Source organism: Thunnus thynnus, chromosome 7, assembly GCF_963924715.1.
Source record: "Thunnus thynnus chromosome 7, fThuThy2.1, whole genome shotgun sequence".
Classification (NCBI taxonomy): Eukaryota; Metazoa; Chordata; class Actinopteri; order Scombriformes; family Scombridae; genus Thunnus; species Thunnus thynnus.
Window position 1 is genome coordinate 6,749,201 of NC_089523.1, and position 72,089 is coordinate 6,821,289.

At 40.5% G+C, this 72,089-nt stretch overlaps 1 long non-coding RNA gene across 1 annotated transcript; it reads left to right on the forward strand.

The window, feature by feature from the left end:
- Positions 1–5,227: 5,227 nt before the first annotated feature.
- Positions 5,228–16,673, forward strand: LOC137186698 (uncharacterized). Its single transcript, XR_010929077.1, has 3 exons — positions 5,228–5,510; positions 6,686–6,885; positions 15,970–16,673. It is a non-coding gene; the product is annotated as an uncharacterized lncRNA (long non-coding RNA).
- Positions 16,674–72,089: the final 55,416 nt, after the last annotated feature.

The window sequence follows — 72,089 nt, forward strand, 5'->3', positions numbered from 1 at the left end:
TATTGGATTATAATTATTTATGCAATAATGTGTACATCAATCTAATGTTGCAGCTGTAACAATGTGATACAAGGTCTTTCAGCATCATCTGACCTGACAGCAGGCCTCAGTTACTCCATCTACCTTCAGTCCACCTCAGGTGATTGACAGCTGTGGGCATTGAGGAAACAATAGGGCTCCAGATGAAGTGTCTATGTCCTCTGGGGTCACGGGGTCAGATCGACGGCCACCTGTGCGGGCTGGTTGTGCCATTTTAGTGCTTAGCCCCAACACACACATGCACACCCACATGCAGCGGTGCTGAATGACATGGTTCTCTTCCTCTCTGGAATGGCAGCAGACAGCGGTAAATTAAAAAGCTCTTTTCCTAATAATTAGCCCCTCGGCGGGGGCGACCTTTGTGCCTCCCACAGCAGGAGAAGCACACAGGTAATTAATGCCCCCCAGACCCCACCCTCTCCTCCTCATCATGACACACACACATACCCTGCCCTGTGGGGCGAGGGCTACACGGGCCAATGAGTCCCCTCTGAAAATGATACCCTGTCCTCTGTGCCCCCTTCAGGGCATCCCACCTGGGCATCCATGGGCAATGGCAAGGAAACCATGTGAGTGTGTGTTCCTGGGAAAACACAAATATTACTTGCATGAGGGGGTTATTGTAGAAATGGCTTGGAAAGGAGAACAGGGTGTCTGCTATTACTGAGTGTATTCTTGTGAGAGTGTGTGTTCATGTATGTGCAAATGTGTCTGTTCATGCTTATGTCCATATGGGTTGTGTATGCGTACAGAATTTGTCTTTGTATATTCCAAAGCAAATCTATTGAAGCATGCATCCATATGGACTATGTGAGAGTCTATATGCTTTGTGTGTGTGTGTGTGTATGTGTGTGTGTGTGTGTGTGGAGTGTGTAATGGTGGGTTTTAGGCTGTCAGAATAGCTGTGTAATGGTGCGTGGTCCCTTTTGATAAGTCTTACTGTTGTGACCGCGGCCCCGTCCTCTTATCTCCAGAGGACAATGTTGCACTCAGAGCAGCTGCCGCCACAAGCCCAACACACACCACCTCACACACACACTCCTGCCGCTTCACAGGCTCCCATTCGTCTCCACACGCTCAACTTCACACAGACATGCAGACACACACAGGTTTCTACATTCACGGAAATGTGCACACACATTCGCACAAAGTACCATGAGAACACACAGCCCATAAACACACACACGTGCTCTCAATCACAGAACGCACACCATCTTCACGGTCTAAACAACTTAGTTCTTATCTCTTCAACTCTTTCTGACTTCAAATTACTGCGTCATTATCTGGCACTCACCTCCTTAAACAGTAATAATTGATAAAATGAGATTGATTAAGCATGCTATTAGTGCAGGATAATTGGCTTGATAATGAGCAGATTGCCTGCTAATCGCTGAACAGATAATAAGTCTCAAATTTGCCTCAGGCAAAAACAGTGAAATAGCAGATATGCACTCTGTGAAAACCATCAAACTACAGGAAATGGTGCCTTGATATTTTCTATAAATTACCCCTCTGCCTTCCAACCTTCCAACCACCCAGTTCAACATGGACATTTACTGGTGTTGGCACCTGTCACAGCTCAACCAAAGCGAGTCACAAATTTAAGCATTACAACGAAGTTACAACCTACAAATTACAACCTACAAAAAATTGGATGATATTTGTGTGAAACATTTCCATAGATCGTTCACATCAGGAAGCATTAAGCAGTGGCCTACAATTTTTACTTTACTGATTGTACTCTGGCAAAGTTCAAGATGTATTTTGCTTGGAGCAGGCATTATTTCATGCCTGTTATACTGTATTTAAAATAAGTGTTTTTTACTGTAACACTGACAAAAGCCTCTCCTACACCTGATTGGCTTTTTCACAGTAAACATCTTTACTTGTCACAGTAGGAAAAGCATAGGTGTTACTCATAACATGAATTACACTCTGTTCTATTCAAGAGTCCCAGAAAGCTGTGACAATGTGACACTTGGCCAACATGTCCAATACAAGGATCCCGAAACTGAAGCAGCTTCAGCCTTCATTCATTTCAATGACAGTAATACGTTGGCCCAGCAGGGATCTCAGTGAAATGAAAAAACCTAGCTGTCTCACTGGAAGAGTCTGCTCTTCATTGTTACTTCGGCACCTTGTTAACTGGTGCAGAAGCAACAAGAAGCAACAACTACTTGGTAAAAAAGGCTGAGTTGTTAACAAAAAAGTTGAACATGGCTCAACTTTGTCACAATGCAATGTAACTTCATTCAGAACTGTATTGCAAATGTACCTGTCATTCTAGGTAGAATACCTTTAGTATGAAGGTGTATTCTACTGTTTACCTTGCAAATGTCTAAATGGAGGGAAAAAACTATTGCTGTCTGAATTATCACAGTTGGAGAAAACCTGCCACACCATATTACAAACTGCTGTATGGCGTTTGCCCTCTGATAAGCCTTCAAACTCACAGATGTATTATTCAAACTCCATCTTCTCACAGGTGCCTGTAGGAACAAGTCCAACATCATTTTTTAATGTACCGCTACTTTTGGTCTGAATAGGGCCTAGCCCTTTCAATAAATTTGAGGCGAGAATGCATCCCAATTCTTTATTCTGTATCTATAGTCAGTAAACTACTCCCCATACTTTGCTGATTGGTTGCTTTCCAGCTTCTGGGCTCAATCCGTTCACAGTGGATGTTTGTTTCTTCCAGACTAATATCTTATAGAGGAAACTGAGCTTGTGAGATTTAGGCTGGTTCTGCAAGGCTAAATTTAGCACTAATGTTCTCCCTAAACTGATGATCACTTTGTTCCCAGAAAATTAGTCTGTATGTAAATGTGCTGCAAGTTTTGGTGGCATCAAAATAGTAACTACGGGCACTTCACCTTCTGTCAGGATTTAGTGAATTGATGCCTGTGCAGCATTTCCTTTATCTATCTCTTTCTGTTTCTTTCTGTCCATTGGAGGTGTCTTTCAGCATCTCTGTCAATATGCTAGCCATCAATGGCCCTCTGTCCTGCTGTCTGGGCCTGTTAGCCTTAGGGCTTCCCCCTCACTCCGAGCAGCCTCCCTTTGTGTAGGAGAATCACAGGGAAAGAAAACAAAGATGTCGGAGGGGGGAGAACAGAGGGAGAGTTTTGGTAAACAGTAGCCTGTCACAGCTCAGCGGGAGATCCTATAGCCATTGCCTCCTCTACTGCCACCAGGGAGATTTTTAATCGTCGGGGCGTCTTAAAGAGCCAATTAGACAAAGGAGGGTTTTGTGCCGTCTCTGCAGAGCGGGCTGGACATTGACAAACAACTGTGTGGGAACTTAGGGATGTTTGAGGTGGCTGAGAGGGGGTCTGTTATGGTCAAGAGCTGTCTGATTAATGCCTTCTCATACACTGTACCAACAGATGGGCTGGGTAGTCTCGACAGGCCTGCTGAGAGGGGTTTGGGCTGGAGTCACCTATAGAAAAAGTCTGAATATTTTAGGCTTGAGGGCTTGACATGCTCTGTTTTGGTATCAGGTGGGCAGCAGGAGAAGGTATGTGAACTTAAAAGCCTTCATGCAGCTTTTTTAACCGCAGCATTTCCTAGCTGCTGAGAAAATAGGGCACTTAGAAGCATTTGCTCCAGGTTTATCTCACTTAAAAAAGGATATTATGAGGTTGGAGTTGCTCAGAGCTCATCAGTGTATACAGTAAGAGGAAGAGGATGTCAGATGTCCTAGTCTGGATTCCAGGCGTGTTTCCAGACACCAGGCCACTGTGGCCGATGCAAGTCTCCACTGTCATTAACCTACATCGCTCTAAATTACCTCCTATTCCCAATGAGGAGAGTGTGTGGGGGTGCAGGAGAAAGAAAGAAAGAAGAAAAAGAGGTAGAAGAAGTAAGGTTGGCAGGAAATTCAGGAGGTGCAGGCAGGAGAAAGGAGCACAGGATAGATGAGGACAGTGATGGAAGCTGACAAGAAAGGGAAAAAAAAGAATGAATGCGAGAGGTAAGGCCGAAACCATTAGGAAATGAAAACCCAGCATAAAAATTTGTCATATTTTGTCACCGGATCTTGCATTAAATGTGAAAAGTATGATTTATTAGTGTTGTTTTTTCTGTATGAAAATGTAATTCATCGGATTGTAAATACAGGGGCTGCCTGTGGGAACTGCCCATTGATCCGAAAGCCCATTATTCCCGAAACCTCAATAGTTCAAAAAATGTCTCATTGGACCAAAAGCCCATTAGTCCAATGGCCCCTTATCCTGAAAACAAACGCCCATTGCTCCGAAGGCCTGTTGCTACGAAATTACACATTGGGGTTGTTGGAGTTCAGTAACTGCCGGTGTTACTAATTTTAAGACTACGTTAACATATTGCTTAATTTAATGGATCTAGGCTCCCCACTACACAGATAGCCTACTCCTAAATTATAACATATGACTTTGTGTGAGTCCTAACAAAAGACTAACAGCTATTCTGTGAGCTAAGTTAGATAAACTAAAGTAATGTAATGTTACTGTTTGACATTCTGAAATGATGCCAGTCAGCATGTCCAAGCAATTTTTAAAACGTGATGTTTCCCAGATAATGCTCATCTGTCTTAATGACGCAGTTTACACATTTTTATAACTGCTAATCCACATGAAGCTGAATTTAGCAGAAGACTTCAGTAATATATAAAAAGTCTGTTTTGCCAGATAATAAACATTTTCAGTGTCTGATAACCAATAATGACGCACTGCCATTATTTATGGTTAGGTGTTCTGATTAGGCTACTTCTCTGTCATTTTTTGCCTTTAATATCTTGGTATATTTTGATGTGCTTGTTAAAAAATAATTATGTGACAACACTGTGGTGTAAGGTCTGGTTAGGTTTAGGCACAAAAACCACTTGGTTAGGGTTAGGGAGAGATCATGGTTTGGGTAAAAATTATCACTTGCACATCAAAATAGCCTCCCTGACATAATAAAGGGGACATGAAATGTGCATGTTTTGGCACTGGTAGAGCCCATACATATATACCACCTTGCCTAAAATCTGATTTTAAAAAGTTGTCAAAACCACAGATATGACAAATTTATTTTCGTAATATCCACCTAGCTATCTAGCTAACGAGCCGCCATTTTGGAGTGATGTCATTGCCTATGTGTTGAAACGGAGGTGAATTAACTTGAAAGACTTGCTGAGCCTGTGAGTCCCATTGCGTATGCATTCAAGTTGATACATCGTGGGAACTGGGCAATCGTACAGGTGGAAGAAGTTGTGGAGCCGGTGGTTTGGGGTGAAGAGCAGGTTGGCAACGTTACCTGGTGTCAGTGTGTGGCTGTTGTAAAGCGATGCCCTCCATGTCAGTCCACCTGCTGTCAGGAGGCTGGTCACTCCTGCATCATCATGGTGCGCACATTCAGCATACTATGCCAGGAGGTGGATGTGTTGAAGGTGGCAATGCTTCACTGAAAAATGTCCAAGCTGAAACACTGGAGCGTCCTGTCGATAGCAGGTAAGTCAAGCTGGCTATAACCGATGAATGATGAAATAACATTAACCTTATGCAGTAAATAAAACAAATACACACTACTGGTGTTGGCCAGAGACAGGAATATGATGGCATACAGTGTGAACAGTGTTTTCATGTGCATTTTGTTTACATATAGTTGTTTTCTGACCGACACATTTTTGTTTATATCGCTCCATTGGTACTAATTACTAGCTACAGCCTAGCGTTAGCTAGTTGATGCTAACAGCTGTTAGCTGACAATGACAGTACCCAATGATGGTTGTTTGCTGGTTCACATAGCCAACTAGGTTACATGCTTCTGGTGAAAGAACCAGTGTAATGCCAAACATATCTGAGAGGTCTGACATGACGCCACATGAGGCGTTGCACATCACATTATGAAGCCAACATTTGGGATACTGTGGTCAAAACACCCTGGTGTAGACACTTTGATGTTAGATATTCAGACATTCAGCCAGGGTCATCCTCAATAACTTCTGAGTGAGATCATCAATACACAGCTGGCACGTCAGGAGGGGCTGAGGGTGCCCGAGCACCTGTCCCTTTGCCCTTTGATGTCCAAAGTACCCTTTTCTCAAGGCGTATTTTATGTTTAGCTTTACACAGACTGTCCATCACAGTTTCTAGGAGTGCTTGTTTTGTTTTCCGTTTGAACACTGTATCCTTGTATGAGACATGGAGACAGCTGTTACTGTTAACAAGGAGCGACCAGCAAATCACCACCCACTCCTGCTACATGGATGTTTAAAACAAACAAACCCTCTGCACTGAAACTAACAGGCAGATTGGAGCCATTTTCATGGGACAGATGAATGAATCAGTGTTCAGAGGATGATATATGACATTAACTGACATGTGCCATCAAATAATAATCTGTTAGATGAAAGACAACAAAGTAAGTGGCTAGCAAAAACACTTCCATGAAGCCAAAGTTTGTTAATTTGACAATTATGTTGTTTTAACCATCCAGTTTATCTAGTGCTGCTGCTTTATATGACAGTAATGTTAATGTAGCTTGATAGTTTGGATAGCTTGACTGCTGATGCATTCCCACTGTGTTGTTTGTCCACAATTACTGTAATTAACACCATACAAGTTAAAGTTCTGTTTCATGCTCTGTCAGATTTTTAAAAGGAAGGTTTTTTTTACATTTCCAGAGTGAGTGAAGGAATCAGGAGACAGGAGACAGGAGTGAGGAAGAATTGCAGGATGTAATGCTGTTGAATGGAAAACAGGGAAAAAGTAAGATGGAACTGATTCAAGATTGAGAGAAAAAGTTTAAGGAGGAAAGAGAAACACACAGAAGCAGCCCAGGTGTCAGGTGATGGACATGAAAATATTCAAAGCAGGAAAACTGGTAAGAAACTCATACCTGTATCTAGATGATTTACTGTTCTTTAAATATTTGTAAAAGCACAATCTATGATCCAAATGTAAACTAAAGGGCATCCCCACTAACAAAAGTCAAAGCACAACACTGAAACCTTCTATAAAAGGATTTACAGATCTTTAAATACAGATACTAACACACAACACACACATAACATGATGTTTGTAGGTGAGACGCTGGAAAAAAAAAAACCTGAAACAAAAAAAAAACTAAAACTAAATCTCTGTAAATATTTAAATACTTTGGAGAATATTTTTCCCATTCCCCATTCCAGTGGATGTTTCTTATTGTTTTAAACCTTGAAGATGTGCTGACTAGAAGTAGAAGTAGCAGAAAATACTGCATATATCAGAAAAAAATCCAGTGGCAAATAATCACAATTCATTTTGTTCTCATTTTGATTGGGGAAAATGTATATGAACAAAGCTGAGTCTTTGTTCAGTAACAAAATCTAACATCCAATAAGGTATTTCAGGCAAAACATGTTGTGAAATTCAGCAAATGGTGTCCAAGGATTTAAAAATATTTTTCCACTGTGTTGCTTGGAGCTGTTAAGTATAGATCTCAGAATGTTTTCATTCTTTTGCAGAAAAAAAAGATCTAAATTAAAATAAATTATGATATGGCAGGCATGCACTGCTTGCGCCTAACTTGACTCTTGCACTACTTTTGAACTCTGTCTCTCCATTATTTTTAGCCGTATTTTATAGTCTTTAAACATTCTCCATTTCCATCCCAGTCGTTGTATGCCTTGTAGTTTTTGAAATGTCTTTGTTATTATGGGATTTGAAGAGCTACATGTTATGCTCTGGTTCAGAGATTGTCACCATATCAAAAGCATAATCTTTTGTTAAATGTCTTTAAAGGAGCAGCCGTTTCACCACTCATGGGGTTTTTGTTTTTGAAAGCAAATTGTTTTATATGCCATTCAGTCAAACATTATAAACTGACATCTTCAGACAAAAATACTTGAAGCCTTGGGCTAATCCTGCCATTCATTTATCCTTACAATAACAAAATCTCGGTCCTCACGGTTTATGGTCTATACTGTGGCCATTATGGTTCTCAGCTCTCAGTTTGCCTCATCCAGCCTGCAGAGAATGTTGCCTTTGGCTGTGTGATGTTTAATAGGTGCCAACAGAGCACATACACACACAACCACACAATAGAAAGCGAATTATAGTCCCCCATTTCATTGGGTGGGGGACAATGATATAGTATGATGTGGTTTGTTGTAAGATTCCATGTTACATTCTGTTTGAATATGGGTTGCTATAATTCAACAGTTTATGCTGTAAATTATGTTGTTGTATGGTGTTTAAAAATCTTCCATCTGCCCCTTTTCAACTTTGAGCACCTGCCCCTCTAAAGGTCTCTGCACGGCCCTGATACACAGGCGTATTCTGGAATCTGACAGAAATGATTCACACTTTTAGAATTTACAGGAGATATAGAATAATACAATACATTAAACGAGTAATGTACTACCAGAGACAAACAACTAGTTTATGAATTTAATCATTTGAGACTGCATGAACAGCAAACAGTTCCGGAGAGGAAATGTAGGAATACATGTGGTTGTGATAAATCTAACCAATAAATGTCTTTTTCATCAGTCTCTTTAGGTTGACTGCATACAGGCAGTTCACCCTTTGGGCCAGGGGGCATTTGGGGAAGAAAAACTGGATCCTGATTCCAGCTTGTGTTGTCAGCTCCATCAGGGCTGTTTTTCCCTCCCTAATACACAAAGTTTACCATCATATTTTTAAGCATAGTGGTTTAATGAAAAGAGCTTCTCTGACACTGAACTGAGCTCAGACTTGCGCAAATATTGTCAGTGATTAAATTAGGGGAAATTCACACTCATCAATACTGTCTCCAAGGAAGACTTATTCCAGGTGAGATTGAGAAACTGAACTACATAATATATCACATACATACATAGGTGATTTGAACAGTAAACAGAGGATAGAGGCTGGATTAGAATCTCTAAACAGAATCTAAAAATCCAAATGATCCCAACAATAATAATAGTATGTTAAATCAAAAAAAGAGGCTGCAGGGTTCCTACAGTAATGGAAATCCACAGAACTCTGAATTCAAACCTTTTTTTTTCCTCAAAATTAATTCTGATATCTAATCATGGAATTTCATTTTTGAAAATGTATAGGAACCTTGAGTGAATGATTTCATCAGTTAGTCACTTAATATGTGTAAACACTGGGGATGTTTGTTGTGCTTCTGAGGAACATCGAACAAAATTAACAAAATTATGATGTTAATATCACATTTCTTGTAGAAGCCAGGGTACAGAATGTAGCAGCCAGAATCATATCTGCAGATGTCACTAGTTTTTTCCTCAATGACCCGACGTCTGTTCTTTTCTCACTAATGCCTTTTTTTTCCTCTGGTGAATGATAGAGTTGTACTATGTATTATTCTTTTGTGACTATTAAAAGTATCAATGTATAGTTAATTCTAACATCCATGGACAATCATGCACCTTACTACATTAGCAATATCCACCTGACTTGCACTAATGTTCAGTGTACGATAGCATTTTAACATCAGTGAACAGCTCCTCCAAAAAATGTTGACTGCAAACCCTGGAGTCAGTGCCCATCAGAGGGCTCTCTCTCTTCAGTGCCACAAGCCAGCGCAGCAGTACTGTTCCCCGTTTCAGCAGCAGTTTATCAAACTGTTTTGTCCTTGACTTTAACCCTGTAAAAATCAAGAGCAATACAGTAGTGGCCTCCCTTTTGTCTTCAGTCCTGTGGCTCATCAGTCTCCATCTTTCACTTCTCACTATCTCTATTTTTCACTGTCCCTACTGTTGTATCTGCCGAACTCAGCCAAACCAACCAACCCTGTGACCTTACAGGTTATGGTACGGCAAGGTGGTGGCGCCCTTGCCATGAAAGATATAACAGGGCTTCTTTTGTCATTTATATGTTTACATTTGTCATGTTTATTATATAATTGTTGATTAGAGTGGAAATCTATTAAGTAAATCATGTTAACTTGATTGATGGCTTCATATCCACTTTAAGGGCAAAAAACTCCAGGGAGAGTGTGTATTTTCAGAGCAAAGGGCGTTCGGAGCTGTGGGCTTTTGTTTTCGGGATAACGGGCCGTAGGACTAATGGGCTTTCGATCCAATGGGAAGTTTTTTGAATTATTGGGGTTTCGGAATAATTGGCCATCGGACCAGTGGCATGGCACCCTGCCTGTGTGTGTTATTTTCACAACATTTGGGAGTTCTGGCTTTTAATTAAAATGCTGGAGAGGGAGACAGAGAGAATGTGTCCTTGTGTGTGTGTTTCCTTTTTTGTATGTGTGTGTGGCTGTACTGTATATGTGAATATTACCATGTACGAGTGTGTGTGTGTGTGGAGGCTCTTTGTCATGCTTTTATCAAGTTAATGTGGTCTTCCATTAGCTACCATGCTCTTCCTGTGCAGTTTTACCACTGTGGTCACACAACACACACACACACACACACACACACACACACACACACAATGCGAAGGAAGAATTTGAGACATACAGATAGAGTTGACTAGACTGTGAGGAGAAACGCACTCACACACTCCACTGCCTCAATTACCAAGCAGAAAAGAACGAAAATGATTATTGAATTCCAAGACAATTGCAACTGAGGCAAACAGTAATAAGTAATGGGCATGTTGTGCAAATTGATTATGGGGAAGAAATGGCCATGAAATTGAAAAACAACAGTAATCAGAGAACATAAAAGCTGAAACAAAAGGGGGCCTGTCAAAAGGCAAAGAAAGGAGAGGAAAGGTAGAGATAGTCAAGGGGCGGGGTGATGTGATTGACAGCTATTGACACAGTGATTGGCAGGTAATAAATGGCCCCATACTTGAAGCCTCGGGGCAAGTGGGCAGGGACAAGAGCATATCAGGTGACACCGCAAGGTGGAAGGGAAAGATTTCAACCATGATATAAGTACCATAGATACTGACCACACACAAGGGGTCACGAATGCTCACCCACACCCCAGTGTACTCATGCATGTACACATATAAACACACCCCACCCACGAACACACACTGGTCATGGTGCATATCAATCTAGCCAAATTCAGATGTGACACAGAGCTGATGTTTAAGAATCTGTGTTAACAGCAAACAAGTTATTGGACTTAGTATTTAATGCTAGCAATGTGGCTGTAGGGTTGGCAATGTCAGTTGGTCGGTCTGTCAGTCCACCACTTTGTTCTAGACTGAAATTACTCAACAACTGTTAAATGGATTGCCATGAAATGCTGTACAGACATTTATGGTACCTATACGATGTATCCTAATGACTTGAAGTGATCCCCTGACTTTTCATCTAATGCTAACATGAGGTTCATATTTGTGGTTTTGAATGAAATTCCCTGGTAACTATGAGATAGACTGTCATCACCCCTCAGGATGAATTGTAAAAACTTTGGTGATTCCCCGACCTTTCCTCTAGGACCATAATTAGGTGAAAATTGTTATTTATCCAATTAATTATATTTGCATTTATGACTAAATACATGCAAAACTAATGACATTGTCATCAGCCTCAGCTATGCTTTGTGTTTAATGCTAATTAGCAAATGTTAGCATGCTAACATTCAAAACTAAAATGGTGAGATGAAAGCCTCACAAAGCTGCTAGCATGGCTGCAGCTTGGTTTTTTCCTCTGGAAGAATGGAAGAATGCCAAGTAGATTAGTTGAATTTTAAATACTTGTACCACAAGTGAAATATGTTGGAAATGTGCAGGAGATGTAAATGTGTAAGAACAGATGTGATATCGTTTGTTATTGTTGCTAAAGCATGTCTTTTCCATACTGCTGTCAGTTTGTCCTGAAATGGGATACAAGTTACAACTAAATAGATATAAACAGTTATCAGAATCTGATACAAGAAGCATGTGGAAATGAACATGAAGGCCTGCAGTGTGAACACAGCCTGCACATTTCAGTACACATGCTAAGGATTCACCGACAGAATGCACCTAGACATAACATACATTTGCAAATGCAAATAGCAAGACAGTTTGAAACCTTATATCCAAACAAATCTTACATTTTTTGAAAAACAACACCTTCTCTCACCACCTGTTTGGAAGTCTGTGCATGCGATTGGACTTATATCAACATACTGCTAAATGTGCTATGAAGCACATGTCTGTCAGCTCTTCAAGAGCCAAGGATACCTCAAAGCTAGCAAACATCCCTCTGGAGGATAACTCTATATCCTTACATCTCTTTCCCTCCAAACAACATCCTTCAAAACAACTCCTCATCCTTATCCTTCCCTTTCCTGTCCACCCTCTCTCCTCGTACTTCACACAGGGATGCAAATGAAAAACAGTTCTAGCCTGTTCGCTGGTTCTAACGTTACACTGAGGTTCTTTCAACCCCCCCTGCCGGCATTTTGTTCCAGGCTTGCAAGGGAACTCAGCAGGACAACTTTCCTTACTAATGCTCAGTAGTTAGCTCATGCTGAGGCTTTTGGGAAAACCAATATGTTTTTCGCTAAGTGTAATGGGCGGAATATGTGTTTGTGAACAGTTCAAACGGAGGTAGAGATGCAAATATGAATAAGAACATACTAGGGAGGACTGATGATATGGCATCTATTCGCATACACACACACACAAGCCAGAATTTATGTTTGAATGCCCCCCTATGTAAGCTTCATGGAGCTATAACAAACAACAGGCAGCCATCCTCTCAGCTGTATATAAGAAAACAGGCGCCTGTGTCTACCTATTACTCATAAATCACACAGCATACGTATGTGCATATGAGGGCAATATCAGCACCCTGGTGAACAAAACAAGAACTTTACAACAAGGTTGACAGGAATTTTCCAAACAGGGCAACACACAAAAAAAACCCCAAAGTTTTGTGTCCCAAATCAGTCACATAAATGAATTTGTGAGATGCTTGGAACACAAGTGGATGAATAGTGTGAGTGGTGTATTACAAGCTGTTATTTGGACTGTAAAAGGGGGTCATTGGAGTTGACAGTTGGGGTCTGTAAAAAGTCCATAAGGAAATGAAGAGCTGGGATGAGGGATTTTTCCTTGATAGGTGACTGTTAGGCAAACATACCTGCTGTAACAGCACTCATAAATCACAGCTACGGGGAGATGCCTTGGCAGTGTACAGTGTTTAAACTGCACAATGGGACTCACCTAGAGCTAAAGTATATAGGGTGATGAGGACAAGTGTGATGGCAGAGACAGGGAGGGAAAGATAAAGAGAGAAAAAATATAAATGCAGAGGCAAAGATAAAAGGAAGACGAGGACAAGGGAGGACAGTCAGAAACATGAAAAACTTTATAAGGATACAGCGTTAGAGGGCATAGAGGGAGAATAGACAAGTACAAAAAACAACAGACAGCTAGTTTGATTGAGGAATGTGGCAGAAGCATGGTGAGAGAGAATTAAAGGAGTGAGAGGACAGCAAAGGGAGGAAGGGGAGGGAGTGATTGATGAAAACCCTGAGTTACAGGTCCTTGGAGGAGGACAGGACACCTCTCTTCATCACAGTCACACGCACACACCGTCTTTGTCAATGCTGAACTCCTGAGAACACCCTTGACACTCTTTGATCCCACGCACACCTCAAAAATCACTCATCAGTCGGCCTAGGACATCCATATCAATACATCTCTATCCACTGACTGACCTTGGACTAACCCCTGTCCATAGCCTCCATGACAGAAAGGTATTGGTAAAACTTTTTGGTCATGGTAAAAATTGGTAAAACTTTTTGGTCAACTTTGTAGTTTTGATTAAACAGTTCCATTGTCAAAGTGTTTATTGTTGTTCCAAACACCCAAACTCAAAAGCAGGGTGAAAAGCCAACCGTCATAGAAAGGGGAAAGATGTAATTAATTGTTTAAATATAGAGATAATGGCACACACTTTCAGGAGTCTCTCCTGGAAAGCATTCATAGTCCTGTATTAGTTTGTACATATGAGCAGTGAAAAAATAGTTGTGTTAAGAATGAAAAAAGAGCTTGCGAGAGAAGGTCAGACCCTGCTTTTAGTACAGATATTGTACATTCATGGTCCCAAGAGGATGAATCTTAATACAAAATACAATATACAAAACCCTCTATCTTTACACCCTCGCCTTGGATAAAACTAACAAAAACTTAAAAATCAAGAGGCCAAACTTAAAAACAGTACTCACATAGCGGGAAGAGGCAGCAGATGCTAGGAGAGGATAGAGTAATACAGTGGAGACAACACAGGAATATTTAACCCTCATCCTCCCAAAATATTTAACATACAAGGACTACTGACGGGGGTCCCTGTGGACCCCAATAATAAACTACTGTAAAAAACAACCATCATAGCAAAATGTTCACTTATGTCTTCTCAAAACATTATTAGTTATTAATGTCATCTGAAAAAAAAAAAATTAGGAAAGTTACAGTTAATTTGCATATTGTGTGCATCAAAAATATATACTTTTCTTTAATGCAAATTGCAGCTTTTATACCAGGTACAATCTTTCCACAAAGCCTTTAAAATGACTGAAGGACTGCTCCTAACCCCCCGGTAGTGTGTGATACTTAAAATTAGGACCCATTGCAAACATGAACTCTGGAAGTAAATACTTCCATGTACTAATACTGCATAGGCAGAACTGGGTGCTGCTCCCAGGACATCAATACATTGGTATTTCTTAAAAAAGCACTAATTATAACAGAAACAGAAGACAATGGTATGAAGTCATGAGGAACAAATTGATTAACAAAGTCATGAACATCTGGAATGATAGAATAAAGCACCTGTCAGATATGACCACAAGTATACCTCTGGGGTCTGGGGTCTCTGTAGGATTAAGGTTCATACAGTTTCAAGTCGAGATATGATGCATGTAATTCCAGTTTTCCGCAGGACCAGGCAGGTGGGGACAGCATTGTTAGAGGCACCTGCTTTAAGTGGAAGAATTCTTTCATTCTGAAAAGCAGAGTTTTTTTTTAAAGATCATTTATATATTGGTCATGAAAACATTTTACACACAATCTTTATAAACATTTTGAGTATCTAGGTCTATGTTACTAGACATGTATCAAATAGATACACATACACTTGTATTATACTGACTCATCCTAAGTATCTCTTCTCCCATATGCTCATTTTCTTCTAGGGCTGGCCTGGAGAAGAGTCAGGAACACTCATGTTGTGTTCAGCAGCTGTTTTTCATGTTGCTCCATTTCTTTTACTCACAGTACCTCTTTTACCTATCTCCTCTCTTCCCAAAAAGTGTCAGTGTCTTAAAGACCTGTAGTGGTCACGGCAGAGCAGATCCTCACTCTTTTGCTGCTCTCTCTCAGCTCTGGTCATTAAGTGACAAAAGTAAAAGGTATCTTCACAAGTAAATAGGCCAGACAAGAAGTTAGAATAATACAGTATCAGTTTATCACAGGATTACATCATAGTTGAATCATTTTGAAAAGGAATTGAAGAAATAAAGTGATGAAGACTGTATAGTGTGTGTTCTCGTAAAACTGATCTCCTTCCTCCATCTCTCTGATGTATTGTTTGATGATCTACTTTGAGTAGTGATCATTAACTACTTTATTGAGTCAATTCAGAATTCTCTGACGAACGCCCGTCTTTTATCGTCATCTGGGCTTCCTCTATTATGTCATCGTCAAGACATGCGTTGTCTTTGAAGCCTTCCAGTTTTTCACTCTGGATTGCCTTTTGCCATGTTTGGTGTAGATTGTCAAGTTCCTTCAGATATTCACCTGTTTGCTCTGGTTCAGTCCTTCTCTGAGTGCTCTCATCTTTTTCCTGCAGCCTGGGTTCTTCTACTCCCTCACCTACCAGAACTGTGATATCCTTGAGGTCTTCCAGTTTTTTATCCTGGATTTCCTTTTGCCATACTGCTCGGGCTCCACCTCTGGTGGCATCTGTGCTCACATTTTCTTTTGTGCAACATTGTTAATTTTTGCATTTTCTTAGTGTCTTTTTCATTTTCACATTTCTTTGTCTGCTCTTCCATATTTTTCTCCTTTGCAGCCTCTCCTAAATCAAGTTTAGGGAGGTGAATCTTGCTGCGCCCAGCGAGTCTATTCTTCCTCTCACTGGGCATGACGGCAGAGACTTTAGCTGGGCCTCTGGTCTCTGCAGCAAAATATCTACTTCAGTGAAGACTGTTGCTGACACAAACCCTGTGGTAGCGGATGTCACCGTGGAGCAGATCATTGTTAATGGTGGACAGTTCTCATGGAAAGACCTCCATGCAGAGCGGCCTTTCTCTTCCTCTTAGTAAGTCAAAACAAAAGCAGTAAGGGGTGTCTCTTTTGTTATAGGACTACTTAACACTAAATTGCTTATAAGTAAAGCTAATCATAATGTTATAATGTTATAAATGATTCTGGTCCATTTATTCATTAGATTCCGGTCATTTTCTCATCAAAAGCGCTTTAACTGATGTTTAAGAGAAATGGAAGAAAAGTTAAGGTAGACTCACTATTACTGCTTTTATTGAGCAAAAGAATAAAGAACCAAGTGAATGTGTGACCTCGAGTGTGGAGATCTTTACTACAGCAAAAACATACCACAGTTCTGTTTAGTCTGTGCTTGTTATCGTGTTATAGACTGTATGAGATGATTAAATGACCCTAGGCTGTTGAAAATGTTATGTCTTGTTTGTATTAGTTATATCATTGTTTTAGCATAAATCATGGTGACAACACAGTATAGAATGTAGATAAACGAAATTCATCATACAACATACTGTATGTCTTTACAGTTTAGCATATAATCACATACAACCACAAATAATCTGACATACTTCTGATTAATTGCAACAAAACTTTTTTATTTGATAACATGTAGCCAGAAGTCCATTATCCTTATCTGCTTAATACTTTCTCTCCTGCTTCTTTCTCACCAACTAATTGGCTTCAAATTATGGCGTTGTATGTGTGTGATGTGTTCAACAAAAACAAATGATTGTCTTTACCTTCTCATGGAGGCTAATGGCGACTCTGCTGACCAAATCCTTCATGGTCTTTTTTTGTTTTTTTGTTCAAACTTCCCCCAACACTCGGGGTTTTAGTTCCTCTGAGTGTGGGAGAAGAGCTTTCCGGACTCTGGAGGGAGACATGTATTTACAGGTTTGAACAGCTGTGTTCAGACCATAGTTCTATGTCTTTCAGGTCTTCTATGATGCACTAGCATACCCCACTACTTCTGCATTGATACATTGTATTAAGTGGATTAGGTGAATTTCTGTTTGTGTTTACCTGGCAAGAAAAAAAGAAAGAAATGGATGATAACTATAACTATAACTATACAAAATGTATCAACTGAATTGAACTGAAAATCTATTTCATTTGTAGTATCCTTTCATGGCAACAACAGCAAGATTAACATTTTTATGGCGCTCTTAAAGCAACTAAAATAATTTCAAGGTTAGGGAAAGTTTGTCATCCTAGTTAAATATTGTAAAACTCAACAGTGACTCCACCGCAACACCCTACCTCCAACCTCTGAGCAAGAACATAACACAGTGTGGATGGGAAAACGTTGCCAGTGAACATAATCTTTGAAGCAATTAACTTTCCTTTGATCCTGGCCGCCTCCTGACTACATGTGGAAGCGTCCTTGGGCCAGATACTGAACCCCAAATGCTCCCAACTGACAGGCCAGTGCCTTGCATGGTAGCTCGCTGGCATCGGTGTGTGAGTGTGTGTATGTGAATGTGAGGCAGACTGTAAAGCATTTTGGGTAAAAGCACTATATAAATGCAATTACCAGATTAATGCCATTCACCTGCTTTTGTGAAAATGCACAGGGATACCCAAACTTACCAAATGTCCTTACCCCACCACACACCAACACCTAATATTCAGAGCAGATGCATCAGTATGCTGCAACTAAAATGCTTTTCAGATTGTCGAACATCTGAAACCCCCTCCTCCCACAGCTTTTTGATGTCAGACACATTTTGTACCATTCCAAAACCAACAATCTGACAAGCATACTTGCCTTACTCAGTTTTTTGCCAGTTGTGTGGAGGTGAGAATGTATCAGGATTTGAACTCCTCTCTCAAGTTCTCTTTTTTTTCCTAAGCTAACAACGTGGTTCCAAGGATGGCAATGTTGGTCTGTCTGTTGGTTGTTGGTCAGTCCACCACTTTGGTCCAGAATGAAATACCTCAACAACCACTGGATGAATTGCTATCAAATTTGGTGCACACATTCATAGTCCCAATATGAATGCTAATGATTTTAGTGATATCTGAGTTTTCCAGTCTCATCAGCAGGTCAAAGTTACCTCACCATGTGAAATACATCTCAACATCTATTCCATTGTTCGGCTAAAATTTTCATACACATATTCATGGTTCCCAGAGGATGAATCCTAATGACTTTGGTGATCCCTTGAGTTAAGCCTCACAGAGCTTGGTATCAGTAGTGAATTAGGACTTTAAAAGTGACCCTAGATACTTTGCCTTTTTCTAACAGCATAATAGAGATGCTGTCTTTTTTAGAATATGTTGTAGAAAATCCTAGCTCTCATCATGTTAGTCTTGTTTGTGGGTGTTTCTGGTATTTCCAAATGGCACCTGAAGGCATTATTCAATTATTTGGTTGATTGACACCATTTAAGCACAATATAATAAGTCTATCTCTGTGCGCCATGTTACAAATTCAGAATATCCCAGGGCAAATCTGGCAGAGGGTAGAAAGATGGATACATCACAGGTGATACATTTATAACCCTGCTTGCCAGACACACATGTTTGAAGCTGGCTGACCAGTCTAATGCAAGATCAAACAACATGAACCACCTTTATCTTTTAAATTTGGTTTAGCTTGCCTACAGGTGGACTGATACACAGGGAAAAGTCTCTGTGACTGTTTGGTGGTAACCCTGATGGTGGCCGATAGCAAAGACCTAGCATAAGAATCCCCCTAAAATATATCGTGGTCAGCTGGCCAAGTAGAGCATGTTGCTCTCTGAAATACCTCTACAACATTCTCATCACTGTAACATTAAAAAGACAAATTATAATATATATATTATGATATTATAATATACTGTATGTGCAATGCAAGTGTGGAAAATGCATTTGCAATGGTGACTTGTGAATTGATTTGCCTATTAGACAGGGACAATGCCTTAGTGTATAGACACAAACACATACAGTGTTTGCTGATGCTCCACATCAAACAGTGTCTGCAGACAGGTAATGTGTGTGCAGAAAACACTAAAAAGGAGAGAGAGAGAGCATGAAGGAGAGGAAGCACCGGAGCTAAACAGTATGTGGGCTTTGATGTCGTTTGATGTCTGATGCATATTGCCCCATTCTCTTTATTAGGGGAGACAAGAATAAAGGCAGAGACACTGAGGGAGATGAAGAGACAGACAGCATGAAAGCATCATTAGACAGCCGTGGATTTAACCTTTCACAAAAGGCATATCCTCGAACACAAATCAATGCCAGCAGATGTGAATGCCACACATATTGTATCTTTGGTAATGAAAAAGATGACTCACATACTGTCTCCTAGCGTCACCGTGAAACATCAACAATCTGCATGGGGAAATTGGATAAACTCATATGCTGAGTGTTTAAACTGGGTTTAAAATCTAATTCACTGCAATAGCTTGGAAGCAAATCGCATTTTGAGTGTTTCTTAACGGCAGATTCTCTTCATCAAAGCGCTGTGAAGCTGCTGGAACAGATCCATTATTCCCCATATTTTTCTAACCTTCACCCAGAAATCACTTGCAAAACATTTGTTAAAGGCCAGTGGACACCCCAAACACACATATCCCCTCCTCCATGCACACACACCCTCAGACACATATGCACAGAGTGACCCTTTGATCCCTGCGTCAATCCATCTGTTAACAGACCCTGTTGACCTCCACCTGACTGTTGATGCATACACAAGCCCACAGATTCTCAAGCCACCGACTGTGCCCTCTTTCTCCTCCTCACACACACACACACACATACACACATACTGTAGATCGGTATAGTGTAGGATTAGAGGGGTGTTAGTGATGTAGAACATTCCTGGCCTCTATTCTAAAATAAGGGTCCTCAGGGCTGGACTGTAATCCTCTATAGGGTTTCTACTCAGGCCTTCTAAGCTTTAAGCTCACTGAGGTTTTGGCTAAACTGTATTGTACTCTATGGGAATCTGGTGGTAGGAAGTGTATTACTGTAATCCAAGTGCCACACTGACTATGAAACAATGGCCAACACCACAGTTAGACAAGGAGAGTGTAAGCACGCAATCATTGTACACACACACAGAAACAGGAGAATTTGCAAATTCATGCAGACATGCATCTTATCTATGGCATAATGCTACTCTTTTTCTCTCTCTCTCTCTGTCTCTCTCACTCACACACACACACACATATCACTTGACAGCCCCCCTGAGGCCTGTAAACTTTTTTCCTCTTCCTTATCAGCAGCTGATTATCAGTGCCTACTGTATTGTTGTGAATGGGCACCCCATTCTAGGCCTAATAGGCTGCCTAAGTGATTTTGTCTGTGTCCTTTTGTGTCCTTGCCTTTCAATCAGCCCCTACTGATTGCAATCTAGCCAACCAGGTGAGTGGATTCATCAGGAGGGAGACAATTGGCTGCCGAGACAGGGCAGATCCTTTATCTCAGTGGGACTTCCTGGATTAATTGAGATGGGTTAAGTAGAAGAGGAGAGCGAAACATCGTAGGGAGTTAAAGATTGCAGAGTTAGAGGGTGGTGCTGATAGTGTGTGGTTAATGTAGAGGGAATGAGATGTCAGATTTCAACAATTCTCAAAGAAGCGTTCTTGAAATGGTTCCAAGACAAGAAAAAGTTGACTTTTGTATTATTTTGATGTTTAATTTATTTGTTCATTGTTTTATTGCATTCTGTTGAGAATATTGATTAAAATAACTGTTCAAAGGTTTCACTCTTACTATATTATCTCTACATACATTAAGGATATTTACATTTTTAGGACAGTCTAGAAAAAGTATATTCGTCTATCTTGAAGCACCTGAAAACGTGGTTTCAAATCTTAAGTATTTCTATTGACAGTCAAAGTCACTTGTTTTGAACAAGTATTATTTTATTAAGAGTTTAATAGTCAAAAATGTCAGTCAGGACTGTATGGATGTAGATGAATCAAAGCAACAAAACAGCTGGACACTACGAAAACATGTGTAAAAAGGTAGGCTAATGTAACATTATCAAGTTCTGTGGATGTGAATGTAATGTCAATGTGACTTTCAGTCAGCTATCTTCACTATTGCTATCAGAAGTAATGAGTTAAAACTATGGATTAACAACCATCTAAATCTTCCTCTAGGTGTTCACTAAAGAAATATCACTAGGTTATCTGATGTGTTAGCTTTTCCTTAAGTGAAACCAAGACCAACAGTATTTTAGTGAACAGGTGAATGAATGATCAATTGCCCTGCAGTGGAGAGCACAGGTGGCAATGATAAAGCTAGGTTAGCAGGAACGACAGACGGCAAGCGCTCCTGTTCAAACAGTCAAGGTGTGTTCACACATAACACGAAGCAAATGTTTACCTTGCATCACTCACGCAAGTTTGAGCGCTGGACCATTTGTGTTTATTCACCCCAAACAGCCAAAATATCAGTGTACGTGAGCTGTACGATTGCTTGCAATGGACGCACTGACTGTGTCTGTGGTAGTGTTTCTATGTCTTTGTGTTTAGTTCAGCCTATGACTGAACTCTGTTATTTTCCTCCAGTTTCTGCTCTTTCCTCTCTAACTCTGTATGTTTATGAAGTACATTCATAAAGCCCTGCGTTACGTTACAAATTTTTCACTCAAATTGAAACATTTTCAACTCGTGCAGACACGTACCCGGGCAAATTTGCGTGTACTCGCGTCTTTGCATTGATTTCACATGAAATTGTGCCGTGTCTAAAATTCGTTTTGCATTCTGAACACACAGTCAAAGTCTGGACATGACAACTGGATTTACTAAGGAGACTCAGTTTGCTTTGTCAGTGCAGAGCAGATTGACGTGACCACTTTAAAATCAAATTACCCAAATTTGACTAAATCTAATATGCATTTTCATCAAAAGACTAAGACTGCAAATAAGGTGGTAAAATAAATTGTGTGTATTGTGTGTGTTTACCTAGAGAGATGGCCTAGACATCAGCACACTAAGGGAGTTTGTTCTGAAATAGCGTGCAGAAAACTCATTCCTAAACTCTCCTCTCCCCTATGTGGCCTGTTTGCCCTTAGGCTCAGCATGGCCTGGCATTTACATACTGTTCAGCACGTGCTCTGGGGCACAGTCCTAGGTACAGAAATACACAGATGCACACACACATACTATAAAACACACCTACACACCCATGCAAACGTGCCACTATATATTTCTCAAGGGAAATAAAAGCTTCCACATTTGTTACAGCACACACACATTCAAGTATGCCACCATAGATACCTCTAGGGAAATGCAGTAAGCCCCAACACATCTGCTGACATGCACAAACACGCACACACATCATGCACACGTAAAACGTCTAAACAGACAAACTAGAACCAGAAGGAAGAGAAACAGGATGACAGCCCAGAGTAAATGAAGGAGAAAAGAGATCACATTGTGGTTTTCACTGTTGCTCCCCCTCTGTCATTCTAGATTTATGACAAATGGTATGTCATAGGCCACAAGCACAGACAGACTTCCTGTCCCAGTCCCAAATGTCTCATATGAAGCATCTCTCTATCTTTTTTTTAAATTTCATCTTTATGTCTGTGTTCATCCGTATCTGGTTCTGTTTTTTTTTTTCCTGTCTCCTCCACCTCCCTCCCTGATCTTTATCCACCTCCTCCCACCAGAGTGACCCTCCCTAAACCCTGTAAAACCTTCCACACATCAACAACGTGTCCCTAGCTCACATGCAACGTTAAATCAACTTTGCTCTGACATTGATCCAATGTTTCCCCAGAGTTCCCACAGCCCTTGTTAAATCCCTGGCTGGCTTTACGGGGCCCTTCTGCTTGGCCTCTCATTACACCCCCGACTCTAACTGTGATCCACCTCAGCAGTTTAAAGAGTAGCGAGAGACCCTAAATGCTCTGGTCCTTTTTCACAGCTAAATCAGCTGTGGATTAATGCTGTGTTTTGAGATTACTACACTGGAAACAAGGTTGCAAACAAAGGATGCATGTGTTTATGAATGTGTGTGTCCTGCATGCACATGAGCTAACCCCTACTGCGCAGTGCATGCTTTTGAAAGTAAACGTCACCCTTGACTCATGATCAATGGTGTGTGACAGTCACGATCGCAGGTCTTCCATATTTAGATGTATCGCATCGTCTCAGCTCCTCTGCTGGCCTCTGTCTCCCCTCCCTGGTTCATCCCAAAGTAGAGGCACAGTCCTGACCTTACAGCAATAAAAACAATCGCTGACATCTGTTACAGCGAGCCCATGGCTCTGTTACGGAAGTTTTATGTGGCAAGGTTCAGGTACAAAAGACTGTAGCCAGCACTGAGTGGATGTGGACAAAGGATGGGATAGTATATCTCACCACGGAGTCTTAAAATGATGCCTATTCCTTTACTGACTAAATTATCACCGTGTATAATCTTCTATTCTTTATTTAGGCAGGAAGCATTCATAAAATGTGTGATACAAGTTAATTCCAGGCTTCTGTTATAAAATAGTTGTACTACAACAGGAACATCCTGCATTATAAGATACTGTATATAGTGAGTTGCATAGAAAATGTTTGTTTAAAATACTTTTCTGACTCTCACTTAATGTTTGAAGTTGATTAGCTGAGTCAACAAGAATGTGTGATGTGTATTCAAAATGGACCGGCCCTGTGATCTTATCAGATGTACTGAATTCAAAAGACAGCAGAGATGTGAAATAAAAAAACACTTATTAATTTTGCAGCAATAAGGCATGCTTTATAAACTAGTTTATGCATGGAAACTAATTGATTTGTTAATGTTTTATAGACAAACCATAAGTCATTAACAAAGACCAAGTTTGGGGGTTGCCAGGTTGTGAAAATTTTCTTTGGCAGGACTGGTGTTTATCTTTCTGCAGCATTATATATTTTTTTTTTCTTTTTGGCTTTTTAATTCATCAGGAGGAAGCCTAACAGATCATTTGATTTTTGAACTTCTCAAAAACAGCTATAATTACATTGAAATTAAATTGAAGTTACTAAAAGATGATGGGAGAGAAAGTGGCAAGAACAAACAGTATATTTATATACAAACACAAATATCTGATGAATATTTATGTCATATACTGAAACAATGTTAAGTATTCTGAACAGGGGGACAGAGGTCTCCTTAGAGTTGGAGAAAGTTGTCAGTCTTACAATTCTTTCAATTTTAATTCTCATCTAAAATAACTCATAACTAAAATGAGTGTAAAATACTTGGGAAATGTCTGCTCCATATACAGAATAATCCCTAACATAATATCTGCCCCCTACAAATACTATTAAAACTTTTTATTAAAACATTTCATCCATTAATCCTTATTAATGAGGAGGGAAAAAGCAACCTGCAAATTTATAAACCCTTTATAAAGAGTGAATTACTGTCTTAGAAAGTGTTACCAACTTTGCTTTATATCTGAAACGGCCTCTGCTCAATAAAGTGCTGTCTATGAACCACAAAACACTGCTAACCTGCTCCAAATCATGTCATAAAATTGTGGCTGCCAGACCAGGCAGCTTAGCATAACACCTAATTCATGGGGAGAACAATAGCACAAAATGTGCTCACACCGTGCCAGATTAACAGCAGGAGAGACAAAGGTAGTGGAGCAGACGGACCAGTCAGAGCCAGCTCTAGCACACCTGGTCCTTGCAACCTCTCACCTCGGCTCCAGACATCCTAGCCAAAGCCAGAGAAACAGGATGTGCAGAAATTACGACTGGCAGGAGGAGGACGATCAGAGGGAGCTGGAACGACCGACTGCTGGGAAGGAGGGAGCGGCAGAACAGGGTTTCATCTGGAGCTAAGAAGAGTATAAAGAAGAAAAATAGTGCAAATTACGTCGACCATATCCCCCCCCCCCTCCCACACACTCTATTTTATTGTACAATGTTTGTCAAAGCATGGAAAGCCTGCACATACCAAGAGGGGTGATGTATCGGAAAACAAGCTGCGAAGAGCAAATGAGCGCGCCAACACATGTAAACAAATTTCAATGCATTTAAGATTGGTGAGAAATCCTCCCTGAGCGCTAAACTAACACGTGCCACAGCTAAAGCAAACATGCAACTCCAACACACACGCACACGCACACACACACACACACAATCGAGGGTTGTTGAGTCAATATAGAGATGGATGACAGGAGCGGGTGAGAAAAGAGAGAAGAATGGAAGGATGACAGGTGGAGGAGCGGTCCGTCTGGCTACGTTGAACACACAGAAAATGCTCTAGGTAAACACTGGCACTATGCCAAGGCACGACCATGAGCACGTGCATGAACAAAAACACACACACACACATCGCAATATACACAAAGACACTTGTGCAAAAGGTAGAGCCAGGATGCACGCATATGAGCACACACAAACACACACACACGCACACACAAAGCCCACTGTAAAGCTGTCATATGCTCCGCTCTGCCGCAGTGCTGAACCCAGCAGCCCTCTCTTCTTTGGGCCCATCTGTCATTCTCCCCTATCTCTCCTTTCTCACTTTCTCTCCCTCCGTTCCTCCCTCCTTCTCCTTGTAATGCATCTTAACCTTTCCTACATCCCTCTTTCTGTTTCTTTCCTCTCTTTCTCTACCGTCGTCTCTTTTCTTACTCTCTTTTCACTGAGGTAAGAAACCAAACCCAGATAAAAGAGACATGAAGGGATAAGAGGGAGGAAGGGAGTTGATAGAGAGTCTCAGAGCTCATGTCAAACACTGAAATTTAGAACTACTGTCGGAAAAGTACCCCAAAATCTGACACTCTTGACATCAGACACGCAGACTCTCTCATACACACGAACTGGGATTACTGTGCTTGTGAGGAAATAACTGCATTTTTCCCTATAACTCTGTAATCCACCCTTTGATTTTGCACTGCATGTCATAAGATGTCATTAAAGTATGGTCAACAGTGAGATGCCGTGCTCCTCCAGCCTTTTGTCGATGAGAGCAGACTTTCGTTTGCTTTTCAAAACATGAGTTTGAAAAGCTATAAAGATCTGGCTTTATCTGTGGTTTTCTACCATGATTTGTAAAAGTAAGTAGAAAAACAAAATTCAACTAACAATACTCATGATCGTGACTGTGAACAGTTTTCAGTGGAACTACTTTCTACTGAAGAAATAGTCCATTTGAAAACCATTGGCAGTGTTTTCTATATATTACACAGAGTATACTGGTTTTGTATTTAGAATATATTTTTTCAAATGTAATTTTTTAAACCATTGAGTATCATAAACAAAGCTCCATTTACAGTATTCCGAATAACTCCAAATCCGGCAATGTGGATGGTTGTGTGGACATGTTTATTTGTGCTGTAGAATGTACCCGCCATGAAACAATCAGAAGATGTTTTATTTATCTGATTCACGGCTTTGTTCTCTTCAGCACTGCACGTTCTCTTCATTCACTATCTAGCCCGCTTGACCACCGCTCTCTCTCCCTCTCTCCCTCTCTTGCTTTCTCTGGTGTCATGCCGGGGAAGAGGGGCCAACTTTGAATGCTGTGTGTTTACAAATGTCAATCAACAAATCCTGCATAGTGTACCTTTAACAACAGATGTAGGATATTAGGAAGCAGTGTCCTCATCACAGGTTACCGTCTTCTCAAAACAGGAGTTGTGAATTGCATTTCCTTCTCAGATTGTTTTTTTAACTTTTAGAGACCTGAGGAGGTGAGAGTGTTCCAAATGAAAAGAGAAAATGAGAAAATTCAGAAATTTTGTGTGATAGAAAAATACATTTTCTTACTCACTGGTTAAATAATCTTGTGAACCCTCAGAGATCCTGACAAACAATCACTGCTGTAGGACTACAGCTTTGAATATCTAACAAATCTGGTAAATATTTGAATCTTTTGACTTTGGGAAGAACTATTCTCTGAAACTTAAAACCAAAGCCCTGCCTGAAATCCAACCCCTTGAAGTGAGGAGCAAAATGTTTTTTCTTCACCTTTTTTGCACCTGTGAGGACGTTTTGACCTTTTAAAGAGAGAAATACAAGAAGGCACTCATACAGATGCAGTCAATTTCCCTCCCTGCCAGATACAGTATCACAGATAAGCCATTAGGTACATGAGTGGGGGTGACTGTCCATCTAGATAAAGTCCTGCTATTGGTGACATGAGGAAGTCACAGTGACAGGCCGCTGACAGGAGGGTCAATAAGGGAAGGAAGGGGAGGAGGGAGGGGGAGGTGGAAATGGGAGGACATTGTCAATCATTAGGGTTAATGATAGGGGCACACACAGGCACACATCAACATACTTGCACACAGCGGCATGTACGCACACACACACACACACACACACACACGCAGACATAACCCACACATAATCAGAGGTTGAGCGAGGCTGTCCGACTGGCTGGACAAATGAGGACTTATTGATTGCTGGCGGGAGGGAATGATGTGGTTAAACACGAGGTCACGTATAAACATGACAGACACACAGGGGGCACCCTGCGTTAGGGAGGTCATGGAGCTGACACAAGCTACAGTACGTTTCCATCGACTGGCAAGCAATGTCAAATTATGCAAATGTTTATGAGTTAAAAATCTCAACTAACACCTTTTACATGACTTGGGTTGAACTGAATGAATGAATCATCTGTCAAAGAAGATAAATGTCTCTGATAAAAATAGGAAAAAGCTGTCAAGAACATATTATTACTCAGTGGTGATTGTTGTGTTGGGTTATGTTAGTCCTGTATTACAACTTTAACTGAAAATAAAAAGAAATCCAGAAATATGTATATTTCCTTACTGTCAGCTCACCAATGTGAATATAGACCTACAGCGGCTGTTCCCATATCCTCTATACTGTGAATTCACTTTTTTTTGCCATATATCTTCACATTCTATATTCTATTCTACTTAATATCTATATATCATATATAGTTTAGTATTTTAATATTTCTAAGCAGTTCATTATACTGTATGTTTTCATATTTCTGTTAGTATGGACTGAAAAATGTGAAAATATTTTTCATTATAATAGTTGAGCATGAGTTTTGTGTTCTGACCTTTAGAAACAGTAGCTTGACAAATAACTCAAGATTTAATTACCAGCCTTTACTTGGCTCATGTGATGACAACTGAGTTATCTTCATCCGCTTAGGAAGACTGTTCCTTAACTTGAAAGCTCTAATAATAATAAATTTTGTTTTTTGTCACTACACTCATAAACTTTAACATTGTATACTTATGTGTTTGTTTTATCTAGTTTATTATGATCAGTAACATTTAATTTTCTTCTTGTTTTATGCACCATAACTGTTTTTCTTTGTACAATCTTTACAAGCTTTTGCAGCTGCAATGCTTCAGTTTACTCGTGGGGGAACTTCAGTTACTGTGTAACTCTAAAAAATAAAGTCTAAGCATTTCATGTAATTCATAAAACAAAGCGATCAAAGTTAGAATATGTTAATCTGATTTCATTTTATGGTGGTTGCTCAGTCATATGGCTTCTGTTTCCCTTTTTTTTATGTGTGGAGTTACAAGTGGATCAGCTTAAGATTTGCAGAAAAAACGGACGCACAGAGACGTGGTGATGAGTGAAATAGGAATGAGAGGGAGATGGAGTGCGTTATTTCCAGCAGGATATGGAGAAAGACATGTAAAGAAAGAGAACAGAGGGAGAAGGGGGCGCTGACAGGGCGAGATAAGGAGAGAGGGGACGAGGAATAAGGAGGGAAAGAAAGAGGTGGAGAATTGGTAGTGACAGCGAGGTGAAAAAGGACAGAGGTGTAGAGACTGCAGAAAGAGAGAGAAAGATGGTGGAGGAGAGGAAGCGGACTGTGCGGATAGAGTGACATGGAGGGAAGGAAGGCAGGAAAAGGCAAGAAAAGTCAGAAGCAAAAATGCAACATTAATCGTGACAGGTGAGGAGAGAAAGTGTGTGTGTGCTTTTATTGTGTGTTTGTGAATCACCTTATGTGAGTCTATAGGTGCAAAGGTGTGTATAGGTCTGAGTGTCCGTGTGCGTGTGTGTGTGTGTGTAGTAAATTGGTGCTGACACGGTTAGCAGGTTGTGACATTAATTAGCAGGCCTCAGTGACGGCTGAAACCTAATCTCCCAGAGAAAGGAAACACAGGGGGGGGGGGGGGGGGACACATCAAAACAGACACACACAAACACTGTCTCTCTGCTGACCTCACTTCCTGTGACTGGGGACGAAGGGTAGACATGGGTAGGGTTACTGTCTTAATGTGGACAAGATGTGTGTGTTTGTGTATCTGCGTGTTAGTGTGTTTGTGTGTGTGTGTGTGTGTGTGGGTGTGTGAGTCACAGTTAAGTCTTGCATAGCATTTTCAATTTATGTTCAATTCGATTAATTTCAGTTCAGATCATTCAATTATCAGAATTAAGAACAGCACTGTCAAAGTATTTGGAACAAATGATCAGCATTTCATGGATCTGTTTTCCCTTTGGGTGTGTGTGTGTGTGTGTGTGTGTGTGTGTGTGTGTGTGTTTGTGTCGATTTGGCTTCCAGCATATTCACATCGTCTTCCAGTTATTCTGTCTTTATTGCCCCATGAGGAAAACTTGGGTGACAGCAACATTTATCAAAACAAAAAAAATGAAAAAACAAATTATAGGGAGAAAAAAAAAGAAGAATAAAAATACTTAAACTCCTTAAAGTTCATGAACTGCCTCCCTTCCCAACTCCAACCACATACTGAGTATTAATAGTCAAGCTGGAAGTGTTTAGTATTTGTTTAGAAGCAACAAATATGACGTGAATGTTGTTCTGCTCTGTCGCTCATTTGCAGGAGGACAAAGGAAAATTCAGCTGCACTTAAACATAGAGAAAAAGTGGAAATCCCTTTAACTGTAGCTACTGCATCGTCTCAGATAGAAGTGTTTTGGTATTTTTGATCCCACTTGATCCAACCAAATGCTCGCTACGTACATGAAAGTCTGCCAGATGGAGTTGCTTCATACTTGACAATTTGTCAAGCAACAACTGCAGTCTCTCTCTATCATATAATGGTAGCCACTGAAGAACTAATTGTCATTTTGTTTTTGTAGTTTGGAAGCTTGCAGACCTGAACAATGCACTTGCGTTTGCTGTAAGTAAGACTGTGGCGCCACCATAAAGTGTATCTACCATGCAACCCTAACGCCATATTAATACAGTATTTACTGTGTAATTCTGCAAGACCCTGGACCACACTCAGTGCCAACACTTTTAACATTCAGAGGCAATGTTTATAAAATTCATTCTTTCTGCAATGTTTGCACAAAGCAGCTATGATATTGTTAAGGTTAGGGAAACAGCAAATAAATCATGGTTAAGTTGTGGTTAGGGTTAGGCAACTAAAACCAGACTCATACTTCAGTCTCCTGCTATGCAGCCTTATTTTCCACCTTGCTATATAAAGGGCACACTACTTTCTGCACTGGCACCGAATGTTGGCTTTTTGAATTGTCCAGAACATAATTCAAAGGGATACTGGGCTGCGCTGTGCTTTTAGGATACTTCTTTCTGCATTTACTGTTGGCTGGAATCTGAAAGTAAGACCATGTTTGGGATTATTTCTGTTGAAATGAAGTTTTTTTTGGGGGGGGGGGGGTGTTTGTGGGAAGCTCGCACTCTTTGCCCTGATCATCGGTCTTCCTGCTGGAGTCTACTGTACATTTCCAAGTATATTCAACTGAGACGGTAAGTAAATTGTTACTTTAACTAAAAGTTGCAATGGACAAATATATGAGAATAAGATCCAGGCTAGGATCAGGAATTTACATTTAACAATAATTGCAGCTCACATGATCATTAATCTAAAGTCAGATTTTATGTAGATTGAATTTCAGACCAAGATTTAGCTTTTTGTCACAAAATTCTACAAAGTAATGCATTCAGGGTAGGGACACTATTATGGCCACATTAACCTCCTATGGAGCAAAAGTTTGTTGTTGGGTCCCTATTGACCCAACAATTTGCAACAATTTAGAAGTCATTTTTAAGCTAAATGCCAGAAATTCACTGGAACTAGCCCCTGTGAAAATGTGAACTTTACACATTTTAACAGTGTTCCTGATGATAAACTCAACATCTTTGGGGGTTTGACTGTTAGTCAGACAAAACAAGTAATTTGAATATGTTAACTTAGGCTTCAGGGAATAATGATCTGCATTTTTCATTATTACTTCTACACTGAATGATCAATTGCTTATTAAAGAAAATCATTCTCAGTCCTTTTAATAATGAAAATAATTGTTGGTTGCAGCTTACAGTAATCCTATGATGGAATAATATTACCTTGCCCTGGTAGTTTAGTGTGCAATTTGATAAAATGCAACTTGACAACAAATGAGCTCAACTTAAACTAAAACAATTAAAGTCTTAGAAATAGATTTTGATGCAGAGTCCCTCTTAAAGACCAGGACCACAAGATGGGGGATGGATGACATAAGTCATAATTGATATTGTACTTCAGTGGTACAATTTTTCAATTAATCAAATGACAGAAACCCAAATGATATGGAGTAAACCTGGGCTTTTTACATTCCTGGTCATTTGCCTGGTTTACCAAGTCAATAAACTTAATGGGCTCACACACAACCAAGCTTTGTCCTCAACCGACTTACTGTCACCAGTAGTGGACGACAGTGAATGTGTATAACCCTTGGCCTGCTGGGATCACATGTCATAGACTTACCTAAACACGTGTGACAAGAACACACGCTTGCGGCAGTAAAAAGAAGGTCAAAGGGCAACAAAGAGACAGAGAGAGACATAGACAGTGGGAGACAGAGAGTGAGATAGAGGTGGCCTTTCATTCAGAAGTCTGAGAACACGCAGGACTCAGACATACACAACCAGTTAGCGCTGTTTACAAAAGCCAGCAGCAGAACCAATGCAAACCATACGTAGTGCGGAGACACCAGGGTGAGTAGGTTTGAGCATGTGTGTCTATGTGAGTGTGTGTGTGCTGTGCCAAAGCAGCAGGTCTTAATGCAGCAAAAGCAAAACAGTGCTGATGTTTTTTAAAACGCGCATACCTCTCAGAGAGCAGAATCCAGTTCCCTCCCCGCTTTCCCCAGTTTCCCTCATAAGCATGTCTGGTTTTGGTTCTATTCAGCCTTCCTGTGGGTCCAAAACCGCTGCCACATTTCACAGACTCTGTCCCTGCCGTGCTAGCGATAAAGCTGTTTTGAGTTGCCTTTCATCGCCTCCAAACAAAACCAGAACAGGCTCGGACAGGAGAGAGTAGTGATGCGCAGAACTGGGGTGTTTAAGAGCTAAATATCATATGTGACAACACGGGTGTATTAAATTTACATACACATGTGCGCAATGTAAATGCAGCTGGGAGCTGGTGTGGATTTAAGTCAACACACACATACTGTAAATACATAAACACACAGCTTATCATTATGATGATGGAAACATTTTTCATATTCAAGTTGCATATAAAGTCAAGAGACATCTAGTGTGACACTGGAAGATTTTACTGAGGAGTGTGTAACCTACCTCACTTTGACTTAAGGAATAACTAATCCACTTTAAAATCCACCTTATATAGTTTGATTTGTAGTCTGCCTTCATGACCTAAATCTTATGGATTAGAGATCATTCACTAAACTTAACCAAACTTAACCACCTTATATTATGACCTAACCCTGTTTGCAACTTTGACAGACAGTACTGAATGCTTCTGATAGAATAGATTCAGGGAAGCATCTGTGCATTTGTCAGTTAGTCCTCAGTCTTGAAGCCTTCCCTCACAGACAGTTCCAAACAGAGCTAACCATGACGTGATCTATCCCTAACTTTAAACCTGCATTGACTGATTTTTTGCCCACTTGGCGGCAGCAGAAACAAGTTGTGTCCACAAAACTGACATATGATCACCTTTTAAGTTGATATGTTGAACTTGTTAGCAAACAGTTGCTTATTCATGCATCCGGCAGTTATGGAGAAAAATTAGCACTCATATGGAGTTGTGTTACTTTCCATCTGGTGAATGTAAGTCCAATATTGATTCCCCTTTGGCTCTGTTTTTGGATTCTATCAACTCCTGAGGGAAATATCTGCCTCTTTAGCTGTTAAATCCTTCACTATGTTCACCAGCTAGTCGCTAACAGTGTCTGTTTGCCATTTAGTATTGAGCAGGCAGCGTGCAGTGGGTTTTTAGAGCTTTTTCACTGAAAACAGCTGCCTGCTGCAGCCAAAAACAATGCTATGAGAGCGGTTAAGTTAATTTGCAGCCGGACAGCTAAACAATGAGCTGAAACTCGCCATAAAGCTCTGTAAAGCCAAGGGAAGCTGCAGAGTCAGGTGATAATTAAAGGTTGATCACTATGACTGACATTACACACTGTCATTTGATACATTGTTATTATTAAAAATATTGATTATAGCCACTTTAACCAAGTAGAACTTCATTTGTTTTACCTTGGAAACATAACTGTGGGAAATAAGGGTGCTGCACATTATGACGGGGGTGATGCAGCACCCCCGCCTCCAGGCGCCTGGCAACCTATAGGCTCAATTGTGTTGTTGCAATAATTATTTTTTTTCTGTCATGAGCGAGCCAGTCTGGCAAAAATAGACCCTGTGTGTTAAAATAGTGGGGTGGGGAAAAGACGCGTGACACATGCAGCTAATGGACCCGGTTGACCGCACTGCACCTGCTCACTGTGGATGTTACACTCCAACTCTACCAGTCCCTGTATTGCTTTTTAAATGATGTCGAGCAGTGCAAGCTTTCCAGGTGATTTCTTTATTGTGTGTTGTATTGATGTATGAGTGTTTTCTTCAATGATTTACTTTAAAGATCAGAGAGGCTGTTGTCAGTAACTGTAGCCTGAACGTTTCCATGCATGCAGAAATGTCACTGCTGCAAATATCATGGTACATTTAAGCATCAAACCTAAAAACTGTAGAATCTTGACAGGACAGAGGAAACTCTCCAGGGGAAAGAGAATTAAACGTTTAGCTACTGAAATCACATTTTTAGACAGCTCTGATGAAACTCAGGATTTATCAGGAGGATGGTCGCCTTACTGAACATTAATTACCATGTCTGGAGATTTAAATAATCAATGATGTTATGCTGCTGTGCCTTGTGCATAAATGCGCACAGTGTCTCTCTTAATAGGAAGACGCACTTATTGTTTCTGCTGTGGGGGGATTACTGTGGGGGGGTTTGGGGGTGTAAATACTCAGCAACCCGGCACCCCCAACTGAAATCATGTTCCTGAAATCATGCTTGGAAATAGTATTTTGACAACAAATTCTTATCACAGGGTCCATTTACCTGTTATTTCCTGAGCTTATGGCCACATCCTGTAGTTTTCATCAGCAGCTGGAGTTTGATCAGCTGACATAGAGATGATGAAGTTATTACCATGCGACAGTATATATGGGATGAGATCATAAGGATGGTCTCCGAGGTGAGCAAACTCCATCAGATGATGGAGGCCACGAGATGTGATTGAAAGCTCCAGAAAAAAACAAGAAAGTGAAGTTTTTGCAATATAAAATAAAAATTTCACCAAGTAGTATTAGTTGCATAAATATGATCCTGCTGATAGGTCAGAAAACAGTCATTTTGGAAGGCAAGGATCTATTTTATTTTATAAAGGAACAAGAACATGTCGGTTACATTAGTTTTTGGTATAAACAGTCAAATTCAAAAATCATGAATTTCAGCACAATCATTGTGAATTTAGATCCAAAATGGTGAGTATTGGCATCCTTACACTGGTCTGAGCCCACATCCATTGCCTTGCTTTTAAACCCAACATGCACAATCCCAAATGCAGCACAAGCCTCATGAACAATTTCAAGGGTGAAACACAAACTCTCTCCCAGATCACAACAGCACAATCACACTGGATAGAAGCTGCCTTTGGTACAATGACAGGAAATCAGCTTCGCTCAGGCCCCAGCTTTGACTTGGTCAATTTCATGCTTCTTTTTTTCTGGGGAGAGGAGAACGGGACTTAATTCAAAAGTGTTTGGGAATGGCCTACACTGGGTCTAGCTTCTGGTTCAAACACAGGGCTGAATTCAGCTCAATTTCAAACTCTGTGTGTGTGTGTGGAAAGTCTCTTTGCTTCTCTCTCTGCCTGGCAGTTCATTTCTGAGGTACTTGGCACTCTTTTTTCTTGCTCTCTGCAACCCTCTCCCATACCTCTCAACCCTTGCTTTTTCTACTCTGTACCCTCATGGCCCCTTTTACTCAAATTCTTCCACCCTTTCACCACTTTCTCTCTCTTGTTCTTACGTCTCCAAAGTCCAACTTTGACTGCCTCTATCGTATTACTTACCTTTTTCCCCTCTCTTCTTCTCTTTTACCTGCTTTCAGCCTACATCTATCTTTTACCCACTATCACTTTCAGCTCTCACTCTGTTTCCTGTCTTACCATTCGTCCTCCATCGCGCTATATTCCCTGTGGACTGGGCCTATGGATAGTAAGACTGGGTTGTGTGTGTGTTTGTGTGTGTGTGTGTGTGACAGATAGAGAGAAACACAGAGGGAAAAGAAGGGAGAGAGAAAATGAATCCCTCAAGGCTGTGAAGATATAGAAGGACACTCCAGAGACCAAGACTGAAGGACTGCTCTCCTAATGAGGAAGATGGGATAGTGCCGGAGGCATATGTGTGTGTTTGCGTGTGTGTAAGTGTGAGAGCAAAGGAGAAGGCGGATGAGTACATTATATAAATTATCCTCATATGAGTCTGTGTGTGTGTGTGTCTTTGTGTGAGCAAACACACTGGGTACATTATTTAAATTATACTCATGTGAGACTGTGTGTGTGTGTGTGTGTGTGTGTGTGTGTGTGTGTTATCTCTACATATGTTCCCTGCTGAATGAGTTGAAACCCAGTGATGAATATGAGACAGTTGCCAACTAATGAGATGTGGAATGAGTGAGTTTGCCTAGGTATGTGTGTGTCTTTACAATACACTCATACAGTATCTTGTTTGTGCATTATATTGTGTATGCGTATGTGTACATTGTATATTGTGTATGCAATATATGTGTGTGTGTGTGTGTGTGTGTGTGTGTGTGTGTGTGTTGGCTGACCCCGTTGGCTGTTTGCACTAGTTTGCAGTATTTTGGCTAACAACTGCATATGGAGAGAGTGAGAGAGACATCTCACTCCCATGTCTGACACTTCAGCCTGGAGGCAGGAGAGAGGGACAAGCTGACACACACGGAGAAACACACACACACACACACACACACACACACACATACACACACACACACGTACATAATGCATACACATACACATACATGAACATGCATATCCTAACTAGACCCAAGAGACAGAAAGTGGGAGCGATGAAGTTACAGACAGTGAAATCAGTCTAACAGAGAGTGAAAGAAAGAAATGGAGACAAATATTTTCGAGACAGGCAAGCAGAGACAGACAGCTGTAATGTTATCATGATAACATACAGTACGAGACATAATGCAATACAGTATGAGCTGATGTAGCTGATGTCATCACCACTGAAAGTTAATGCTTTAATACATGTTGCATTGGTTTTATATTTACTTTTTACAGTTAATACTGGATCTTGTCATGTTTTTTGTCCTTTATGATGAAACTTTATGCCAAAATATCACCAAGACATATTGGAAATGATGGATCTCGTCTGGTGGGGTGGGGGTGGGGGTAGGTGCTACAGTTATGGGTCAAAACAAGGAAACATGTTTGCCAGTGATGGGCATAGATGGGGGAAGAAGGGGAGATTGCTAGTGAGGAAGGTCACTTCATTTGTGAGCAACAAACTTTTTTTTCTTTCCTTGCATTCAGTTTTATACACAAATAATACTATTGTACATTTAATCTAGTAAGTTATTTTAAAACATCTAGAGTTAAGCAAAAAAAAGAATAGAATAGAATGTTATATGTGTGGTACATACAGTACACTGTATATATATTTTCTAAATAAAATGATTTTAGAAAATCTAAATTTCCAAAAAATGTAGCAAGTACCTGTTTGAACATGATTTGTCTGTTGTCAACAAGCATCACTACAGGCACCACTGTCAAATACAGCTGACATTGTTCAAAATAGTTTTCTTGTTAGTTTTAAACTCCACACTTAAACAAAAACACTTGTTGAAATGTTTTATGTCCATGCAATAAAAGTCCAAAAGATTCCACAAAATAAAAGTCCTCAAGTCATGTTTTTATTATAATTCTAATAAGTCAAATCATTTATTATTATTATATTTTAGTAATTCAATACAAAGTGACAAAGTGGCTTGTCATTTAGATATTTTGGGCTTATGCATATTCAATACAGTTCAATATTAAATTGTTTATCTGCACGAATCAATTCAAAGCATGTGGTTGGATCGTGCTTCTTCAAGCGCAAAGAGGAGTACAAGCTGTACTTCATTATAAGAGTGATGATCATACTTGTCCTTCATTTGCCCTCCTCAGCATCTTGACAAAGCTTGCTGCATAATCTATCACCAACCTCACTCTTACTGTACCTATTGTTCTTCTTCTGTACTTTTCCTATTCCCTCTATTTTTGCCCTAACCTTCAGCCATGTCTTCTGCTCGTCCCGATGTCCCACCGCTTATCCAATCTGTCCAATCCTCTGTCCCGGCTCTGCTCTGCCAGCTGGCCACGGACAGCGCCTCCCTGAGGGGAGAACAGGTGTAGCGACACACACTCCACTGAGCACACAGCTACCTGTGGCATCGGGCGGGCACACACCCAACGATGAGCAAATGCATACACACAAACACAGAAGTACACATTCACTTATGGGTGTACATGATATGCAGCCACAGAAGCTTTCAACAACATGACAGGTAAACCTACTTTGACAAAATACTTTACCAAATACTCCAGTTGTACATTTGCTGTCACAACGCTGTTCAAATAGGATGCACATACCTTTGAACACACACTTTAGCTGACACATTTTGGTAACTCACACTGTGATGAACACAGGCTTGCTTGGCACACACACTGATAAACACACGTAATCATAAACACAGGTAGAAATAACCGACAAGTCATCCTCTACGTGCAATTGCACAGTAGGCGGAGAACAAGTCTCGTTATAAAGCTTCATTTGCTGCTTCTCAAGGCATGCAGCAGCAGAGAATGCCAAATACCTCGTGTGATTTAAGTGATTGCAGCAAAAATACTGATCACACGGTGATCCTTGCTTCCGCTGCCTTTGCGTATTAACAATCGGCTTTGTCGCGGTCTATCACTCCTCCTGCTGTGAGGGAAGATCATTGTTTGTGATTCATTTGCATTTAATCATTCGAGAAAGAGAGAGTGGGAGAAATGGGGAGCTTTGAGGGATCAATGTGTCTGGCTGGTTACAGCTCGGTGTGGTACATTTTCAGTTGCCTTTTATCGAAAATGAACAAAAACGAAGTAGGGAGAAGGATGTAAAACTGACCTTCAAATGTTGAAAGTAGAAACAGAGAGCAGAGGGCCTGGCTGGAAAAGGCCTTTCTTCGAGTTGTTTCAACAGCAGGGATTTCTGAAGTGGATGTTCAGTGTTCTCAAAAGGCAGAGACAGTAAACACAGGCAAGGACATTCAGTAACTACATCTTGCATTATCTGAAGGAAAAGTGCTCTTTTTCCATTTTTGAAAACTATTGAATTTTATGTTTTCTTTATCCTTTCATTTCATTTCAGAAAAACATGAAGGCCTGTGTGCATCCAGATAATCAATCTTGATATCTCGCTAGAAGGAGAAAGATTGATTTGTTACGTCTTGGAGATGCCATTGGATTTTCCTTTTCTTTTTTTCTTTTTTTTCCGAAGGCAGAGAGAAATGCTTGTTTTGTCTCGCCTGTCTCTTTAGCTCAAAGGGACGTTGACCCCTAACAAGTCCAGTCAGCAACCTTTGACCCTCACGACCTGGGGAGCCATTGATCACTCTAACACAAGGATTAGAAATGCACCATGGGATTTGAAGTCCCTGAGCAAAGATATTTCTTGATTCCCTATAAAGGCCTCTTTTCTGTAGGTTTGCAGGCATAATATCTGGCCATATGGGACATGTGGGAATGGGACAGCTAATCTAGAACAAATTAGTGTCATGTAGCGATAGCCGCCACTTTTGAAGTTTGCGCTAATTACATTTCCTGTGGTAAAATTAACGATACGATAAAGGGAATCTGCTGTTTGGGAATAAATGTTATCATAATTGCTGGGCAGGATCCCCTTCGGGTTTCGTTTTGATGTGGATCACTGAAGTCCACTGGTTTTTGTGGATGTATAATGAGATCTAAGCAGTTAGCTGAAGAGGGGTTTGTTTTTGTGAAGGCGGTAATGTGATCGGAGTGGTTAAGGCAGGCGAGGCTTATGGGTCTTTTCAATCCAAAGTTAGTATGTGCTGTCATGAGGAGGAGGGGATGGCGGGGGGGTTATTGAAATGGATGTGATGTGAATCCACTCCAAGTCTCTGGGGGGCTGAAAGAGGGAAGAATTAGATTAGTGGGAGAATGCAATCAGTGTGACTACATTACCCAGTATGATGAGAGAGGGAGAGAGGGGAGATGTGAGTGACAAGATGCTGGACAGCAAAAACTTTTCAAGACTGCGCTGCCAATGCCAAAAGGGGGGGGGGGGATGAGGGAAGAGGGAGACGATCCATAACCGCAAATGTGAAATATCTCAAAAACCAAAGCCAGGAAATCGATTGAAAGGCTCTTTAAAAATATATATCATTCCCTCTCCCTCTCCCTTTACTGCGCCCTTTTTTTTTTCTCAAAAATTAAATTACCCAAATACCCGAGCAGGAAAAACTCATGGTCCAACCAAACAACATTATGGAAATTACATATGACTTTGAGGGGAAAGAAAGCCTTTTTATAACAGTGGATCAGAGCAGTAGGGGGGGAGGGGGTTGGCCTGGCACAAGTTTCAACATTTTGTCCTCCTGGTTAAATAAAAGAATAAAGTTGGAGTGAACAGAGGTGGCTGTGAGTGGGAAAGATCTTGCTGAATGTGCGAGCGGTTTCCTTTTACACTATTTACCTTGACTACAAACCCAATTAGCTCAAATCAGATTCAGTGTTTACACTAGCATCAGGAGATGATTAAGTGAAACCTAGCATTCCAGTCTCACGTTCCCCCTCGTCGTCTTTGGGATTGTGGCTCTCACACACACACGCACACGTACACACACACACATGCAATAACATCACAAGCAGCCAACCAGTCCCCTGAAAAAACACACTCTTTGTAAAATGGTCCTGTGCAGTTCCAGAAAATGGGAATTTGGCACTTTTTGGTGCTATAACTGTTTAAAGCTGTAACAGTTTTGATGTGAGTTTACACTGGTCTTATTGGTCTGTACCACAGAGTGAAGCATCCCATCCCTGAGTTATTGAGACTATTTGTCCAAATGATGCTATTGTTGTACTGAAAGTGACAGATCAAATCTCCTGAGCAAAATACAAACTTTCCCTTCAGCAGCAGAGTGGCACTCTATCCACAGAAGGCTGGACTCACCAACATTTCATTTTTTTTTGCCTTGCTTTTCTCTTTTTGCGCCTCATCCCTTTGGTCTCCTGATTTAAAAACATCACAGACTGGTAAAAATGAGTCTACTATGTACAATTTACTGATGTCATCTTACAAAATTGCTGTCATTTTTTGCTCACCGGTATGTGAAGATGCCTTGTGCAGCTTTTAAGTGATAGTCCACTCAAAAAGCATCTATCTAGTGTAGCTACAAAATTCATAGGCTATATCTTGACATATTGGAGCTAAAATGCGACTGTTTGAAGATACTGAGCATCACGGATAAACAGCATGGATGGAAAAGTTTTTATTTATGCTTTTTTTTTGTATAGTTTTTGTTTTTGCTTTAGACACAACCACTGTTCTCCTTAAACAGGAAACATCTCAAACCAATAAGGGGAGAATTAGATTAGTAGAAGGGGCGGGGGTGTTTATAATTTGAAAAAGATTTTGGTTAGAGCATCACTTTAAAGCTGCTATAATGAATATTTGTATATTAAAAGTGAATGAAGTGACTATGTGTACTGTGGAAATAGTCGTCATAGTGACAAACACAGATTATTTTAATATGATAATTATGACTCACTGCTGCAGTTGCATTTAGCTCTATGGAGTGATTTAGCATCTTTTAACTTTGGTTTTGTGGTCCACAACTTAATGTTTTGATTCACTCTCACTGCTCTTATTACTGTTGTTTACAGACACAGCAGGCGGCTGTTTTTAGCCAGAATGCTCTAACCCACTGTACAATAAGTTCCCAATACCAAGCACGAAGCAGACATCGTTAGCAGCTAGCTGGTGAACACAGTGGAGCATTTAGCCACTTAGGAGACATATATCCCTCTAGAGTTGTTAGAGACCAAAACAAAGCTAAAAGAAGAGTGAATATTGGACTTAGATTTTTTAGTTAGACAGAAACATTACTCCAAATGAAGGCTAATGTTGCTTTATATGTGCAACTGTTTGCTAAGAAGTTCACTATATCAATGCCTTGGTTTTTAATAATACATGATATGCTGTGTATACAGTTTGTTTCCATTGCCCCCAAATAGCCAAATACATTAGTTAATTCAGGTTTAAGAACACACTGTAGTACTTAAAATCAACAGTATTAGAAAATAAACATAATCATAGTTAGCAGCTTTGTTTCTGTATTATAAAAAAGAGGAGTCATTACATGTAAAACTGCTCCCCTAAAACAGAGCCTTTTAACTACCCTTCAGTCTTTATGTACAGCTTAAATCTCCCAGCTCAAAATCCACCCCGCTCATTTAATCCCAACATCTGTCCTTCTACCCCCAACCTCCCAGTCCTCTGTGCCTACATTCAGTTTATCCCGCCGCCAAGTACAACCCCCACACTTATGTTATCCATGCCAGTAGTGAAAGCAAACAAAATGGAAGTGAATGGGCAAACATGGATCCAAACACAGATTGTTTGGTGTCTGAACCTTTTTGCGCGTGTGTTGTTGATTTTCCACAGCGGATCAGGTTTAGCTGTTTGCCTCTCCCAGAAACGAGAAATCAAAACAAATCTCCTGTACACGAACGAAACTATACGTACACGTGCAAAATATGTTAACAAATGCAAGCAGGAATTCGATTGATGTTCGCATATTTTGGGTTAAACAAATGCCATTTGGATTAAATGATCCGTTAAGAAAACATTAGATTGAATACATTTTCCTTCCCCGCTCGTCATCCTGGGAAGTTATCCCATCAACAGTCACCATTCAAAACCTTCCCATAATGCCTACTCACTGAATATAAACACATAATGAATTCTCAGCTAATTTGTTCTCTTATCTTTTTAAATTACACCCTGTGAGATCCTCAGGGAGCATAATGACAGCTTCCTCTTGTGGTTTACATGGTTTACTAGGATCAGAGGGTCTATGTGTGTGTGTATGTGTGTGTTTGTATATGCAACATGTGTGTTTGTGCATGAGAAGGTGAATGTTGTGTGTGTAAGTGTGTATGAACTGTGAGAACTCCCAATCCTTTTCTCTACCACAAGAGCGGACGGTGGGGGAAGAGGGTCTAAAAGAAAAAACAAATCTGTCATTGTTTCACCCACATCAGCACCTTCTCTATGCTACACACACATAGACACAAACATACACACACTGCCAAGGCTTTTCCTGGGACTTAGATCACAAGACAAGAACCGAGTGCCTGACTTGGACTCCAAGGGTGACAATAGCTGCACACATTATTCATCTCTGTCTGTGTGAGTTTTTTCTTGCTCTGGCGGAGCTGCAGTGGTCCTTCCCATGACCAAATCCTACACAAACTGGGTTACTCACTGGATGGTTTATAAGGGAGCGAAATCTTGGACAGACTGGTGGAACGAATAAGGGTGCCAATGCATTTGGGTTTCAGTTCCAGTCTTGTGTCTTGTGTGAGTATGTGGGGGTTTTGGGGGGCCAGAAAAGAGAATAAAATCTTCCCGAAATGAAGACATTTTGTTCGTTGCTCAGTTCTTCTCAGGGCTGGATCGGAGTTAGAGTTTAGATTTAAAGGTCAGGAGCGTCCTCAAAGCTATAATTATTGTGTGAGTGGGTTATTAAATTAATCTGGTATCTCCAGTAGCTTTCACTCTATTCCTCTCTATTCCTCTTGTTTATGGCCCTCCTAGGAACCAAGTAAAACACTTGTTAGAATTCTTAGAATTTAATATGCTGTGAAAGGTAGCTCTGATAAATTTTGTGTAATCTTTAACAGCTCACTAAAGGTTTTACCTCCAAGTTAAGCCCACTGAGACCTGAGTCGAGCCAGATCCAAATTATAGTAAGAGAACAATGAATTTAGTTTCTGCAATGTTTAAGACAAGTTTTAATCTTAGTTTAAACTCTTTAAACTGTAGCTTGAAAACAGAAATTACAGACAGGCTATTTGTAACTTCAGGGTTAGTAACACCAGGATACCCAAGGCTACTAGAAGATAGAGTATAAAGGCTTGGATAGAAATGTGAGGGTCAGCAACCTTTGCAACCATCTGGGAGGTGAGTATCACATTTAAGCATGATGACTGATGGAGAAAAGTACCATTCATCAAGTTGATTTTGTTACAATTTTTAGATAAGCCAAAAGTTATATGCAAATTAGGTGCCGTCTTGAAGAATTTACATTTATTCATTTGGCAGACGCTTTTGTGTAAAGCAACATGCAAATGAGAATGCTTTAGCTCCTAAGTCTAAAGCTGCTCAAAGTCATATTTTTTGTAATAACAATGGATCAAATGACTGTGTAATGTGAAGGGACATCACTTATAGAGACAAACCCATAGATTTATCTCAAGCTCTACAGTTCCTCTCAGCTCTATTATGAATATAATAAAAATATATATAAATTAGGCTTTCACCCCACTGTTTTGATCTTTGGTTTTAGCCTCCAACTTGACTGTTTTGGTTCACTCTTATTGCTCTTATGAATGTTGTTTTCAGTCACAGCAGGCAGCTGTTTTCAGCAATAAAGCTCACTGTATGCTACCTCTCCAGCATCAAATGAGACAAAGCTAGTAACTAGCTACATATTGGGACATTTACAACTAAAGAGCCAGATATTTTTCTCAGGAGCTGTTGGAGAGCAAATACAGAGCTAAAAGAAGAGTTCATGTTGGACTCAATCAGAAAGTAGATGCTAATGTTTCTCTGTGTCTGCTGAATGTATAAATAAGCAATTGTCTGCTAACACATTTGCCATCTCAGCTTTATAAAGTGATAATATGTCAATGGTGAATATACAGCTTGCTTCACTGCCTCAAGTGGCCATAAAAATCAATAAATGCAGGTTAAAGTTAATTAAGGCCTGACTTTAAAGCTTGTCATTCCTTATTTTGTCATTATTGTATTGCACGGGTTTGTTGTTGCATGGTTTTAAGTCAATAAAAAATCTGAAAGAATATCAGATACCTGTAAACTCTTTCTTTTCTGCCCCCCTCCATCATGCCCTGCCCTTCATCCATCCATTTCTCACCCTTTGCCTCACGCCCAGCGAGGGTCATCTTACCAGGGTCACCCACCTTTCACCTCGTGTATTCTTCCCCTGACACGGAAGCAGCATTGACGGCCTGGTCGTCCTCCCACTCATCTGTTTCACTCTCTCCCTCTCTCTGATGTGTCTCTGTCCTCTGGTTGTTATCCATACACCTGCTCCCAGCGTGCGCTCCCAGGTGCAATGCGGATAAGAAAAAAAAAAAAAAAAAAACATCTAAAAATATTATATTGTAGGATTTTAAACTCTGTACGCAATGCAAAGATTTACCAGACAGGAAATGAAAATGAAGGAAAAAAAAAAACTGGAATCATAAAGTAGCAGAAATGAAATGGAATTGAATTTGATATATTGTAAAGTATAAAATAGGATGCATATGTGGGTGAGCACAAGAGAGCAAAAATCCCCCACGGCAGAGAGCAAAAAAGTGAACATGTCAGCAAATGTCTTTTGCTTAATTATCATTCGCCTTGCTCTCTGGAACATGGGTCAGTTTGGCTGGTGACTGATCTTATGAACACACACACACACACCCACACACACTGGCACACAAGCATCATAGTGAAGTGCAACTCTCACTGAATACAGGGGCTTTGATGTTCCTGCTTGTCGTGGACAGCTTTATTCTCTGCCCTCCATCCCTCCGTCTGAAGAGAGAAGAGAGCAGAAATGTAGGGTCCTGACAGCTTCGGCTAATTGAACTGTTCACTCTGTTATCATATGAAAAAAATGTGGACAACTGCGTGTGTGTGTGTGTGTGTGTGTGTGTGTGTGTGTGTGTGCCAGACAGAGAGAAGTTAGAGTGAGAGAAGGGGAGACACACACTGAGAGATTAAGGGAGACACACAGGGATATAAATAGAGAGAGATACACTCCTGCTCTCGGTTATATCTCCATCCTGCTCAGGTGTTCAGATTCTCTTCACCACTTCTATTCCACTTTTGCCCCCCACCCCCCCTTTTTTTTCTCTTCATCACCCTCTCCCTCTTTCTCTGACCTCCACATTTGTAGATCCGCCTCCCTGAGATTCTCCCACTCCACCTCCTCTCTCCCTCTCTGTATATCTTCCTCTCATCTTCTCTTTGATGTGGTGAAGCGGGGTTATCTGGGGTTCTCGTCTAAGGGGAAAAGGTAGGGGGTTAGAGAGACTGAGAGCAGAAGCAGTGGGGGGAGGGACTGTAGAGCTGATGAGGACTTTTTTTCTCCTCTCTTTGCTGCACTAACATCTCTTTCAACTGAACCCCCCCTACACCTATGAAAAACCAGCAAATGAAAAGACATGGTTGGATTTTTTTTAAACATCCTACTGTCCCCTCAGGATAAAAAATTGGAGTCTAATTCTGGTCTGAAAATCCCATTGCTGCGGCTTAAGCGTGTGGCGGAGCGCGGCGGAAAACCAGCACAACCTCAGTCAGCATGCTGTAGGGGTAGAAGATGTCTCTTTTTGTGTGTATTCATAGATGTTTTTTCCTAGATGAAGGGCTTTGCCATGTCTCTTCACTTAAAGGGAAACTTCAACTTCAACCAGCGTTGTATCATTACAGTGCGGGTTGTATATGCAAATGAGCAATGTGTAACTTCTCTCCATGTTGCCTGCACCCAGAGCTCCCCCCTCGTTTGCCAGCAAATGTCCATCGGGTGATGCAAAATGCGTCATCCAGCGGACAGTGGAGATCTGCCTTAGAATACAAACTACGTTTCCTCATTTTCAGTAGTGGTGCCTTCAAGGACGGTAAAATGTGGGTCTCCCAAAAAACTTTTGTCCCACGCTACGCTAGCGATAGGGAAAAGCAAACACAAAATATCATACTAATAAATACTTTAAAATATCAGTATATATGAGGAAGAGTCTGGAAGAGGAAGCGACCACTGGACTTGAGCAACAGCAAAGCTAAGCAAAGCTGCTAAATTTATCCATGATTCATCCAGAAGAGCTGACTCTAACGCAAAAAACAATTAGCTTTACAATATAATGTTGAAGCAGAGATGTGGCGCCACTATAACAACTTATGAGGTGGAATATAGTGCTGTGTAATCAGACAAGTGTGGAGGAGAGCACAATGATTGGGGAGATCGTCAGGGAGACGGACAGAAAACTCTGCACTGCAATAAACCTTGTGTTGCTTTGGTGAACCTGATGTTGTTTTCCAACAGAATATTATATCAGACTTTGGCAACTTTGAATACAGAGCAGCGAACAGTGACTGTGTTACCTTTACTTGCTACATCCAGCAGCACCCGTGCAGCACTTGGTAAATTGAACCACATAACGTAACTGACTCTAGCGTGCTGGTTTGTTTTATAATGTGTTTTATCCAGACTCAAGGAAAATTTTATTTTGTAAATAAAAAAATAAGCCTCAGTTAAGAGATGTTATGCTGCTGCTCACTAACTTTGTCTTTGCTAACTTTGTCTTTGGTGCTCTGCTGGACATGAATCACTGTTCTGATTGGATGGGACGCGCGCAATGCATTCTGGTTGTTGTAGGACTCCCCCTTAAAAGCGGTATGGGGAATCTACAAACTTTTTCATAGTTTTCTATTGTCATATGGAACAAAATTCAAAAAAAATTGCACATTTCTACTACATAAGAAACCTAGTTTAAAAAAATCATTATATTCACATCAATGATTTTTTCCTTTAACTCAGAGACTGCACTCTGCAAATTCCCATTTTGCGCTGGCAAGCCTGTTACATCCAACTTGGTAGAAAATACATGAAGGTTGCTATATATTTTAGCAAAGAAATTCCTTTTAAATTAAAATAAATTGAGTTGAAAGCAGATTCTCCTGACTGAGTAAAACATTCACAAAGAAGCAGAAAGAGTGAGAGAGGAGAAATGCAGTGTTTTTGTTTATTGAGCTGTTTTTAATGAACCTGAGCGTGCCTGAAAGGAGGGAGAGAGTTCCCTCTGCCAGCTTTCTCCCTTCCGGGGGCCACCAAGTCACGATCCTGCCAGCCAGCCAGCCCACCAAGTAGCCTGCCAGCTCTGTTTAAACACACACACACATACACACGCATAGTCACTTACACACTTGCTGCTGCTGCCACTGCTGCACACAAATGCAAATGCATACACTTAAAGGTAGAGCCAACGATTCTAGAGACTGTTCAATACACTTTTTGTCAGATTCTCAGACTTGGATCACACAAATATCCTGCTGTATATGTGTTTTGAATTTATTAACTGTATCTACATTGATTGATCAAGGCTCTGAGTCTGTGAGCTCGTCTGTTCCAGTACAGGCAGATTCCTCTCACTCACTATGGTGGGTGGGGGAATAAGATCAATGAATCAATAAATACAAACACTGTCGATTTCTTCCCGTGGAGCTGACATGCAAACTGTTTTGGTGTTTAGTTCACATACCAACAATCTTTCTCCAGAACAACTGACTCTACCTTTAACCCTCAAACACACACACATTGTGCTGTGTACACCTGGAGAGTATTTGCCAATTAAGAATCACTTAGCTCTGTGCAAGGCAAGGCTGAGAGCTGAGAGCTGATTGGTTAATTAATTTACCAGTGGCTTACATGGATGTGATCAATACCAATACCTGTTCTCACATGTGATGTCCAAAAAAATAATTAACATACAGTTAGGTAAGAAAGCTGGCATATATATATATATATATATATGTGTGTGTGTGTGTGTGTGTGTATGTGTGTGTATGTATATATGTATATATATGCAGTGATCACTTGTTCAGATCAACAGGGAACACACAGGCAACACTAAATTTTATTTACTTTTTAGCCATGCAAGCAGCATGTCTCTATGGATGGCATAGTAAGTCAATCAGTCCACCACTTTGGTCCAGACTGAAATATCTCAACAGCCATTGGACTGACTGCCAGTTTCATGTCAAGCTATTCAATCCTCAGACAATAAATCTTACTGACTTTGGTAATCCAACTTTTCCGCTAGCTCCACTCTGAGGTTGACATTTGCGGTTCAAAGTGAAATGTCTCGATAACCATTGGATGAATCACCATAAATTTGGTACAGTTATTCATGTTTCTCTCAGGATGAATTATAATAACTTTGAGGATTCCCTTACTTTTCATCTACCTCTACCATCAGGTAAAACATTTAATTTGTCCAATCCTTTGGTTTATGACCAAATACCAGCTGTACATTGTGTTAAGTGCTAATTAGCAAATGTTAGCATGCTAACAAGCTAAACTAAGACAGTGAACATGATAAACATCAGCATACTAACATTGTGATTGTGAGCATTGTTAGCATGCTGATGTCAGCATTTAGTTCAAAGAACTGCTGTGCAGCATAGCAGCATAGCAGAAATCTTTTTTTCATGCTGTATGTATATTATATATATTTGTATATTATAATATTTGTCGGAGGTGACAATGTAGCCAGTTTCGGTGTTGACCCTCCCCCCTTCCCCACACTCCAGGCTCTTTGTTGTGGTCAGACCAGCCCATTGTCATGGTAACCGGTCCACTAAGAGGTTGATGTCACATGGAAAAGGCCACTGCATGACACAGTGGGCCATTTACAGTCAGCAAACACACACACACACATTTTTGTGTTACTGTAAATATTAGTCCTTACATTGGCGACTCTCATTCCCTGAAACTCTTTCATACCATCAACAGGCGGTTGCCTGTTTGCACTGCCTTAAATCTGTTTGAGTGCACTCATATGTGTCCACGTAGTGTGAGTGTGTATGAGCGTGTGCTTCATGCCCACTTGGCTGAGCTCAGGTGTGCAGGGTCTTCCTGTGGTCTGTCAGCAGGCAGGGTCCCATGTCCCCTGCAGGATGCGTTGATTAGTTTGGCCCTGGCTGAGCCAGGAGGCCTGCTGGGTGTTCAGTGGACTGTACCAAAGTGACATGGGGGTGAACCTGTGTTAGTAGAACATGGAGACCTGCTGATAAACAGCATAAGGACACAACAGAGGGCTATGCTTTGAGCAGGAAGGCAGTTTTTGATTTGGTTTCTTCAGTTTGGCCAAATCAGTATGTACCATAAATATGTTGCATCAAGTATTTGCAATAAAAATAAAAATTCTCAGACTAAAAATAATTGCTTTTTATTTACTTGGTGGCTAAATATACAAGTGATTTTTTTTTCAGGGAAGATCTGCTGTAGTTTAAGTGATTCACTTCTCAGTGGGTTCCTTTCTAATGAGCTGCTGCTCCAATTGGCAGCCGTACTGGGGGGCAGCTAAATTAAAGTGGATTAGTAAATTCCCAACTCTACAATCTAGACACTATTCACCTGAACAAAAGCTGACTGGTCTGTACAAAAAGCTGTTTATAGTTGTTGACTCTGAGGAAATGAAAATTGACTGACAATTACATTTAACATCTTACACACAGTCCATATCCCAGCATATTCCCCTTTAAACTGAGATTCATCCACCTGTTGATTTTCCAGATATGATCTGATCCACTTTTTTTTAGATAAAGAGAAAGCTGAGCTGAGTCCGACAAAGATCAGATTTGATTGTTTGATCATAAACTTGAGGTCATAGTCTACAATAAAAACTTAGAAAGATTAAAATCCTTGAAAACAATGTCATAATTAATTGCACTCTTCTGTATGTACTGTATGGCATATATCTTGATGTCAGTGCATATGTACTGTATGTATGCTCCTTAATTTATTGCAAATATGAATTGTCCTGTACAAGTAATGTTTGGCTTTTTGAAAGGTTCTCTATGGCACTTTGCACAAATATCTCCACATACATGCTGCTAAAATAAACTAAATTTAACACATTATTATATTTCTTGTAATTCAGTAGATTTTTAAGATTCCACCCAATCACATGAGTGTTCATCACATAATGATTGTATATAGAACCACTACTTGAACTAAAAGATCCCTTGTAGAGCCTCTTCTTTTCTGAGTAGAAGTATGCAGCCATGAGGGAGACAATAAATGAACAGAATCAGAGAAAGTGAGATCGAGAGAGCATATTTAAGACAGATAGGGACAGATAGATGGGGACAGACTGAAGGAGCGGTGAAAGAAAAGAAATGTGTGAGGGAGAAGGACAGAGAGAGATAGGGATGGAAGGATGGATGGATGGAGGGAAGAAGAGAGCGAGCGATGGGGGGATCTTGCAGTACCTGTGATGGATGAGCCTTAGCTCAGGTGTGACGGCGCGACCAAATTAAATCACTGAGCAGACAGCAATGAACGAGAGACAAGGTTATCACTTTCGCCCCCCACCCCCTCCCTCCTCCACCTCTCTCTCCCTCTCTCTCTCTCCGTCTACCACCCTCAGTCTGAGTCTCAGCGGTCTGTCCTCACTTTACTATCATCAGCTCTCTGCTGCTGTCCTCTCAGTCTGGAGGGAGAATCGGCCTTCACTTCTGAGTAATGTCAGACACATTTCAATCATGTACTCTGGGAGTCTTTTTTATGACATTACTTACTTTCACTCAATGACTTGAAAGGTGCGGCTACAAGAGATGAGAAACAGTAACACTGAAGTAATACAAAAAAGGCACGTTCTCTCATAAAATCAGCTCATAAATTCAAGTCATGAATACATGATTAAAGTACACTAGGTGGCCAAAAGTAGGTGGACATGATTTTCCATGTATTTTTGGTGTTTGTATACATTTGTTTTTTCCTGCTTAGGCTAGTCCCTTTAGTTCTAATTAAGGGGAATCTTAATGCTACATACAACATGTTTATGACATGATATTTTTTGGAAAAGTGTACTTTCAGCTTTGTGGCAACAGTTTGAAAGCCCTGTCCTGTTTAAACATGACAAGCCCCACTGCACAAAGCCAAGTCCATAAAGAAATATTTTCTGAGCTTGATGTGGAGGGACTCGACTAGCCTGCACACAGAGCATTGACCTCAACCCCATCCAACACCTCTGGGATGAACTGGAACACCAGCTGTGAGTCAGGCCTTATCACCCAACATCAGTGCTCGACCTCACTAATGCTCTTGTGGCTGAATGAGAGCAAATCCCTGCAGCCATGTTCCAAATCTGGTGGAAAGGCTTCCGTGGAGAGCGGAGACTGTAACAGCAGCATATTAATGCCCACGGTTTCCGAGTGACATGTGAGTGTAATATATTGTAATATGTCCATATTTTAGTGTATTTCAAACAATCCACAATCATCATGGCTAACAGGTAAAACATTTGTAAATGGATACTTTTGCTTTTATATGCAAATATAAGTTGTTTACAGATAGCAGCATAAATAAATTAGCATAAAACAACAGGATATTAATTTGAAAAGGTAACCTAGCAATGAACAGTTAATTTTAATGACAAAACCATTTAATCTCAACCAATTGGAAAGAAGTCAGTAAAAACATGGAAATAATCAAAATATCTCAAGCTCATGGCTGTATTAACCTGATAGGGCCCTCAGGACAAAAATGAGCAGCTGGGCTCCTATTAACTCCCACTCTGTGGGCAAAATGTGGTCTTACTTTGGGATAATTTGATTGAACACATTAATTTAGGAACATAATGAAAGTCAAACACAGGGACACATGGCTGCTCTTTAAGACCGGGCCCTCAAGATCAGGTACTGTAATCAGCCCTTTCTCATGTCAGTAGATATTATGCTTTATAGTCAATATACTAAAGCATATTTTGAACTAAATTAGCACAACCAGGTAGGTTCAGATTAAACATGCAGCTTTTCCGGTCCCCTGGAGCTCTGGATCATTGGATAGGTGACATCTTGGTAATTCAGCTGTGGTTAAGCTCAATTTTTAAGCCAACATGGACCTAAAAATGTTCATGATAATAGAACATTTAAACGTCTGCACTTCCATGACTACAATGATGACTGTGCGACATGGTCGATAACTTCCATAACAGTCAAAAATGAACTGTCAAGCTCAACTTTTTAAGCCGTCATGAATGATAAGTCCCTAAACAGGTCAAATTAATGGAAAGTCTCAACATATACAGTTACATGATATCTAAGCATACTGTATCTGCTGATGAAGACCATGTGATACGGTCTAAAGCTCCAAGAGATTTTTTATAACAAGAAAAACAACATTATAAAAGTATGCCTTTTAGCTGAAATGCGGTATGTAGGTGATACTGTATCAGATAAGGGGAAATTAGAGGAAACAGTGTCTACAGTAGTAGTACGTACTGTATTTCATTTCCATCATCATCATTCCATTTCCATTAATTTCCCTCCATATGATTAATATGTGCGCTATTCACCACACGACATGACAAACTGATTTCAGTACTGATGGGAAACGCTCTGTCTCTTCCTGCTATATACAAACGTGTTGACAGAAGAGGCTCCTTTAATGGCGACTGTTCCCTAACCTTTGACCTCTCCCCTTTGACCAACCCTGTGGCCAGACATAATGATCGGCTGCCATACTGTTGGTGTTGACATCGAGGTCCCCTTGTCACTGTGTCACACAGACAATAACCGGCTTGTTTTGGAGGACAATGGAGAATGGTGTGGATTGTAAGGGGTTGTGACTTGAAACTTTAAAAAGATGGATGTTGCAGATAGAAATGAGATGGAGGGCTGGATAAGAGAAGCATCGAACCAAACAAGGGAAAGGGAAGGGAGAATGTTAGAAAATGTTTTTGTGGGAATTGGAACATGATCTGTGAGAAATTTTGGGATCGTTAAATAAGAAAGCTGTTTATTTGCTTCAAAACAGCTGGAGAAAATGCAACTAATCTCCCTTTATTTTTGAAGACATTTCAAAACTTTGCAGAGTCTGCTTCTCTGCTGCACCGAAAACACAACTCTTGTCCTTTCCTCTGAGGGAAAACACGACATAACATGAATCCATCGGTTAAATCCAGGCTTAAACTGCAGGGATCATGGTTTGCATCAAATACAAGATCTCAATCCGTCTAGATATCTCATGCAACTCCTCCACATGACTTCTATTGCAAATGATAAACAAGTCAGGAATAAATTAAAGGTTTCAGCTCATAATATATTTTTGCCGTGTGTTTCTCATGCCGCCCTAAGTCTATACTAGCTCTCTTGAGTCAGGGCTAATTCAAACCCTGATCTGAGCAAGTAAATTCCAAGCAAAGCACTTAAACCGCATGCACACACTCACACATGCACACATGCACATACACACAAACACTGAGCTCATCATCAGCAGTCTCATTATGTTGTTGATTCTTCGTCTCCCTACAGACAGTGCTATTTACCCAGTGTCTCCGAGTAAGGGGAGATGGGTAATGAGACTGATGTGTGCAGGGGTGCGTTCTGGGTAATTTGTTTGATACGAGATCTGATGGGAAGTGAAAGGATCAAAAGATTAGAACAGCTTTTTTTCCTTTTCTTCTTTTCCTCACCTTCCCCTCATCTTTCCCCAGCCCTTCTCTCAAAGTAAAAATGTCAAGAAACAGCCCCCATCTCTTGTCTCGCTTTCCCCTCCTGTCTGATTTTAATTCATGATTAAATCCTCACTTTGACTGTGCTGCCGTGGTGCATATTCCCACACATACACGTACAATCACTGTGAAACAGAAACATACCTTCCTGAGGGGCCGTTTCTCACCTGTGACCTTTTTACTCCCTCATTAGTTCATTCTGACCCTTGAACTCATCACATGAAGCCCTGAAGGGGTCGAAGTTTCTTCAACAGGTGGACTCAGGTGACAAACAGGTGTGGCTTCCTGACTTCACCTCGACCTTTAGTCTTTTATGTCTATAGGTTTGCAACATTCTTTCAACCTGAAAGTACACACACGCTTACACCCACTGAAGAAGTCCTACTTAACGCTGCATGCTAACTTGATTAGGGACTGTATGAAAATTATTAGGGGCAGGGGGTGGAGTGGTCAGGAAAAGGGGAAGAGTTATGTATGTTTCTTTTTGCTGAACGGAGGGTAGTTTGACTTTTTGGGAGAGCAGCAGAGTGTCTTTTATTGTTTTCTCATCCTGGATTCATGTTTTATTACAGCCTTCCCTTGTGAGATTTACTGTATAGAAAATCAAATAGTTACATTAAGAAGATGTTGTGTGCCTTGGGTAACAAAGGTGCTGTTTAGTCATATCCAGTCAGTTCTGTCCCTTTATTTTTCTAATCAAAACCAGTAGACTGTTCCTGGCTCACTAATTTGGTGGCTGTAATATCTGTTTATTTAGCAGCTCTTTATTCAAAAGAATGGCTGTATTTTTGCCATCTTGTTATGTTTGTCACAAATATATTGTTTTGAGATATTGGGGGGAGGGTGTTGTAGTTTTTTTTCTTTGTTAGAGTGAATTGTCAAATGAAAATCATAATACTAGAGCGGGCTTAGCTTTTTTTTTTTATAAAACGAAACATAAGAATCAGTACACCCCAATAATTGCCATGCAGTCCCTTACTGCTCAAGATAGATTTAAATTGCTGAAAGAAAGATTATATGTACCAATGAGGAAATGCCTGAGAGGACATTACTGGAGAAAAGATATCTCTAAGGGATAGGCTTTTTAGCCTGTTGCCACTCTGGCATCATAAGAGAATGTTTAGGGTGGATTAGTTTAGTAATACCTTTCTGAAAATATATGAATCTGATTTATAATTTGTCCCATGATAATTGTGATCATAGTTTAGCCTTCTCTGGTTGTTAGATGTCTTGTTTCCTGCATAATTTGGTATTCTCTGTAGTATTGTCAGTGTAGGGCTTATATCTCAAATTAAGGTCCACTTATTCCCCTGTTCTGGAGCTTTCAACTGTATCACACCGTATTCATCAGCAGATGGAGTTTACTCAGTTGCACTGGACTGAAGACCTCTATTTCTGGAAGTCAAAAGGTGTCCAGGAGACTGAGAAGTCTGAACATCTGCAGTTTCATGGCAATTAGGTTTAAGCAAACTTCATATGCTGATCAGATAATGAGTTGAGATTGTTTTATCAACTATGTTGGAATTGTTATGGATTATGGTTTATGGGGAAAAATGAATAATCAAATACACATCTACAATTATTTTTAAGCGGGTGTTTATGATATTTTGTCCACCTCATTTACATAGATGAAGGAGGAAACATATTACAGATATGTACACACACTTTACAATATAAATCTGTCCAGTACACACACTACAGTGTCGTTGAGTGAATTAACACCTTTGTGACAAAGTGTCAACAACGATTAAGACCTGCAAGACTCATAAAATTAACATTTATTAGAGGACTTCTGAATTGGATTATAGTGTAAAATGATTTCAGATTTTTCTGGTCTCTCAGTGTTGCAACTTTAAACGCAAACCGTCACTTTATTTGCATCTGTTAAGTTAATGTGAAGTACTGAAACTTAATAAGGAACAGTCTGCAGAAGCCACTACCAGCAGGAACAAGAGCTTATAAGATGTCTATCACTGTATGAACTTTGCAAAGCAGCCAAAGGCAATTTGAGCCGAACAACCCAAAAATTAATGCACGGTAGCTAAGATGTATTCACAGCAACAACATAAAAGGTGACATTTGAAAGGTAGCACATTAGTGAAATGCACTGGATACATTAATTCAGTGTGGCTAAAAGCCTTGTTAGCATTCACAGTTTGAGTATGAATGTACAATTATGAGACAGAGGAGAAGGATGGGGAAGAGAGGGAGGAGGGGAGATAGAGAGAGAACAAAAGGAAGCAAAAGAGAGAGAGAGAGGGGAGGAGGAGAGGGAGAGAGAGTCTTTCATATCTCCCCTGAGTTTGAAAGGGCTCCCTTTCATGTGAGCATTGTCATATTTTCTCTGTTCTCATTCCATTTGCTCCACCGCTCTCCCCGTGATAAAGACATCACTCTTTTAGTACAGGGAAGGCAATACAGAGGAGTGGTAGCGTGTGCACTCACTCGAGTGTCTGTGTGCAGGAGAGAAGTGTAGCAATCTCACTGATATGAGCATTAAATGCATATGCAGGTGTAATGTGTATTCAGAAAACTCAGTCTCCAAAGAATTATCTTCATATACAACTACTTTGCAATATCAAATACATTGTGTAAGAAGCCTAAAGGCATATGGATGACATTTCTTTAGAACGAGGAAACATTTATATTTAACCTATCTGCAAACTGTTCACTGCCAATGAATTTTATTAGTTTTACCTATAATATCCACCTCTGGGGCCCATTTCACAAAAGCAATTTGCAGACATTGCTTCAATAGGGGTCTTGCTGTGTCGCAAGTAGCAATCAATCAAACCTTTCAAACCACCTTTCAAACAAATCAAATGCAATTCAGTGTGCTTTACAAGTGATCGACAAAATGTAGGATGTTAAAAATCAATTTAGAAACTAATGCACACCAAAACATCTTAAAAGCATATGAAAAAAAAAAAGTATGCTCAAGTATGGATGCAAGTATTTCACTAATGACGGCTCTTTTGTGATGTGAAACGTTAAAATGAGCGAGAAGAAATGATCTTATATATCGCAAATCACCGCTTGCATATTGCAACTTTGGTGCGACAGGCCCTCAGCAGCTTGAGCACGATTCACATTTATATTTTTGTGGTTATTGTTTTTGGAAAATGTCAACACGAAATTGAAGCAGCTTTAAGTGCAACGAGTGTCACGTCAGTGATGCCCATAGCACACACTGAATGAGTCATACAGACAGAATGATACAGAATGAATAAAGTAAAGACTAGGAGGGAAAAATACTATTTAAGTAAATGTGAAAATCACTGCAGTGTTAAAAAATGACCTTTTAAGTAGCTGAAAGAGAGGAAAAGACAGCAGTTGTTTTTTTGTTAATTTTTTAATTCATGTATTCTTTTTATTGCAGCTCCAACTCTATTTCCCATGGGTCTTGTAGGAAGTGAATTGGCCTGATTGGTCTTGGTTTACAGGCCTATGGACACGGAGGTCAAACATGTTGTATCCTCCAACTGGGGCACTGATGCGTTCACACATGCGCACCCACAAATAGATAGTTTTTGTCACTCCCTCCCCCTCTACCTCTCTCTTACACCCACCAATCACATTTTACGACCCCCCTTAGGGTTTCCACACAGACTGAACCAGGTTTTTTTTTTTTACTTTATTTGACAAGGTTCTCTTTCCGTGCATGCACGGCCAAATGTTACACAATGCCCCCTCTATCTGTTGTCCGTGGTACCGGGGGTGTGAGTGTGTCGCAGGTTACAATAAGTTCCACCTACTGATCTTAATTGGACCTGATGTGTTGTTCTGCTCCCAGAACGCCTGTTGAGCCCGGTTCTGTTCAGTTTCATTGTAAAGCAGGCCAAGAACTCTTGGCAGCTGCTGAGCTATAAAACACTTTGGGCGCAAAAGCTTTGCTAAAAGAAGCTGGCGAGAAAAGAAGGACCTGAAAATAACTGTTATTGTTTTGTTTTTTCACCGTTTCTTTCAGTTTTTTTTTTTTTCCTTTCTCTTGTGCTAACCCACTCACACACATCTAATACAGTCAAGGAGCTACAGTACGGCACTCACCAACTCCCCTCCACCACCACCACCACCACCAAGACACAGTTTTCTTTGGGTGATGTTTTTCTCATTAGGGATGTCATTTAAAAACACTCCATTTTTAATTTTTATGAAAGCTTTTAAAGGATTATGGTTGGGAGCTGTGGAAATGGGGTCTGCTGAAGTTTGTTTTGATATTTCATCACACACACACATACACACACATCTTCCTGCTACGAGGGCCCGACGCCCCTTCCCTGCTGTGACGGTTTTGGTTGGAATTTCCCACTCTGGTGTGGAACAGCTTTTGGAAGGATCTGGAAGTAGTGATGGAGCGGCTTTAATTCAGAGGGAGGGACGACCAACTTCTCTTTGAAGCTAAAGACACAGTTTGTATGTGTGAGGGGTGTTTTTTTCTTGGCTGTTTGTTTTTTGGGTGTTGCTCTCAAACCAATTAGTGTGTCACTGAGGGGAAAACACTATAAAGCAACACAATCAAAGATATTTTCAAAGTGGAAGCACAGCTTTAGGCTCTCACTGAAGTGATTACAGATCAACACAAAGGCTAAAGTGTTCATAATTGACTGTAGGTCTCTCACAAAGCAGAATGTTTCTCTTTCATAGCAGAGTCAATTTATTTCCTTTGGTCAGTTCTACATTGACACTGGATGGTATGAGGATATTGGTCATGACCTGCTCACGAGGGCGGAACACAGGTTGTCAGCCTGGCGCTATGTATTGTGGCAGGATGTCAGTCTTCAGGTATAGTTACTCTTGTTCATTTGGCATTTTAATGTCTGTGTGGAAAATCAGGACAAAATGGTTCATTCATACGTTCAAAAGAAGTAACTGCCATTGCTTTCCAAATCATCCTAGAAGTGTTTTCTGTTGTGAAGCCCATTGGCAGGGGTTGTTAGTCAGTGCCTTCCAAATAAATTCATGAGTGGTTTCTGGTCTTCCCCTTCTGCAGTTGAGGTTTGGTTAAGTGTAGGCAGTTAAAGCTACTTGGTTATGGTTAGGGTAAGATCATGTTCATTTTTAAAGAAACCAACATTGATTCTTGGTAAATGTGTGGGAGTCATGTTTCTCCGAAGTACATGTAAACGTAGTCTGGGTGTACACAGAGTAAAGTGTTACGGGAAACTGTAGCTTGTAGGGGAGATGACGCGCACACCTCCCAAATTTCAACGACGGTTTATGCAAACCAGTGTGTCAAACAGGGTGGTCAGTGGATCCGACTCCTATCAGGAAGCATGTTGGAAAGGGAAAAGAAAAATCAGAAAATCTGCACAAATGTAAAAGAAACAGCCCTGCAAACGTCTCTTAACAACCCATGTCCATGTTTGCCTTCATACTGCTCAGAAAAGCAAGCTCCAGAATTGAATTGCTGGCGACAGCCTCATGCGGGAAGTAGCATTGACAACCTGCAGCTGGGGAAGAGAACATGCTCACTAGAGTCACACTGGGCAACCTAAAGGGCTACAACAAAAGCTTTAGTAGTTAATGCACATACACAACTCTGTTACTCTGAATTATTTATTTCATTTTATGACACCTGAATTGCTGTAATATGATATTTAAGTGGAGGAGAGGAAATAAATAAACCAGGTAGAATTTCTGTGATTTTTATAATGTTACTGCATTGTTGTGTATACCAAATTATGTGAATAAATAGTACTGTTAGCATCCTTTCACTATACTTTGTATTCCAGAATAACGGCGTGCAAATTGTATGTTTGAAGCACTTTTTCCTGCTTGCATTTTATTTTAGGAGCCCAAATAGTTTTGTGCTGTTTGGATTAAAATATAACCAAGCCACAAAGAAAAGGGTTCATGGTCTATTTGTTATTATTTCCAAAAGCACTTAGTGCAGGACAATAAAGCCACATTAACAGGTTATAAACTTCGATTTAGGAGTTTGCAAGAACCACTTGAAAGCAGCATGTTTGTGTGTACTGAAGCGCAACTAAATGAGTGTATGTGAGTTGTTTTTTTTGTGTGCATTCTAGCATAATGTCAGCGCTGAAGTTGCAGTGCACAGACCACCTCTGATAATGGTGAAAGAGACAGTCCATCACACCTCCTCCTTCATTCCCTCTCACCAGGTTTTTCTGTGGGATCCATGAGGAGAGAGACAGAGAGAGAGAAAGAGCGAGAGATGGTGAGAGAAAGAGAGAGAGAAAGAGAGAGGGGGGCAGAGGAGAAAAGAGGAGAGGGTAGCAGTCTGTCTCCCATTAACATTATCTCTATGGGAGCCCAAAATGGGCTCTGTCAGCAGAACACCGACCTGCTGTCAAGAGAAGAACATGAGAACGAGAGGGAGGGATGAGAATAAAGAAAGGGAAGGGAAAGGTTTTACCACGGCATCCTGCAAGTCTGTGTTTTATATGGAACACCCTATATATCACTTATTACTAGAAATGCAGTCAAGATATATGAGCATCACTGAGCCTGAGTCGAAAACTTCAGCATGTGAAATCCCTCCATCCGTGGCAAGTATCAGCTTCAGTTTTGTAACCACAGCAAAATCTTTCAGTCATCTGATGCAGTTCAAAAACACCAGCCAATGTTTCAGTGGCAGAGAACGATTCTTTAAATTGATTTTTCTTTCACTGTCCAACGGTAAAGAATTGATTCACGCATGCTTCATTTGATTCACCTCTGTAAAAATGACAGCTTTGTGGGCAATAGCACTTTTGTTTAGTGAGAGCCAATAAAGCAGCTTGTTTTGTGCAAGAGTGTTGGCTCAGGTAGAGCCAGACGGAGTCCAGCTTCAGACACTGATCAGTACCAGATTTATTCAGTTCTATAACTGTCACTTCAACTTATTCACTTAAAGATATTGTTACATTTAGAAAAATAACCTTTTTTTTTCAACTCTGAGAGTAAGTTCTTAAAGTTGAACTAATCAATATTAGGCATGCCAGTGGCGTGGCTCTAGGAATGGCAATGTCAGTCTGTCAGACTGACTGATATATTTCTGTTGGATGGATTGCCATGAAATTGTGCACAGACATTCATGATCCCCAGAGGATGAATCCTATTGACTTTGGTGATCCCCTGATTATTCCTGTAGAACCACCAGCAGGTTGACATTTTTTGCCTTAAGTGAAGTATCTCAAAAACTATTGAATGGATTGCAATGAAATTTGGTACACACATAATTCCTTCTATGTGAATTGTGGTCACTATTCCCTGACTTTTCATATAGTGTCATCATCAAGTCCAAAATGTTGTGTTTGGTGCTATTAGCAAATGTTTGCATGCTAACACACTAAACTAAGACGGTGAACATCAACATGTTAATGTTGTCACTGTGAGCATGTTAGCAGGCTGATGTTAGCATGACATACTGTAGTTCCTGACATATTATCAACTTCTACGTTAATATGGTAAACTTTTTAGTGAACAGATTCTATTTACACATCCAGCAGATACAGAGCAACATTAGGGTTCATTATTTTTAAGTCCAATATCCTTGTTATTCCTCCTGTTTTTGGCTAGCTCCTGGGGGAAATATCTGGTTCTTAAGCTGCTAAATGCTTCACTAGGTTCACCATAGCTAATCTCTAACTTTGTCTGTCTGCTATTTGGTGCTGTACAGAAAGCTTACAGTACACCTATCAGAGCTTTTCCATTGCCTGCTGCATCAAAAAAACGATGCTATGAGAGTGGTGAGAGTGAAGTAAAATAACAAAAAGTTTCAGGCTGTAAAAACAAAATGAGCTGAAAGAAGTTATGAGGCTTCACAGAACTGAGGGGAACTGTAAAGTCAGGTCATACTTAGCGTATCTGTGGGTTCATCAATAGGAGTGACCCCTTTCACTTACAAGTAGTCATGTGATCTGTTGTTGACATAAATATTGATTATTGCCATTTTTAAAAGAAAAAATATCATATTTGTATCTATCAAATACAGTATATTTATGTATACAGTAAATCAGTTTAAGGCTACCTCCATACCAACATCAACATCTGCACTAGCACAGTTCACTACAAAGTGCTTTTATTTTTTTATCGCTTGTATTATATTTCTCCCGTCTTGCTTTGAAATATTTGCCCTTCCACACTCCACACACCAGTTTTCTATTATATCCTTGTAAAAATCAACACAGAACCACTTAATTTCTCATATCAGATGTTCCCCATGCGTCGCTTTATTTACATTTGAGGTCATCCACATGTATGATGCTGCTTGACCCCTATGTGTTTTTTGGCCCTACTTAGAGGCTGTAGAAGCAGGGAGGAAGACAGATGGGGGCTATACAGGGCCTCTGAGTAAGTTCAGCAGAAAAAAGTTTAAGGGTCTGAGTAAACACAAGAAAAAAGAAAGTGAGTCACAAGCCCTCTGTCGTAAAAGATGCGCCTCATTTACACTAAAACAGATACCATTAGAGTCCATAAACCTCTCTACTCACCCCTTCTGTGCCCATCTGTCTTACATGTATGATGTCTCTGTTTGGACACTTTTACCATTAAGGCCCATGATACGTGATTTACACTGTGTTGTGTTCCAGGCAGTTTCATTGTGCTAGATTATGACAAATGGATGTACTGTAGTTATGACATGTTTAAAACCCAGAGAGCTCTGTTTACAGTCTAGGCCTTTGTTCAAGCTCTGTGTTTCTGGCCTGACAAGTGGGAACCAATGAATCGACTTGGACCTCCTGTTCGAGAATGCCACGTAGTCACAGATTTTCTGGAAAGAAGAAACTCGCACCACCATTATCAAACGCATGTGCAAGTATACAGGAGTACATTTTTATCCGAGTTTACTCATGTGAATGTACATTTAAATAAGTAGAAATACAAGAACGTAGGTTTGGTTTCAGAAGTTCAGCTCGGGGTATAATTAAGTGAAAAGAAACTGAAGCTATATAAGTGCTATTCCCTTCACATGCATGTCAACTAGCATATCACATATTGCATAATGATTGTCCAACAAATAATTAGAAATTAAATGTAAATTATTGAATTATTAATGCACTATCCATGTGATGCGATATCTAGAACACATAAGAGTAGAGTTATCCCCCAAAAAGGACTTGGGTATATTTAAAACTATCATTAGGAGCAGGTAGAGGTGTTCAGTGATTACATTTGTGATCCCTAATTGATACAGCTGAGAGATCAGCAGGCACATGTAGCATTTATTTTACCTTGCGAGGCAGCTGGATTCACAAGATCACATTGTGAGATCACACAAGAATCCATCTTGTCAGGCTTCAAGTTATGCACTTGTGTCTGAACCACCGGTGGTTCAGACACAAGCACATCTATTTATCAGATGTCTATCAGATGTATTACCGTCTTACCTTGCCTCACAAGGTAAGACGGTTACATGTCTACCTTTTTGGAGTAATGTTACACTTATTTATGCATTATCCTTACTTAGTTTCATCAGTAGATTATGTAGTATTTGCATCTTTACCACTACTACTAATAATAATAATAACTTGATTTATATGGCACTTTTCAAAACACAGTTACAAAGTGCTCTACAATAGAAAACAGAGCACTTTTGAAATGTAAAAACAAATTGAAAGCCATAAAAAGTAAGCACATTATAAAAACACCAATAAAGTAAAATTAACTAAAATGCTATAAAATATAATAAGATCATCAAAAAGAAATTTTAAACAACTCAATATCTTTAACAGTGATTTAAAAAACGAGACAGAGTTGGCAGCACTGATCAGGCTGGTCATACCAAAGTCTAGGAGCCCTGACTGCAAAGGCTCTGTCCCCTTTGTGTATCAATCTGGACCTTGGAACATCAAGAAGCAATGCCTCCGATGATCTCAGGATGTGGGAAGGGACGTAGGGCAGTAAGAGATAGCTTGGGGCAAGGCCTCTCAGGGCTTTGTAAGCAATCAATAAAATCTAAAAATATATTCTACTAGAAACAGCCCTTTCTCTTACTGGCTTATCTTTGATTAATGTTGATTTCTAGTGCTTCTTGGGGAGAATTTATTGTTATGATCAGACGGTACTAATTTGAGGGTGACCCAGATATCCCCACGGCATATCAACATTTTTATCAACTCTGAGCCTCTTTCATCTGGATTTTGGCCGCTGGTGAGTCAGTGGACAGTAACACTGAAACTGTAAAAGTATGGACCCCACCCTCCATCACCAGTGTAATATACACTCTTGGAGAGATAAATTGGTAATAAATAACAATATATATTATGATATTATGAAGTGAGATAGCAAGAGAAACAAATTTTGGGCTGACAGGTGGATGATGGCATCTTATTGGTTGAAGATCGGAGTGGCACGAGATAGTAGAAATTCACCAGTGTAGGAAAAAATCTTGCCTACTGAACTACTGAACTTAATTTATATGAAAAAGTGGCCACATACACACACACTTGGCTCAGACTGAAGAGTGTGTTTACACTTAAACCTCAGATGGTTCCATTATTTATGAGCAACCTTGGACTTTTTTGCGCTGCACGGGATATGCTTACGATAGAGAGGGAGAGAAATAGAGAGAGAGAGGGAGAGGAAAAAAAAGATTTATGATGTTGCAAAATTACCAACATGTGGTGATGAGCCTAAGCCTCTCTGTCTGGAGAGAAGAGTGTCGTGAATTTGGAATTGTGTGTGTCATGCAGATGCATGTTTGAGTGCTTGTACATTATTATAGCATACAGAGGAGTCTCTGAAAGGATAACAGAGACTGTTTAGCTACCTACTGTGTCTGCAATATCTCTCCCTCTTTCTGCAATAGCTCCCATTGTCTTTCACTAATGACGGCATATTAATTCTATTAAGAAATGACAATGCCATGGAAGAAACTAAAAACTGAGGGCAATGGAGAAATCTTATCTCAGCAAAGTCAGATGGAAACCTTACGACAGGAGCCGAGAGTTGAAAGGGAGTCAACTCTGCTGAATGAGGTGCAGACAGAGAGACCAAATTGGGAGGAGGACAAAATAAGGCCAAGCTTCAAATCTCGAATGTGTTTGACATCAATCCTAAACTGGACAGATTTTTTAAATTATGTGCCAAATCAAACATGAAACACATGGTCACCATATCATGTTGAGAGAGGAAGTAGGAGGAAGGAGAGGAGTGATGAAACAATAGAAAGGATGTTTGAGATAAAAAACAAAGGGAGTGAGACATGGACATGTGTGTTTTACACGGTGTCTTAAACAGCTGGGACCATGCAAAACAACCAATGAAGTTGTGGGTTCAATTCAAACTAATACTTCCCGAAAACTGGCATCTTAGAACTTTCAGACATGTGTACAGCTAATACACATAGGGAAAACTCTGGTAGCAGGCAAATACTTTTACACATCCTCATGATTAAATATGATAAACCAGACTTTTCAGGCACTCAATAGATGTGGGAGGTCATTGTCATGTATACAGTGCTGAGCCTTTTCCCAAGGAGCATCACAGTGATCTGTTGCTTTACTCTCACTATATTCCCACCATTTCAGCATGCTGGTGGGTGGAATATATGCAGGGATTTTCTAGCTAGTGCACCTCCATTAGTGCCCTTGCATTTGCAGCGGGGTCATCAGCTGGGGAGAACCAGTACTCCACGTTTTATTCCATACCCTGGTACATTTGTGGGCCATTTCCATTGTCAGAACCTACTGTGGTGAGCAGTGCTGGACCATGAAACCAGCCTTTGTGCTTCTTGAAGTGCAATAGAAATGGAGACAACCCAATGTCAGAACAAACACACATTCTGAAAGCTTCTAAATGTGTGAAATTTTAGGTCATATTTGTTACACCAGCAGACTCTGTAACCTGATTAGGAACTACCACTATATTGCCAATGGAAAGGTTTTTATCATAGTCACATACTGTACTTTTGATAGCTGGTATAAAGGAAGATGTGATAGCGCTTAGATAGAATCACAAATTTTAATAGTTGTGATAGCAGAAACTTGTGACCAGTAGTCTGTCTGTAGTGCACTGAAGTGGCACATTGCATTGCATCAATGGACACTGGTAAATCACACAAAATGTGTCATACAGTCAGAAACTAAGAAAGTCAGTTGTCAAAGAATGGAAGGTTGATGCATGTCAACACTGGGAACAGTGGGGTATACTGGCATGTCGAGGATGCCACTGGTGTTTGGCCTTATAAAACAATAGGCACAGTTGGTTTGATGTGTGCCGGCCAACATGTAGTTAACTTGTCTTTTTTCAAAGCTCTAGCTTCACAGAATCTGACAGGTCCCAGATTTCAATGTTAAAATGGGATCACACAGTATTTGTCATGGGCGTCGCCTGGCCTGGGCATTCAGGGCTGTATCCACAAAGATTTTTTTCTTCAGCCCTGAATAATTTTCCACTTTGAGTGGTTTGACACTAAAGACAGCAGTGTTGTTATTTTGTATCTTCAGTGAACAGAACGGAGACAAGAACAATAAGAGAGAGTTTAAAGGAAAACACATGGAAATACTCGTGTCTTTTTGGCAACCAGGTCTCTGGTTGCCAGGTCTTTGGTCTGTCAATTCTTCCATTGATGGGATTACTATGCCAAATGCTAGCTCACACAATCAGTCAGTGTGAGGTAAAAATGGGTATACGAAGATTTTTTACTGGTGAAGAGGTTGAAGCTGAAGCAGTGGCACGAGCATCCTCTCATAATGAGCAAGGAAAACAAGGTGTGTTAATGTACTTTGCATTGCACTGTAACCAGCTAAACTGTTAGCTGTGATAGCTTACTTGGCTAGCAATACCAAACTAGCCTAGTCTCATGGTAGATAGCCAAAAACTTTTATATGTTATCAGTCTGGTAGTCCTACAAACAGTGATAACACCTGAGGCAAGTTTTATGACCAATCCAACTTTTTTTCTGATCATTGACAGTTAAATTACCGCAGCTTCCATAAAACAAAACTTTATGTAACTAGCTGAGCTGTAAATATTAGTCAGTTTGGCTCACCCACGAGAAATGTCAGATTAAACTAGGAAATAAACATTGAATCTAAATGATTTAGATGTGTCACACACATCACTGTAGGTCAGTGTCAGGTGTAATATACAGCAGGGCTGCCAAATCTCCGTAAGACTCACGCAATAGACACTTTTCACACGCTCTCACGCCACACGTCCATTTTCTCATGCAGTGAATAACAAATTATAACTGCACGGAAAGATGACACTAACAGCGCAGAGACAGACAAGACAGAGCAGTACAGTGCAACAGCAGCACTGTGCAGCAGCGAGTTATTAATCGAGAAATGTACACAAATCTATTATATTGTAATGTATTCTCGTGCATGCTGCTCAGAATAATTCTTCTAATAATCACTTCCTGTCCTTATCCACCCAGTTATATACTGCTCTTGATGCATTCTTGGTTTTCAAAGCACCCCCAATCTAACTAATCTAGACTAGTGCAGGTGTCTCTTGACTTAATCCAATAGGTTAGGTGGTGTAGAAATGCATAAACTTTGTTTTGAATTACTCCCCCATCCTACTTACTTACACGTTATTCAGGATCTGTTGGTTTAACGTTGTAGAGCTGGCCTAGGTAGAGCAAGGTTAGTGAAGTTATTGCAGCACTGCAGCACTAAACAAGGCCAGAGAGAGGTCTAATGGGTCAATTTACAACAAATAATGCTTATTTTATTATGAACAAAAAATGCAATACAACAGATGTTGCATTTTTCAAGTGTCCAAAATGAACTTAATTTACCCAGTAAGCCAAGGTAAATATAAAACAATATACAGTATGTTTCCTGTCGAAAAAAGCATTTACCAGTCAAAATAAATCATACTGAATGAAGTTTGTAATTCACAAAGAGAGGAACATTTTAGACCTTTTTCTGTGTAGTAAGAACTCAATCAGCAGCCTGTTTGATCTATAGCCATTGTCTTCCTTTAATTTCATTGGCTCATGACTAGACAGTGTAAAGTGGTCAGCAGAGATAACAACAGTTAAGAGTAAAAACCTTATTGTTATTGTCTCACAAGTACAGTGTGGCAGGAGATCCTTCATGATTTATCTGCCAAACACCACAAATGGACTGCAGGGAGTCAACAAGTACTTCCTAGACCAGACTTGTATCCCTCACATGCAAAATTTGTCCAGTGCAATGATCAAAGATTGTGTAGATGTGATGCACGAAATCCTCTGTGACACAGATGTGAGCTTGGCTAAAACCAAAAGGGTCTATTTGTAGCCTCTTCTGCTTTACTTTTTAGGTACCTTCTGCTCCTCTGCCTTCCAGGAATTGAGGCACACTGCATGCAGGCTGATATTATGAACTATATTCTGCTCTGTGTTGAGGAAAAGCAGACATTGGCATGTCCTGGAGCAGGAGCAAGTCTTGACCTATTCCTAGCTTGGCGCTTCTGTGAGAAACACGTGTTCCTGACCATCATTTCCAAAACCATGAACCATGACCCAACAGCTTCACAGCACTGAGACACTCCTGATATCTAACACCTGAACTTGACCACAATAATATTGACAAGTCTAATGGAGGTCAAAGGATCTCCTGCACTAACAGGTTTGAATTGGCTTACCTCAGTCCTATTCAATAAGCCTCCAAAGCTTCAGTGGAGTCATGAAAAATATACACAGGCGCGGAGCACTGAGGCGAGAATCTTCACTGTATGTGTGCTCTCAAAACATTGATGCTCCCTTCACTTTATTTGGATAGTTTTGCAGCGGGATCCTTGCTTATTTTTACCCATAAGTGCCCGGGAGTAATCAAATCCCAACTGAAATATTTTCTTTGCCGCCAGTACCTTTCTGCCTGCCGTTTTCACTCTCAGGGAACCATCCCGTCAGGCCCTGACTCTCTTTCCAAACCGGGGATTTACGGAAGATTAGGGAAAACTATGTAAATGACACTGCTCCTGCGGAGTCAAGCGAAACGTTAGACCCCAAAAGAGGGAAGCCGGGAGCTGGGAGGAAAGCGACAAGAGAGGGGGGAAAATAAGAGCACATCCTCGGGAATTTCCCTCGGAAATCTGTGGATAATCCCACTAGTTTTAATGAAAGTTGTCAGGATTAAGAATGCCAAAATCCACTGAGGCTGGTGCGAGGGTAAAAACCAGGAACCTATTATATTCCTACATCACCTAATTGGAGGTAAAATTTCCATGAAGGGGCTTAGTGATAGGGCCTTTGATGAGATGCAATGGTGAACGGATGAGATGATGGAGGAGAAAGTGAAAATGGACAGCTAGACACAGTGACACACTTGCACACTCTTCTAAAAACACACAACTATCTAACTTGTGTCTCACTAAAATTGCTCTCAGACAAAGTACGGCATTCCTCTTAGACATACTGATTAGTTGAAATATCTCTCAATCTACCACCCTCCACCCTTCTTTCCCTCTCTTGTCTCCCTCTCTATCCACCTCTCCCTCTGTCCGTGATGAGACGGTCACCTCAGTGTCAGTGGTGATGGCTAAGTAGGAGCTTGAGCACTTCCTTAATCAATCTGGGTAATAGAGAGGAGCTTGCCAGCCACACATCTTCTCTCTCTCACACACACACACACACACATACACACACACACACACACTCGAAGACCTGTCAGCTCTCATTCTCAGTCATCCTCCTGATTCATTGAGGCATTGAGCTCTCTCTCATACACAATGGCAAAGGAAGTAAACAGATTTGACACATTGCTGTTGATACACCTGCACAGCCAAAGAAGCACATCAAGCATAGATTAGCAGACTGGCGCATGAATTCGCAAACACATACAGGAAATTATCAGGCGCACATAGCCTGGAAGACACATTCATACACACACACTCTGTCAGAAGGATATAGGCAGACAGCTGGGAATGTCACGCATGCATACTCAACAGGCTATCCAATAAAGGAGAGGACACAGCGAGGGCGAATACCTTGATAAGCTGTGGTATGCTTTGCATAAACACTCACCTCTTTTAAAACAGGGCATTTTGAACATGTCGGTCAGTTCATGCATCTCATGCAGCAAAGCAGCTTTGAATACAGTGACGAGGAAAAGGGAGGGGACCGAGAAGCAGCCACCTGCTCATCAATATCATGGCAAGACACACAGCTGTACGTGGAAGTGTGTTCGTCCAGTGCGTCAAATGAAGATGTTTCCCCAGACAAGGTGTACCGGCATATTCCATCCCAATATCTGGCCACATCTGTTCACTTTCCTCAATATATTTCCTGAATCCCTTTTGACCTGTCCTTTATCTGTGTCTTTCTCTAACACCGTATTCGTGGCTACTTTCTGTGCCATCTCATATGTCTCCCAGTTTTTTGGGGTTTTTTTAACCTCTGTGTCTCTGTCTACACAAACATCTTTCTCTCTTTTCTTCTCTTGCTCCATCCCTCCATCCATGTTGTCACTCTCTGACCTATTCCAAATGGCCTCAAGATGTTGCTGCAATTCATTTGCATTTACTCACATCTGAAGTATGAACACGGCCAAGAAAATGTTGGAGGAAACGTTGACCACATACTGTATGGCAAAAAGTGATTGGCGGAGGACACAAAACAGATTCATGGTGAGAACATACACTCAAAAGTTGTCTTTGTTTAGTTTCCTAGAAATCACACTCCATTCCGCTAAATCTCTGAGTTACATTTGGACCAAATGTCCAAACTGTAAAGGCCATAATATTAGCTCATCAATACAATCATATCAATTGTCAGTAGACTGGATTCAAGAAGAAAGGACCAGGACAAGGATGTCTCCATTTCTACAGGTGTTTTGTTACCTTGGAAGCTTTTTCTATGAGTTTATAATAAAAAAAATATATATTTTCCTATATTTTACATCAAATTCTAATTAGTTTTGCTTCCTGGAAAACAGATGATCTTGAGTGGTGACTTCATCGGGCACCAAAGGTTGTACATAAAAATCCCAATAAAACCTTCACGGATTTTGAACAATCCCACCCCTGCATCTCACCCATCAAATAAAACTGTCTCTCTCTGGCTGAATTCCTGTTGCTTTACACAACCAACAAGCCTTACTTCCATTTTATCCATCCCTAGCATTCTGTTTTTCTAACAGGAAATACACCAAGGTGGAAAGATGTTCTCCCGGTGCATTTTATTATGAATTAAGCAAGAAAAATGTATTGAAATTGAAATTGTATTTCATATGTTGGCAAGAAAGATAATATCATCATGATGGAAGGCCTCATTGTCCAGCTGCTTTGTGGCACGTGCTGTATTTTCCATTAATCATGTTTGGACTCAAGAAGCAAGTAAATGCAAGTCAATTGTAACAACGTCGTGACGCCTATTTGGTGACTCTTGGCTCTTTTCTCCTTCTCATCCTTCCAGTCCACAGTGTGCTGTATGCCAGTCTCCCCACTCCCTTTCAAGGGAAGAATTCTTCCCTGTAATCCATCCCAGCTGTGGCAGATTGCACGGCCAATTAAAGAAAAACCGTTTGGCTCGCCCCAAACGAGGCGACCACATGTTGCAGCACGATCTCCCCTCCACTCTGCCTTTATCCCCCCCTGGGACCTCCCCTCTGAGGGGTTGGGGGTCATGGCGCTTGTCGTTTCTTCCGCACTGGAGCCAGGAGGAAAACATGGAGACTGAAGACAAACAAGACAATTAGCCCCAGCTCTGACTGAGCGTCTCCTCAAGAGCAGCCTCCTGCGAGGTCACCGAGGCTATGTCACACATCCAAACCTACAGTAGAGGGCAACTGTCAACAAGGCGATTTACCCCCCTGTGCTACTTCTCCTCTTCATGCTGATCATTCTGTTATGTTGCGTTGGTGGGTAGGGGGTGAAGGTTGAAACCACAGGGAAATCACAGAAGTGATGGCATGAATTGGTTTGGACACTGATGAAAGGACATTTCTGCTGCTGTGACAGGATTATAGTCTTATTGTCTCATAGGTTTTGGACATGAGGATGGGTTGGAATGTACATAGCTGGGGACAGGGTTGGTAAACAGAGGTCAGACATTAGCAAGCAGGGGCATTCACTGAGGCTGGTTAAATGAGGTTAAAAATTTATTATCGCACAAAGAGAGGAGCGTTGGTGTCACTGAAGAAAAAACAAGATAGAAAACAAATACAGGTCAACAGATGGGGCCATTTTTTACTATTGTCCTTTCTGTGACTCTGATATGTGTGTACTCATGTGTGCGACTGGGTGTGTA